The sequence below is a fragment of the Brachyistius frenatus genome, unplaced genomic scaffold, assembly GCF_029030835.1.
Source record: "Brachyistius frenatus isolate BFR_SWC_R1_liver_20210118 unplaced genomic scaffold, ASM2903083v1 Contig_562, whole genome shotgun sequence".
Lineage (NCBI taxonomy): Eukaryota > Metazoa > Chordata > Actinopteri > Embiotocidae > Brachyistius > Brachyistius frenatus.
In genome coordinates this window covers 1-62,117 of record NW_027211161.1, presented here as the reverse complement: position 1 = coordinate 62,117, position 62,117 = coordinate 1, and the positions used below count along the sequence as shown (strand labels likewise).

Sequence of the window (62,117 nt, the reverse complement as noted above, 5' to 3'; positions counted from 1 at the left end):
CACCTGCAGAATACTGTTGGCAATCTACAGACATCTAGAAGCAGGGCAGGGCACATATCGCACATCTAAAGACACAGACCTGCAGAAAACTCTGCAGACACCTGGCAGACAATATTCCAATATCTGCAGACAGAAACCTGCAATCTACAGAATTCTCAGACCTGCAGACATCTACAGACACTCCCATCAGGCAGACACTCCAGACACTCATACCCACACTCCACAGAGGACACCTACAGACACCTACAGACACTCCAGCACACCACAGACACTCCATATACACTATTATATTACACTGCATCACAGACAATTCAGACAGACACTTCCAAAGACAGGCAGGATACACCATAATAGACCATTCCAAAGAATGAAAACTGCAGATCATATCTGTAGATTACTCCATTACAGAAAACCTGCAGACATCCAGACACTCCAGACAGACACTCCAGACACCTGCAGACACCTGCAGACTCAGACAGAGGCAGACTACAGACACTCTCAGACACACCTACAGACATCTACATATCTACAGACTCACTCCAGACACATACAGACATCTACAGAGACCTACAGACCATCTGTATTCTCAGAGAGCCACCTACAGACACCTACAGACAGTCTACAGAGAGTCTGCAGAGCACATGGCACACATGGACCATCTGCAATACAGCACAGTACACATCTACACAGACACCTGGCACTTCATCTACAGATAATTGGGTGACACCTGCAGATCTACAGACACTACAAACACCCAAGAAACCTGCAGACTCCAGCAAACCTGCAGACAGACACCTACATACACCTGGCATCTAAAGACACCTTACACTAGGACTTGCAGATACCTGCAGACACCCATAGATGACACCCACAGACACTCAGACAGCTGGACTGGTTCAAAGACAGACTCGGGGCAGACACCCACAGACAATCTACAGATCAAAGAATGAGTCAGAGGCCACCCAGACATCTACAATTGCTTAAAGAGACCTGTAGACTACAGAAACCTGCAGATACCTACAGACACCTGGCTCAGACACTCACATATCTTTGATACCTGCAGAGACCCGCACACTCAAAGACACCCGGCAGACACACCTGCAGACACAGACACATCTACACCATCTCGCATCGAATCTCGGCAGATCAATGGTGCCAGATACCCTCCAGAAACCTACACACACTCCAAGAGACCTGCAGACACTCACAGAAACCTGCAGTATCGTCTGCAGAGATCTACAGACACTCAGTGACACTGCAGATACAGACATCTGCAGACACTATTAACCACAGACACTACAGGCACCCGTGGCATTCTCAGCATCATCACCACATACACTGCAGACACTTGCCGAGACGTCTGCAGATATTACAGGCACCAACAGACATCGTGCAGATACTCCATAGATGAAATTCATCAGCATATACCTGCAGATTGAATCTATTGACACTACAGACTAATTCGGTAGACTTCGGATAAATACTCTCCAAAGACACTACAGACACCAAGAAGAATAATCTACAGACACTACCCAGAGGTTCTCAAGGACATCTACAGCCACTGCTATGCACTGCAGCCACTGCAGACAGCGGCACTGTTATAACTGCAGTCACTTACAGAATACCCAAATGGTACAATCTACAGACACTACAGCACTGTACAGATTACTCTGCAGACACCTACAGACACTACGGCACAATTTCCAAGGTCACTTACAGAAGAGAGGCACCTGCAGACCAGTCTACAGACACCTGCAACAGACACAGCAGACATGCCAGGCACCCATAGACATGTACATATATCTACAGACACCATGAAATAATTACACACCCCTACATATGCTACTCCACAGATAACTACAGACACATGCAGACACTCAGACACCATACACTAAAGACACTAAAGACACTATGATTACTACAGACTTGCATATTACAGACCTGAGGGCTTCTTAACAAACACAGGCAATTTATAAACATCTATTCAACTGCAAATCTGTCATTTCTCTAATATTTTCAACAAACCAAAATATTCAGAATGTCATATCATGGATAAGGTGAATAACTTAACATGAGTTAAAAAGCCAAAAACAAATCTGCATGAATTCAGGAGAATCAAACTAGTTTACAGCTGAGCTGTTTTTAAAACTAATAAAAAGTTTTTTATTAATCAGGATGGAAGAAGTCTACAGGATGATTTCATCAATAGCCAGATCATCAGGAGGCTCAGTTGGCAAGGGCCAGGCCACCATCAGAAGGTTGGTGGCTCAACTCCTTGCTTCTGTCTCATTGCTCAAGTGAGGAAGACACTCGAATCCTGTGTCTCGATGGTGAACCATCGGTCACTTTGGATGTTGCCAGCTAAATCAATGTAATGTGTGTGATTTTCTGTCTGTTTCAATGTGTAGTTTGGTTCCTAGAGTTTACAGAAGTAGAATGGGAGGCGGAGCTTCAGTTTTCAGGCTCCTCCCCTGTGGAACCAGTTTGTGTTGGAGGGGCAGAAACCCTCTCTAGCTTTAAGATTAGACTCAAAACGTTCCTTCTTGATAAAGCCTATAGTTAGGGCTGGCTCAGGTAGACCTCAACCAACCCTTAGTTATGCTGTTATAGGCCGAGGCTGCTGGAGGACCTCGTTACATGCTGAGCTTCTTTTCTTTCCTCCTACTCTTTAACTGACTCATACCTCACCATCTTCTTCTCTCCCATAGTTTCTTATTATTATCTGTTGTCTCCATTCAGTTCCTTCACTCGTATAGTTTCTGTTCTTTCTTTTCCAGATGTCCCGTCATGGAGCTGCATGTCTCTGCTCTGTGATTGTCGTCTCCTCCAACAGTTCTTCTCTTGTATCTCTATGCTGTCCTTTTCTCTATCTGCTCTCCTCTCACCCCAACCGGTCGAGGCAGATGCTCCGCCCACCTCTGATCCTGGTTCTGTTAACAGATGCTCCGCCCACCTCTGAGTCTGGTTCTGTTAACAGATGCTCCGCCCACCTCTGAGTCTGGTTCTGTTAACAGATGCTCCACCCACCTCTGATCCTGGTTCTGTTAACAGATGCTCCACCCACCTCTGATCCTGGTTCTGTTGGAGGTTTCTTCCTGTTAAAAGGAGTTTTTCTTCCCTCTGTTGGAGGTTTTTCTCCCTTAAAGAGGAGTTTTTCCCTCTTAGCTTATGTGGGAATTGTTGAATTGATGAATTGTTGAATTGTTGGGTTTCTCTGTATAATATTTTAAAGTCTTGCTGTAAAGACTTTAATGTGTTAAGTGCCATGAAATAACCTGTGTTGTGATTTGGCGCTATATAAATAAAGTTGAATTGAATCTCCCATCTGTCAGACAAATTCATCACACTTACAACTTTATCCATGAGTTTCCAGGTCTTCTCCACGGTCCTCCGGTCGGCGACCGCCTGCTTCGGCGGCCCCACCACATCCTGGATGGCATCGATGATGCCTAGAATACGACCTTTACTCCGGTTCGGTCCACGTCCACCCGGGTTTCTGCCACTGAGAGCAGTAGCCATTTCCTACACATTGAAGCAGACAAAGAATCACACACATTACATTTGATTTAGCTGACGCTTTTATCCAAAGTGACTTACAACATACCGATGGTTCACCATCGGGAGCAATTTAGGGTTCAGTGTCTTCCTCAAGGACACTTAGGCATGTGGACAGGAGGAGCTGGGGATTGAACCACCAACCTTCTGATTAGTGTACAACCCACTTACCAACTGAGCAACAGCCTCCCTGATGATCTAACTGATGATGGAAAATCATCTGGAAAATAATACATCCTGATAATAAAAACTTTTATTAGTTTTAAAAACAGCTCCAGCTGTAAAATAGTTTGATTCTCCTGAATTCATGCAGATTTGTTTTTTGGCTTTTTGCTCATGTTAAGTTGTTCACACCTTATCCATGATATGACATTCTGAATATTTTTGGTTTGTTGAAGAAAATATTAGAAATGTTAGACGTGAAAGCTGCTGATTTACTGGTTAATAGATGTTTATAAAGTACCTGTGTTTGTTAAGAAGCCCTCAGAGGTCTGTGGTATCTGTAGGGGTCTGTAGTGTCCGCAGGTGTCTTTAGTGTCTGTAGGTATCTGTAGGTGTCTGTAGTTGTCTGTAGTGTCTGCAGGTGTCTGTAGTTGTCTGTGGGTGTTTGTAGCATATGTAGGGGTCTGTAGTGTCTGTAGTTGTCTGTAGGTATATGTACATGTCTGTAGGTGCCTGTACGTGTCTGTAGTGTCTGTAAGTATCTGCAGGTGTCTGTAGGTGTCTGCAGGTGTCTGTAGTGTCTGTAAGTGACCGCAGGTGACTTTAGTGTCTGTTGGTGTCTGTAGTGTCTGCAAGTGTCTGTAGAGTCTGCAGGTGTCTGTAGGTGTCTGCAGGTGTCTGTAGGTGTCTGCAAGTGTCTGTAGGTGTCTGTAGTGTCTGTAGGTGTATGCAGGTGTCTGTAGTGTCTGTAAGTGACTGCAGGTGTCTTTAGTGTCTGTTGGTGTCTGTAGTGTCTGCACTGTCTGCAGGTGTCTGTCTTGTCTGCAGGTGTATGCTGGTGGCTGTAGGTGTCCGCAGGTGCACGTAGGTGTCTGTAGTGTCTGTAGGTGTCTGTAGTGTCTGTAGTGTCTTTAGGTGTCTGCAGGTGTCTGCAGAAGTCTGCAGGTGTCTGTAGTGTCTGTCGTGTCTGCAGGTGTCTTTCGGTGTCTGTAGGTGTCTGGAGTGTCTGTAGGTGTCTGCCGGTGTCTGGAGTGTCTGTTGGTGCCTGTAGTGTCTGCAGGTGTCTTTCGTGTCAGCAGGTGTCTGTAGTGTCTGTAGTGTATGTAGGTGACTGTAGGTGTCTGCAGAAGTCTGCAGGTGCCTGTAGTGTCTGTAGTTGACTGTAGGTGTCTGCAGATGTCTGCAGTTGTCTGCAGGTGTCTTTGGGTGTCTGTAGGTGTCTGCAGGTGTCTGCAGGTTTCTGTAGTGTCTGCAGGTCTCTTTAGGTGTGTGTAGGTTTCTGGAGTGTCTGTAGGTGTCTGCAGGTGTCTGTAGTGTCTGCAGGTGTCTGTAGGTGTATGTCTGTGTCTGCAGGTGTCTGTAGTGTCTGCAGGTGTCTTTAGTGTCTGCAGGTCTCTGCAGGTGTCTGTAGGTGTATGTGAGTGTCTGTAGGTGTCTGTAGGTGTCTGCAGGTTTCTGTAGTGTCTACAGGTCTCTTTAGGTGTCTGTAGATGTCTGGAGTGTCTGTAGTGTCTTCAGGTGTCTTTAGGTATCTGTAGGTGTCTGTAGGTGTCTGCCGTTGCCTGCAGGTGTCTTTGGGTGTCTGTAGGTATCTGCAGGTGTCTGGAGTGTCTGTAGGTGTCTGTAGTGTCTATAGGTGTCTGCAGGTATCTGCAGAGTCTAGTGTCTTTAGGTGTCTGTATGTGTCTGTCGTGCCTGTAGGTGTCTTTAGGTGTCTGTAGGTGTATGTAGGTGTCTGTAGGTGTCTGCAGGTTTCTTTAGGTGTCTGCAGGTTTCTTTGGGTGTTTGTAGTGTCTGTAGGTGTCTGCAGGTGTCTTTAGTGTCTGTAGTGTCTGTAGTGTCTGTAGGTGTCTGGAGGTGTCTTTAGTGTCTGTAGATGTCTGTACTGTCTGTATTGCCTTTAGGTGTCTACATGTGTATGTGGTGTCTGCAGGTCTCTGTAGGTGTCTGTAGGTGTCTGTAGGTGTCTGCAGGTGTCTCTAGTGTCTGCAGGTGTCTGTAGGTCTCTGTAGTGTCTGTAGGTGTCTGTATGTGTCTGGAGTGTCTGTAGGTGTCTGGAGTGTCTGTAGGTGTCTGTAGGTGTCTGGAGTGTCTGTAGGTGTCTGCAGGTGTCTGGAGTGTCTGTAGGTGTCTGCAGGTGTCTGGAGTGTCTGTAGGTGTCTGGAGTGTCTGTAGGTGTCTGCAGGTTTCTGTAGTGTCTGCAGGTGTCTGGAGTGTCTATAGGTGTCTGCAGTTTTCTGCAGAGTCTAGTGTCTTTAGGTGTCTGTATGAGTATTGTCCTGCCTGTAGGTGTCTTTAGGTGTCTGTAGGTGTCTGTAGTGTCTGCAGGTGTCTGTAGCTGTCTGTAGTGTCTGTAAGTGTCTGTATGTGTCTGGAGTGTCTGTAGGTGTCTGGAGTGTCTGTAGGTGTCTGTAGGTGTCTGGAGTGTCTGTAGGTGTCTGCAGGTGTCTGGAGTGTCTGTAGGTGTCTGCAGGTGTCTGGAGTGTCTGTAGGTGTCTGCAGGTTTCTGTAGTGTCTGCAGGTGTCTGGAGTGTCTGTAGGTGTCTGCAGTTTTCTGCAGAGTCTAGTGTCTTTAGGTGTCTGTATGAGTATTGTCCTGCCTGTAGGTGTCTTTAAGTGTCTGTAGGTGTCTGTAGTGTCTGCAGGTGTCTGTAGCTGTCTGTAGGTGTATGTGGGTGTCTGTAGGTGTCTTTAGTGTCTGTAGGGGTCTGGAGTGTCTGTAGGTGTCTGCAGGTGTCTTTAGTGTCTGTAGATGTCTGTACTGTCTGTATTGCCTTTAGGTGTCTACATGTGTATGTGTTGTCTGCAGGTCTCTTTAGGTGTCTGTATGTGTCTGTAGTTGTCTGTACATGTCTGCAGGTGTCTGTAGGTGTCTGCAGGTGTCTGTAGTGTCTGCAGGTGTCTGTAGGTCTCTGTAGTGTCTGTAGGTGTCTGTATGTGTCTGGAGTGTCTTTAGGTGTCTGGAGTGTCTGTAGGTGTCTGGAGTGTCTGTAGGTGTCTGTAGGTGTCTGGAATGTCTTTAGGTGTCTGTAGGTGTCTGGAGTGTCTGTAGGTGTCTTTAGGTGTCTGGAGTGTCTGTAGGTGTCTTTAGGTGTCTGTAGGTGTATGTGGATGTCTGTAGGTGTCTGCAGGTGTCTGGAGTGTCTGTAGGTGTCTGCAGGTTTCTGTAGTGTCTGGAGTGTCTATAGGTGTCTGCAGTTTTCTGCAGAGTCTAGTGTCTTTAGGTGTCTGTATGAGTATTGTCCTGCCTGTAGGTGTCTTTAGGTGTCTGTAGGTGTCTGTAGGTGTCTGTAGTGTCTGCAGGTGTCTGTAGTGTCTGCAGGTGTCTGTAGCTGTCTGTAGGTGTATGTGGGTGTCTGTAGGTGTCTTTAGTGTCTGTAGATGTCTGTACTGTCTGTATTGCCTTTAGGTGTCTACATGTGTATGTGGTGTCTGCAGGTCTCTTTAGGTGTCTGTAGGTGTCTGTAGTTGTCTGGCATGTCTGTAGGTGTCTGCAGTGTCTGCAGTGTCTGTAGGTGTTCAGGTGGACCACAGTTCATCCAGAAGAGTGTATCTAGAAGTTCTCATGATGACCGGATGTTTACATATTTTCCATCAGAAGTCCTTCAGGTGATGAAACTAAATCTGAGTTTCTCTCTGATCAGCTGTTCAGTGTGATGATAATTATTTACACACAGAATAAAACAGCTGATTACAACCAGCCTGTTTAGTTTTATTTAACTTCTGTCAGGTCTCCTCCTGTGTGGACGTGTTCTGGTTCTGACCCAGTGTGAGGTGGAGTTGTGTTGAGATGAATGTGAGCAGTTTCCTGGAGCTTCATGTTTAACCGACATGTGAAGCAGCGGATCTTTCCGGTCACTGATCTCCATCGATCGATCACCGGGGGAAAACACAAAGTCCCAACTCACCGCACCAGCAGGGGATGTCCGCTGGGATCCGGCCGAACTCCGTCCACATCCACCGCACACACAACAAGGAGTGTCCAAGTGTCCACAGGAAGAGAGTCCCGGAAAGTGTCCCGCGCGGTCTGTCCGGGTTCCTCACGGTAAATCCTCCATGTCAGCCCGCCGTCCGGTGAAACGAGCTCCTGGAGCAGTCGGGGGAGTTAAAACACGAGCTGCCAGCTCCGAACACTGTGTTTTGTGCAACGACACAACTGTGAAGCTGACTGGGATTAAAAATCACGGGGCTACATCCGGCTGAGGATTTCAAAATAAAGTCTCCGAGGAACAACATCATTTCCATTATATTTTCATTAGTAGCTCTGTACTCAGATGTATCCAATTTTATCTGTCATATAGGTGTTATTAGTTTATCAGGTCGACCCGGCTACCCCTCCATCAACAAGTCGACAGTTTGGTTGTTGTTTTTTGTAAATTGTATATATATATTTATATATATATATATATTTATAATAATTAAAATGTAAATTTACAAACATACAGATAAACCCTCTATATTATATCGTACAGAAAAAAAGAAATAACGTTGATTTAGATAAACAATTTTTTTTTTAAAGTAAGGTAATAAATAACATTCAAAAAGTGCACAAAAAAAAGATACATATATTCTATTAATATAAAATGATGAGAAAGACAGAAAGGTAAAGAAAAAACATATCCATAAGTTCATCATATAGTTAAACAGTCTTTTGTGTGTGTGTGTGTGTGTGTGTGTGTGTGTGTGTGTGTGTGTGTGTGTGTGTGTGTGTGTGTGTGTGTGTGTGTGTGTGTGTGTGTGTGTGTGTGTGTGTGTGTGTTTATAAGTTGAATGTCTTCACACACGTTTTAAAGTCACCCACACACCCAGTGAGGTTGGGGGGACATTTTTATAATTTAGATATGTGAGTGAAAAATTTACCCTTTAAAATCAGTAAGTTTTGCATAAATTCAAGTTATGATTTTCATATTTAAAACATGTGATGACATTTTTACACTACATTTTTTACACAGTGACCTACATTATCTTCCATTCTAATATATAAAAAAAATTATATAGAACGTGTACGATGGTAAAATAAATGTGTTAAACATTCCGGTTACCGCAGCAAAAAATTGTTTTCAATGTCTAATCCCAGAAGACGGGCGATCCCTTCCTTTAATTTGAAGGTAAGGCGTCACTTCCTGTAATGTGGCTCCGCGTCTCGGCCGATTGATGCAGCTGTTCCAGCGGTGGGAGGACCGGTCCTGGTGGGAGGACCGGTGGGAGGACCGGTGGGAGGACCGGTGGGAGGACCGGTGGGAGTATGAAGCAATATTTTCCAGGAAGCGACGGAAGCAGTGACAGAAGCAGCAGAAAGGCTGTGGAATCAAGAGAGACATACAGAGACATACTGAGACATACTGAGACACACTGAGAGACACTGAAACACAGAGACACACTGAGACATACTGAGAGACACAGAGACACACTGAGACATACTGAGAGACACAGAGACACACTGAGAGACACTGAAACACAGAGACACACTGAGACATACTGAGAGACACAGAGACACACTGAGAGACACTGAAACACAGAGACACACTGAGACATACTGAGAGACACAAAGACACACTGAGAGACACTGAAACACAGAGACACACTGAGACACACTGAGACATACTGAGAGACACTGAGACACACTGAGAAACACTGAAACACAGAGACACACTGAGATACACACTGAGAGACACTGAGACACACTGAGACAACAGCGGTCCCTCATCACAGGACAGCAGGCTACTGTGGCCCCCAGGGGACAGAGAGGATGAAGGGGACAGAAAGGACGGAGGAGACAAAGAGGACAGAGGAGACGGAGGAGACAGAGAGAATGGAGAAGACAGAGAGGAGGGAGGGAACACAGAGGACGGAGAGGACAGAGGAGACAGTGAGGACAGAGAGGATGGAGAAAACAGAAAGGATGGAGAGGGGACAGAGAGGGAACAGCGAGGACAGAGAATACGGAGAGGACAGACGGGAAAGAGGAGACAGAGAGGAAGGAGAGGACAGAGAGGACAGATAAGATAGAGAGGACGGAGGGGACAGAGGGAACAGAGAGGACGGAGGAGACAGAGGAGCTAAAGTGGACGGAGAGGACCGAGAAGACGGAGGAGGTAGAGAGGACAGAGAGGACAGAGGAGAAAGAGAGGACAGAGAGGGCATAGAGAGGACGGACGGACAGAGAGGAAGGACAGGACAGAGAGGAAAAAGAGGACAGAGAGGGGACCGAGAGGGAAAAGAGAGGACAGGGAGGCTTGAGAAGACCGACAGGACGGAGAGGAAAGAAAGGACAGGGAGGGAAAAGAGAGGGAACGGAGAGGACGGAGAGGACAGAGGAGACAGAGAGGAGGGAGGGAACAGAGAGGACGGAGGAGACAAAGAGGACGGAGAGGACAGAGAAGACAGAGAAGATACAGAGGACAGAAGTGACGGAGGGGACGGAGGGAACAGAGAGGATGAGGAGACAGAGAGGACAAGGAGACAGAGAGGACGGAGGGGACAGAGAGAATAGAGAGGAACGAGAGGACAGAGAAGACGGAGGGAACGGAGAGGACAGAGGAGACAAAGAGGACAGAGAGGACAGAGGAGCTAAAGTGGACGGAGAGGACCGAGAAGACGGAGGAGGTAGAGAGGACGGCGGGACAAAGAGGACAGAGAGGGGAAACAGAGGGAACAGAGAGGACAGAGAAGATGGAGGGGACAGAAAGGACAGAGAGGACAGAGGAGACTGAGAGGACGGAGGGAACAAAGAGGACAGGGAGGACAGAGATGGAACAGAAAGAACGGAGAGGACAGAGAGAAAAGAAAGGACAGAGAGAACAGGGAGGGGAAAGAGAGGGAACGGAGAGGACAGAGAGGACAGAAAAGATGGAGGGGACAGAGAGGACAGACAGGACAGAGAGGAAAGAGGAGACAGAGAAGACAGAGAGGGAACAGAGAGGAAGGAGAGGAAAGAGGAGACAAATAGAATGGAGAGGACAGAGGAGACAGAGAGGACAGAGGGGACAAAGTGGACAGAGAGCGGACAGAGAGGGAACTGAGAGGACAGGGAGGACAGAGGGGACGGATTGGAAAGAAAGGACAGAGAGGATGGAGAGGACAGAGAGGACATAGGAGACAGATAGGACAGAGAAGATGGAGGGGACAAAGAGGATGGAGAGAACAGAGAGGACAGATAAGACAAAGAGGACGGCGAGGACAAAGAGGACAGGGAGCAGACAGAGGGAAAGGAGAGGACAGGGAGGACAGAGATGAAACAGAGGGGACGGAGAGGATGGAGAGAAAAGAAAGGACAGAGAGGGGAAAGAGAGGGAACAGAGAGGACAGGGAGGACAGAGAGGATGGAGAGGAAACAGAGGAGACAGAGAGGACAGAATAGATGGAGAGGACAGAGAGGACAGAGAGGAAAGAGGAGACAGACTGGACAGAGCAGACAAAGAGGAAAGACCGCGGACAGAGAGGACAGAGAAGATGGAGGAGACAGAGAGGACAGAGAGGATGGAGGGGACAGATAGGACGGAGAGTACAGAAAGGACAAAGGAGACAGACAGGACGGAGTGGACAAAGAGGACAAAGAGGACGGAGAGGACAGAGAGGGGACACAGTGTGGTGCTTAGCTGTCTTCATCTCTGAAACCGTCTGTCTCTTTGTTGTATTCTATTTCTGATTACAATAAAGGAATTCTGTCTTTATTTAAATCGTTACATCATTTCAATTGGACACGTAGTTTTTTTACTTTCTGCAGAGCGTGTAGTTAAATCATCAGATATGTATTTTAAGGTTTCATCACTCTTTTACACGTTTGATTCATTATTTACTGTTTTTTTTATTCACGCATTCTAAAACTAAAACATGAGTTTTTGTGCTTTTATTTTGGAGGGACAGCGGCCTGACTTCCTGCACAGTGCTGCGCTCTTGATGCCGCCTCAGAAATGAAGGCCGCTCCCAAATAAATGAAACAACTGCTGTGACTCTGAAGGAGGCTTCTTTGTACTCAGTGTGGGTTTAAAAAGTTAATTAAAATATATTTTCGTCATGAACTGTCACCTCATATGTTGTTTTTATGTTTTTAGTTTTGACGGATCTAAATTTGAGATTAACCTCTGAGCATCGGTACTTGTCCCACGTTGTCCCACATTGATCTAACCTGTCCCACCTTGTCCCATGTTGTCCCACATTTGGGGACGTATGACACGTCTCAGTTTAACGTCCACACAAGGACAAAGAAGACAAACTAACACAACAACTTTACTTCCATGTTTCTGAAACATGATTTGCTCCCAGAGACGAGGCGCCGTGACAACGATGTGTTCAGATTGTAGAAGGACTTTAAAAGGACCTCCTGGGAGATAAACTAGGGACAGTTGAGGTGGATGGTCCCCTGTTGACCTGGATGATGGATTATTGATTACGTGGCGGGTAGATCCCAGCGTCTGCGGTCGGACCGTCCTGCTGTCCGTCTCCTCCTCTGTTCTCTTCATAGTTCATTCAGTCACGTCTCAGCAGGAACTTACAGTGTTCCGAGTTTTGAATTGAACAAGACTGTTGTTGTTTTTTTGCTGGATGCTGTTTGTCACATTCAGTTAATAATCAGGGAATTTGTGATGGAAATCGTGGAGATGAGGAGAAGAAGGCAGAGGAGACCGACTTGGGTGTCAACGCAGTGATGTTTGTTGGCAGCATCTCGTACGAGGAGAGGGATCACGACATGTGGCCGGCCGGGTTTCTACACCTCTCTGTCTGGACTCTCACCAGCTCAACTATAGGAACACCTGGTGTCCTTGATACGGTGAGACAGAGTCAGACATGATCAACATGTATCAGGAACAGTTAGTTCCTGGGGTCGGGGTGTTCCTCATGTCAGGACTAAACAATAGAATTTCCTTGACAGAAATAAAAATCCAGAATAAAACAATTATTATGTGACTGCTGTGGAAATCACCTCCATATTTGTTGGTTTAACAACATGAGAGGATGCTGCTGGTATAAAGGCTGGACAGGTGTCCAAACAACACAAGAGTCCAGTGGACGTCCTGATCTCTGACTGAACATCTGATTACATTCAGTCTGACTGAAAACACTTTCTTCTGACTGTGATCTCACACTGTGTTGATCATTGTGTCATCTGTCACGCGCAGCTTATGAAACTTTGCACTATTGTGACAATCATATATTAATTATGCTTTTATAGTTTGGAGGGATACATGAAATGATGCCCCTCCACCTCCATCAGCCTTTAATCACGATGGAAGAATTCATGAAAAAAGTAGAATAATTAAAAAATATATATAAAATACTTTATTTAAAAGAAACACCTCATTGCAAGCAAAAGTTCTGTATTGGAAACTGTACAATTATTATAAATTCAGGAGGTGATAATTCAGAGAAATAATCCCTGTGAGTAATACAGTGATATAAGTTCTCTGGTAAGTACTATTTAACTGTTGGAGTCAGTTGAAGTGGAGCTCATGTTGACTTTGATCAACTTTTGAGTTTTTATTTTTTTTATAAGGATTTTTTTTTTTTGGTATTGTTTGGAACAATATGTTGTATATATATATATATTTTTTTTAGCATTAAATGGAAATATTCAGGTTAAAATACCTCAAAGCTGCACTTATGTACTCCAGTCATAAGTCTGTGTGTCTGTCCTGCTGCAGCAGAGGGAGGACAGCAGACAGTTCCACCAGCTTTAATTTCTCTGTTTTCTGTTTCGGTGCAACCTTGGTTCTCTACTCTGGTGTCATCGTCATCGACCTCGACACACTCACCACACTTTTTAATGTCCGTTCTGCTACTGCGCTGACTCCGCCCCCGCTGCTACTGCGCTGACTCCGCCCCCGCTGCTACTGCGCTGACTCCGCCCCCGCTGCTGCACAGTGCCGGCTGCCTTTTCATTCAAAGTTTATTCATTTTAAGTATCGTGTGTCTAACTCACATCATATTCACTAGTGCACATCCTTAAGTCCCTAGCAATACACCCATCAAGTTTGAAGCAGATGGGTTGAACGGTTGTTGAGATATGTGAGGGACAAACAAACAAACAAACAGATTATATTATATATAGTAGGATTTCATTTACTTAGTTTGTTCTGTTTCACTACTATTTGGGAGAGTGTAAGAGTAATGCTGTGTCAGCTATCAATAAGCTTCAACCTACCTTTTTTCAGTCAAAAATACTGTTTATGTTCTCATTGAATATGATTGTTTAAAAAAAAAAAAAAAAAATCACTTTCGCAACTGTATGGCAATTTGCTGTCATTATGTAAAAATGGCCAGAAAAAATAAACTGCTCCAAAAAATAAAGGGACCATTTGAACAACTCAATGTAACTCCAATCAATCCCACTTGTGTGAAATCAAGCTGTCCAGTTCGGATCAACACTGATTGAGGATCAGTTTCACCTGCTGTTGTACAAATGGAACAAACAGGTGGAAATGAGGCAATTATCAAGACAACCCTATAAAGGAACGGTTCTGCAGGTGGTGACCACAGACCGTTTCTCTGTCCTCGTCCTTTCTGGATGATCGTTGGTCCCTTTTGCATTTTGCCAGTGTCCTCACCACTAGAGGGAGCATGAGGTGTCTCCAGCCCACAGAAGTTGTTCAGGTAGTGCAGCTCATCCAGGATGGCACATCAATGCACGCTGTGGCAAGAAGGTTTGCTGTGTCTGTCAGCACAGTGTCAAGAGGACGGAGGACATACGGGAGACGGGCCGGTCCACCAGGAGACGTGTAGGGAGCCGTAGGAGGACAACAACCCGGCAGCGGGACCGCTATCTGCTCCTTTGTGCAAGGAGGAGCAGGAGGAGCGCTGCCAGAGCCCTACAAAATGACCTCCAGCAGGCCACTAATGTGCATGTTTCTGCTCAAACTGTCAGAAACAGACTCCATGAGGGCGGTACGAGGGCCCGACGTCCACAAGTGGGGTCTGTGCTCACAGCCCGACACCGTGCGGGGAGACCGGACTTTACCGGAGAACACCGAGATCGGCAGCTTCTCCGTCGGCGCCCTGCGGTCTTCACGGACGAGAGCAGGTTCCCACTGAGCACATGTGACAGACGTGACGGAGTCTGGAGACGCCGTGGAGAACGTTCTGCTGCCTGCAACATCCTCCAGCGGGACCGGTTCGGCGGCGGGTCAGCGACGGTCTGGGGAGGCGTTTCTTCGGAGGGCAGCGCAGCCCTCCGTGTGCTAGCCAGAGGTACCCTGACTGCCATTAGGTCCCGGGATGAGATCCTCAGACCCGTTGAAGACCATCTGCTGGTGCAGCGGGTCCTGGGTTCTTCTGATGCAGGACAATGCTCGGCCTCATGTGGCTGGAGTGTGTCAGCGGTTCCTGAACGATGAAGGCGTCGATGCTCCGGACCGGCCCGCCCGTCCCCCAGACCCGAATCCAATCCGGCACATCCGGGACATCGCGTCTCGTTCCGTCCGCCGACGCCACGTCCACCGCAGACTGTCCGGGAGTGGACCGATGCTTTGATCCGGGTCTGGGAGGAGATCCCTCAGGAGAACATCCGTGGTCTCATCAGGAGCATGCCCAGGCATTGTAGGGAGTGATACAGGTACGTGGAGGACACACACACCACTGAGACTCATTTGGACTTGTCTTCAGGAATCTCCACAGAAGTTGGATCAGCCTGTGATCTGATTTGTCCACTTTTATTTGGAGTATGATTCTGAATCCAGACCTCCATGGATAATGATTCTGATTTCCATTGATCATTCTGATGTTATTTTGTTCTCAACACATTCCACTATGTGATGAATCAAGATTTGAACTGGAATATTTCATTCATTGAGATCTAGGATGTGTTGTTTAAGTGTTCCCTTTATTTTTTGGAGCAGTGTATAACTTAACTATAGTTATATATTTACAGCGCATGATTAAATGTAATCTGTTCTCTCTTTAATTTTCCTGTGAAACATACACCTTCAAAAATAAACTGTGCAGAGGGAATCGTCTGGAACAATATCTGTCAAGAGTTTTCCTTTCACAGAGGAAGACTCTCCCACATGTTCCATCTTTGGAGGCTTATTTTGATGCTTATAGTAAAAATCCTGCAGCTCAATATTATTATTGGCCAAATGGTTGATTAGATTTGTTTTGGTAATTCAATCTTTTGTTGTTGTTGTTGCTTTTTTACCGTATGACCAGTGTCTGTATATCGAACACACAGTTTGGGAGGGACTCTCTGTTCATATGTGATTATTCAGAGCTCGCGTACGTCAGAAGAGATGAAACGGTGGACCTGAAGCCAAACATGGACCGCACCCTTATCAGCTGAGACCAGACCTCAGCTCCCATCCAATCATTCACCCCCCCACTGGGTGTCACATCTATCTGATGACACGCATGTGGAGGGAGGAGATAGACGGTGTTTTGGATGTCGTGCCGGTCGGCCTCTCGTCCAGAGCAGCACCGTGCTCTCAGGCTCCAACTTTACATCTGGACAACATGAAAGAAAGCTGGGGTAAGAAAAGATTAAATGTGTTTGCAGTTTTAAAATGTATTGAAATATAAATTCAATATTTAATGAATTGATGTATAAAATGTTTTGAACTTGTAATTGTAAATAATTTCTGCTCAGGTGTGTGATCTCATGGGAAACATCACTTCTGAATGTGTAACATGGCCGAATCAAAAGACCACGGTGAGTTGATTTCACTCCTTCAAACTATTATGTGTCCGACTCCACTCCGACAGCGTGCTGTATGTCAGTGTCATCTTCTGCCTCAGGAAAAGTTAGGTGTGTTAGATTTATGTACCAAAAACCTTGTGGTTAGTTTCCTGGAGGTTTAGATTAGAATAAGTCACACATTTCTGCTTTCTGATGGGTGGCAGGTATTATCAGGTGTGTAGAGCAGTAACCACCAGTTTCATGTGCAGTGGAGAGCTTCCTGGAGGAGGTCAGAGGTCAGATCATCACTGGCCCGAGGTCACCTGGAGCCGTCATGGAGGCACCACAGGAACACGTGAAGGTGCTGCTTCATGTTCTGGAAGAAGACGGGACACCAAAACCTGAAGAAAGCCTCGATCAGACTCCTTCAGAGCAGGAACCAGAAGCAGCTGAGTCAGGTGAGACGGAGCTGCTGCGATGGTACAGAGGTACACGTCAAACATCAGCAGACTGTGGTGAAGTTAAATGTGTTACCTGCCTGTCAGGACTGCCTGAAGCCTTATAACAGTATTTATGAATAATACAGGACTCAAAGCTCCTGACTGAGGCTCGGTGGTGATGGCTGGAGGCTACTTGGAGCTACAGAGCTCTACTGGTACTATTTTATTCTACTTATTAGAGTCTGTATTTACATTTGATGTTTTAATTTATACTTCACTTCAGAGGGAAACACTGTATTTTTACTGCAGTGCAATCCTTCAACCACTATAATTCATATTTAACTTACTTCATTAGCCTCTCTGCTCCGACTGTCTCTATGTTAGTCCCGCCCCCTCCTTCACTGTGATTGGACGGCTGGTGACACGCTCTTTGGTTAATACTGTAGGTAGTTTGAGTTGGTGGCAGAGTGTCAGCCAATTAAAATGAACCAGCGGCAGGAAGGAACGTCTGCAGAGGATCCTCTACGGCGGGAGGACAGACCAGACATTCACAGTGACATTAAGTCATGTTCACACCTGGATAACACCTGGATTATACTTTATACTCCACTTCAGAGGGAAACGCTGTATTTTTACTGCACTGCAATTCTTCAACCTTACAAGATCCGATTTTATATACAAACATGATCAGCTTTACACCAGAAACACTCCTCAATGATGTAGTGTATAATTATTCAACTCTTAAAGGGGCGATAGACATCAGGTTTTTAAATGGAGTATTATTAAACTGTGTCCAGAGTTATTTTTTTTAATGGGGCCACAGTTGCAGTGAAAACTGTCCTGAAACTGGAGATGTGGTGGTAAAGAGGACGAGGTCAGACTGGAGGGAACAAAAAGGTTTCCTCCACTTTCCCTCAGCTCCTCTCAAGCTGGAGGAAGAGGAGAGGAGGACGGGTCAGAGGTCAGCAGAGGTGAGAGGAGGAGGAGATAACAACAGAGATACGAGGATAACGGAGGGAACAGAGAGGTTTGTAGTGGAGCAGTGTGACGTAAGACAGACGAGATCAGAAGGAAATTAAAAAAAATCTGACTTCTCTGAGTGGATGACGAAAGACTGAGACAGAGCTGTCATGTGGACCTGTGGGAGGACGGTGTCCAGTGGACGATAGATGCCTTTGTGCTTTGTCTTGTGTTTGTCTTTTCGCATCCTTTTTATTTTAATGTAACTAAAAAGGGACGAATATGCTGCAAATGTGTGTTTTTAATCGGGTTTTTTCTTGGCCCGTCACCAGCTGTCAAAAGAGCTGATTTAACGCCGTGTAAGACGCAGCGTAAACTGACTTCTCAGCAACGCTCTCATCCATTAAACCAGTTGTTCTGTATGTTTCTGACCAACAGAACAAAGACAACAGAGCAGCAAGACGACTCAGACAGAAAAGGACTGGACGATGAAGGACACAGAACAATTCGGAGACAAACAAACAAAAGTACAAATCAAAAGGGAAACGATGAAAACACAGAGACAGCTGACGTGTCAAGTCATTGAGGACATCGAAGAACTTCGAGAAGAGACACAAAGAGAGAGAAGTAAAATGGACTTCCTGAGGACAGAGACAGAGCAGCATCGAGAGGACATGGAGAGACTGACCTCTGAAAAACAGGAGCAGGACTTTGTGATAAAAACACTGAGATCACAGATGAAAGATGTTCTAAAGAAACTGGAGGAACACAAAAACGCAGCCATGCAAGAAAAAACACAGCTTCTAAAAATGTGGGCTGAAATCCACCGAGAGAGGGAAACGTTGGACAGACGACATCATGACATCATCAACGAGCGACATCGGCTGGAAATGATCCGCTATAATAACACAAAGTCAGAAGTCAGCGAGCGACCCAAAGAAAAGAGGGAGTGTGATTTAACGCACCGGCTGATGGCTGACTGTCAGACTGTCGTCAACAAAACCAAGAAAATAATGTTTGAAGCACAGACAGAAAAAGAACAGATGCAGCGAAGCGTAGAAAACATAAAGGAAGAGTTAAAGAGGAACAAACAGGATCTTTCACAACATGCAGGTCTAATGCAGCACTTCAAACATAACCTGAATGTAAAAATCAGCCAGATGAAGCGAAGGTGGGCAAACGTTCAGAGAGATGCTGAGATGGACAGACGGGAGGAAGGAAGAGTCACGTTTGAGACCGTGAAGAGGAAACTGATCAGAATCCAGACGGAGACGGAGAAACTTCTGGATGGAGACGGAGAACAACGGCTGGAAGAGACGGCCGACGTAGACACAGAGAGCGAGTCAGCTCAGGTCCAATGTGACAGAACCGAGATAGAAAGACTCCAGAAGAGTTTACAGACAGAGAGAGACGTCGTGGACAGAGACAGACAGCTGGTTAAAGAAGAGATGGAAACGTTGAAGTGTATGAAGGAGAGCAGTGAGAGACAGAAACAGGAGCTGGACATGAAGTTAGAACAGGCAAAGAGACACATCAGAGAGATGGAAGTGATGAGCAGCGAGGTGGACCTGAAGAAAAAAGACCTGATGAAAATGATGCGAATAAGCAGGAGGAAGAAGGAAGAGACTGAAAAAGAAAAGCAAGACATGGAGGAAAGAGGAGAAAGTTCAGAGGTCGTCTCGGAGGTGAACAGAAGCAGAGAAATTACATCTGAAGACGACGACGACGTGCACAGCGACGTCCGGAGAGTGGCGGCCGAAGTGGAGGAGATCAGAAAAGTGCTGCAGGCGGTGAGAGAAGACACCGAGCAGAGACGGAGGGACGTCGCAGAGGACCGAGCTCGCATCAAATGGATGAACTATCAAGCTAAAAGAAAGAGGCGGGAGCTGGAGCAGCGGCAGGAGACGACCACGAAGGAGAGGGACGAGCTGGAAATCACAAAGATCAGACTACAACGACAAACAGACCAGATCACACAGAAACTCCAACACACCGTGGCGGCTGCTGTGACTGTGGCTGAGATGAAAGATCACATAGAACAAGTTGTTGCAGAGATGAACAACACCCGCGAGGAAATGCTCAAAACCCAAAGGATGATGGGAAAGAGCAAGGAAGACGTCCAAAAATACATGGTAAGTCTTTTTTTGTTCTTTTAATTCTGGACGAGCAACACGACCTTTCCACAGCAGCCATGTCAGCACAGTACAGCAAAATATCACAGGTATATTTCATCAAATTAAAGAAAGCTCTTTTAAGTAAGTGTTTTATTTCCAGGTGGTTAAACGGAGCCGAGCCGTCGTTAATGTTAGTTTAACCGGCTTTTCCTCCAGAAGTCTGCTACCACATCACATTACAATGTTTGGTGTTAAAGGTGATGAGAACACTTGATATAATAATACCATCAGTCATCACCAGTTTTAGGCAGGATTGTTTGAAGGATGCTTAAATCATATTTCACTGACAGAGTGGTTTTAACTCTCTTCACAGTCTCACCCCGTTATCATTTGTTACTGGTTGATATTTGACACCACAATAGTAAATCCACTGATTGCAGTGCATCACTCACTGATACTTTTCCCGCTGAAACTGTTGGCAAACAACCCGGTATCACGGCAAAGCGTGAAATAGACATGCCCCGTCCACTACAGCAAAACGTGAGATAGCCACGCTTTGGGCTGATTAGGCGTGAAAGTTACATGTTTTGCAAGCGTGAAACGTAAATGTTACAGACCGCCATGATCCCTCATGATGAAGTTCAAATCTAGGAGGTGACAACATTTTTCTTGTTGTCTCTTGTTATTGTTGCTTTGTTTCTGCACATGGATTAGTTGATTGTAGGAAAAATACAGAATTTTTCTAAACATATTATCTGGCCAAAAGAACATTAATATGATCCAGATTTGCCCAAATCGTACATTGTCATTTATCAGCTGCAGGACTGGACAACAGTTTACATTCTGGATGTATAATGTTTAGATAACAATATTGAAATGTGACTGTCTACATTTTTTAAGGGATACAAAGTTATTGTTGGTCTCATGTAGTCACAATAAAAACAAAAACAATTCTTTCTGTTTTGTGAAGGAAAATCTGACTTCCATGAAAGCTCGGATCAGCAAATGGATCCTGACACAGTCTGCAATCAAAACTCCTTTTTCAAAGAGTACATCTACACTTCAAGAACCACAGAGTGAAACACACACAGAACAAACATCAGGAAGTCACACTGACGTCAACGCAGGAGATGAAATTCAGAAAGACGCAGAGTCGATGTCATCGGGAGATCAGCATCCAAGTGAAGAAATAAAAGAGCAGGAGCTCAAACAGTTTTTTGCAGTGGACATAAAGGAAGAGAAGAATATTTGGTTGCAGACTCAGACAGAAATTCATGAAGAAACCTTAACACATGAAGATCAGACAGAATCACTGATGAATATGAGAGAAAAGGAAGAAGTGGAAAAACATCTCTCTACACTCAAGGAGCGAGAGGAGGAAATAAAGGAGCAAATAAAGTATGCAGTGGGGGACATGGAGCAAAAAGGTCAAGAGATTAAAAGGCTCATCGTGGAAATAAATGACCTGAAGATTCAAGGAACAGAGACTGAAATTACAGTCGGGGAAAGTGGAAGTGTGAAGGAAGGAGGGACCGAACTGCTGGAAGAAACAGAGCAGAAAGTTTTCATACTTGAATTATTGAAATATGAAGTGACAGATGAGGAGAACGACAATAAGGAGAAGCAAGCGTCTGAATTCATCAGATTGGATGTTCAGAAGCAAATGCAAAGTCCGGAGTCACAAGAAAATCTCCAGACTCATGCTGAGGAGCAGAGAGATGCAAAGACATGTGACAAAGGTCAAACTGAACCAGAAAAGGAAACCTTCAGACTCAAGCAAAGAATCCAGAAAAATCCAGAAACTGAGCGACCAAAAAAGGCAACAAGTCAGGAAGTGAAACAAAAGAGTGGGAGAGAAGAGAATGAGATTCTGAAACAACAGATTGAAGTCAATGGGAAGAATGTAGAGATACATGAGATGAACCGTTTAAGAGAAAATATTGAAAAACAGAAACAGGAACTGGATGACAGAGCACAAATGATCAAAAGAGAAATAAGAGAAATGGACCTGCTGAAGTCAGAGCTCGAAGTGAAGAGGAAAGAAAGCGAACGCATGTTCAGAAAAAGCATGAGGATAAAGGAGGAGAGTGAAACGATATGGAATGAAATACAACAAGAAAGGGAATCACTGAGGAGAGAGACCAAAAAACGACAAAGAGAATTAGACCAAAGACTGGAGAAGATTAAGAGAGAGAGGGATGAGTTAGAAGTGTTAAAACTGAAACTACAGAGGGAAGATCGGACGGAGGAGAAGCTGACGATCAAAGGCCAGACGAGTCTTATCCATGTACACAGAGAACATGAAAAACAAAGTTTGGAAAAGAAAGATGTGAAAAACTTCTGGGAGAAAACTGAAACGGTACATCAAAGCTCAAAAGTTACCGATTCCCTTGTTGACCTTCAAAACATAAAACAAAAGATTCATGAACATTTGGAAATTATTAAGATGGAAATGGGAATTCTGGAAAATTTAAATGTTCAATTAAGGAAACAAACAGAAGGATACAAAACATTAAAAGAGGAGAACATGACAGTGAAGGAGAACATGCACAGAATCAAATTTCACATAAAGCAAGACTTTGTAAAAATGACGACACAAGCAGAAGCAGAGATGGATGAATTAGTGCAAATAAGGGAAGATATCCAAAAACAACAACAGGAACTGGATGCCAGACAAGAGAAAGTTCAAGGACGCGAAATGGAAGTGTTGACATCTGAGTTGGAAATTAAAGGAAGAGAAAGTGAACAGATTACCCAAAAGGAAATCGAAAAGGAGCGGAAGGCTAAAAAGATGTTGGCGGCAGCCAAAGAAGAAAAAGACAACCTCAGGAGGCAAACACAGAAGAGAAAGAAGGAGCTGGACCAGCGGCTGGAGAGGATCACCAGAGAGACGGGACCAACTGGAGGTGCTGAAGCTGCAAAGAGAAAAGAACGAGATCAGAGGTGGAACGGTGGAGTTCAGGATGTCAGCCGTCACCGAGGTCACCAATCACATTCAAAAGCACTGGGAACTCATTCAGATATGTCTGGAGAAATATAAGGACATGAAGACACACACTGACGTTATGATTGGAGTAATTAAAGATGAAGCACGACACATCCAGGTCGAGGCGAATGTCATCACCCGCACAAGGCAGGAGGTGGTGAATATCAAGGCAGAGATTAAAAGGAAAAAGGAAAGTATGATCCAAACATTGAAGGCCATGCAGCAAAAGCAAATTCATTTAGAACAATTAGAGATGAAAATGAAGAAAGACCAGGACTCGGAGGACAAGTTTGAGCAGGAAAAACAAGATCTTGAAAGAGCTCAGCTGAAACAAGGTTTAGAAGATCTGGATAGAAGGACAGCGATGATGAACAAAGAGAAACTGGACATGGAACAGATGAGGTCTAACATCCAGAAACAAACTGACATGTTAGAACAAGAGAAACAAGATATCACAGAAGAAAAAGACAAGTTGGAAATCACAAAGACTGAACTTCAAAAGAAGGAAGAACATGCAAACAGTCTGTTTGATGAGATAAACACAGAGAAAATGAAAATGAAAGGTCTGACTGTTGAGGTTCAGACCGAAAGACAAAGACTTGAAGATGTCATGAACATGATTACCCAAAAACTAATTGAACAAGAACTCAAGGACGATGAGTACAAAAGACAAACAGAGGAACTGGAAAGAATCCAGGAAAAAGCCAAAGCAGAAAGAGAAGAATTGGAGGTTCTGAGAAGGAATCTCAACGAGAAGAACAAGGAGGTTGAAGCGGCCATGAAGTCCGTCGACGAAGAAAGGGAACAGGTCAATCAGATGAAGGCTGATGTTGATAAAGAGAAAGAATATCTTTTGAATGAAAAGGAAAGGATGGAAGGAGAATGGTCAGACCTTCAAATAAGAGACAATAAACTCATGGATGAGATGAAATCAACAGAAAGTCGGAGAGAGAAACTTCAGCAACTGATTGAAAGAATGAGTCAGGACTTAAAACACAAAATGGAAACATTACAACAACGAAATGTTGACATGCTAAAGTTGCAGACTGGACTGGAACAAAAGCTTTCAACCCTTGATGAACAGAAAGAAAACATGTCTTGTTACACTGAGATGTTCCACAGACAAAAGGAAGGTCTGATAAGTATCCTGTCAGAAATGGCCACCCAGAAAGAAGACTTGGAAAAGACATGGGAGGACAAGTTTGAGCAGGAAAAACAAGATCTTGAAAGAGCTCAGCTGAAACAAGGTTTAGAAGATCTGGATAGAAGGACAGCGATGATGAACAAAGAGAAACTGGACTTGGAACAGATGAGGTCTAACATCCAGAAACAAACCTGACATGTTAGAACAAGAGAAACAAGATATCACAGAAGAAAAAGACAAGTTGGAAATCACAAAGACTGAACTTCAAAAGAAGGAAGAACATGCAAACAGTCTGTTTGATGAGATAAACACAGAGAAAATGAAAATGAAAGGTCTGACTGTTGAGGTTCAGACCGAAAGACAAAGACTTGAAGATGTCATGAACATGATTACCCAAAAACTAATTGAACAAGAACTCAAGGACGATGAGTACAAAAGACAAACAGAGGAACTGGAAAGAATCCAGGAAAAAGCCAAAGCAGAAAGAGAAGAATTGGAGGTTCTGAGAAGGAATCTCAACGAGAAGAACAAGGAGGTTGAAGCGGCCATGAAGTCCGTCGACGAAGAAAGGGAACAGGTCAATCAGATGAAGGCTGATGTTGATAAAGAGAAAGAATATATTTTGAATGAAAAGGAAAGGATGGAAGGAGAATGGTCAGACCTTCAAATAAGAGACAATAAACTCATGGATGAGATGAAATCAACAGAAAGTCGGAGAGAGAAACTTCAGCAACTGATTGAAAGAATGAGTCAGGACTTAAAACACAAAATGGAAACATTACAACAACGAAATGTTGACATGCTAAAGTTGCAGACTGGACTGGAACAAAAGCTTTCAACCCTTGATGAACAGAAAGAAAACATGTCTTGTTACACTGAGATGTTCCACAGACAAAAGGAAGGTCTGATAAGTATCCTGTCAGAAATGGCCACCCAGAAAGAAGACTTGGAAAAGACATGGGAGGACAAGTTTGAGCAGGAAAAACAAGATCTTGAAAGAGCTCAGCTGAAACAAGGTTTAGAAGATCTGGATAGAAGGACAGCGATGATGAACAAAGAGAAACTGGACATGGAACAGATGAGGTCTAACATCCAGAAACAAACTGACATGTTAGAACAAGAGAAACAAGATATCACAGAAGAAAAAGACAAGTTGGAAATCACAAAGACTGAACTTCAAAAGAAGGAAGAACATGCAAACAGTCTGTTTGATGAGATAAACACAGAGAAAATGAAAATGAAAGGTCTGACTGTTGAGGTTCAGACCGAAAGACAAAGACTTGAAGATGTCATGAACATGATTACCCAAAAACTAATTGAACAAGAACTCAAGGACGATGAGTACAAAAGACAAACAGAGGAACTGGAAAGAATCCAGGAAAAAGCCAAAGCAGAAAGAGAAGAATTGGAGGTTCTGAGAAGGAATCTCAACGAGAAGAACAAGGAGGTTGAAGCGGCCATGAAGTCCGTCGACGAAGAAAGGGAACAGGTCAATCAGATGAAGGCTGATGTTGATAAAGAGAAAGAATATATTTTGAATGAAAAGGAAAGGATGGAAGGAGAATGGTCAGACCTTCAAATAAGAGACAATAAACTCATGGATGAGATGAAATCAACAGAAAGTCGGAGAGAGAAACTTCAGCAACTGATTGAAAGAATGAGTCAGGACTTAAAACACAAAATGGAAACATTACAACAACGAAATGTTGACATGCTAAAGTTGCAGACTGGACTGGAACAAAAGCTTTCAACCCTTGATGAACAGAAAGAAAACATGTCTTGTTACACTGAGATGTTCCACAGACAAAAGGAAGGTCTGATAAGTATCCTGTCAGAAATGGCCACCCAGAAAGAAGACTTGGAAAAGACATGGGAGGACAAGTTTGAGCAGGAAAAACAAGATCTTGAAAGAGCTCAGCTGAAACAAGGTTTAGAAGATCTGGATAGAAGGACAGCGATGATGAACAAAGAGAAACTGGACTTGGAACAGATGAGGTCTGACATCCAGAAACAAACTGACATGTTAGAACAAGAGAAACAAGATATCACAGAAGAAAAAGACAAGTTGGAAATCACAAAGACTGAACTTCAAAAGAAGGAAGAACATGCAAACAGTCTGTTTGATGAGATAAACACAGAGAAAAGTGCAAGGGTCACAAGATGAGAAGCAACCTGGAGAAAAGACTAACAGTGATCAATCAGTTTGTGAAGAGAACTCTGTTCCAGAAAGAAAAGACACCAGCGGAGAAAAGAAAGCTGGAACGAGGTCAAAGTAAGGACACATTATTTCATAGTGCTCGGAATAAGGACGACAAATCCCTTGATGAAAAATACACTGAGCTCCAAAAACTCAAGCTTCGCATGCTCAGTGAGATTAAGAAACTCAACCTTAAAGAGTCGAGGACACTGACGACGAGTGAAAAGGGAAATCAAACAAACGATCAAACGATACAACAAGTTTTCCCGAGAATCCATGAAGAGCAGCTGCAGGTAGAAAGTGAAGTGGCTGCAGAGCCGTCCGGAGGACTTCTCTGTCAGCTCCGACATTACTGCTATCGCTGCTGCTGCCCTCGCTGCTCCTGCTGCCAGCAGGGGGCTCCAGAGGACAAATGAGGTCCTTCTGTTTGTTTCTGCCGTGAATTCCTGCTTTTCTTAAATGAGCATTTCAATTAACCACTTGTATTACAATACTTTAACAACACACGTGGTGCGTATCATCATGTCTGGAAATGGTTCTGTTCAGTTCAGAAAAATAATATTTAAAAGTAGAAGTTTTGTCCCCGGAGAAACCCTGATTTCCCCCCTCATGTCAAGAGTCTGTCTTTAAACTCTGGCAGAAAAAGGGACCAACATGTCAAACTCTACGAAGGAGGAGCAATGGAGTCGTTTGAGGGCTTCAAGAGTAAATACTCTCTCCAACACTCCCATTTCTTTTTATTTACAAATAAGACATTATACACCAAAAAATATACATGCTCTAAACATGTGCTTCTTGGAAGAAATCCTCATACGGCCCACACCAAAAAGATTTATTTCTCATCTCTATGAAACCTTTGGACATGGTGGACCCCTCTGGACCGGACTTTGCTCTGCCAGATTAAAAACACTGGTACCGTGCTGACTTGGTCTGATGATATGACCAAGATGTAATTTTGTCAGACTGGTGATGTGCAAGTGTGTAATTATTTGCTGTGGTTGTTACTTTCATTTTCTGTCTTTTGATTTTTACTTCTGTATTGTATTCTTAAAGTTCCGAAGTTTTGTCTTGTTAAGTTGTAAAATCAAAAGTAAATAAATTTAAAAATTCACACATGTACAGAGAATCTTTAATAGTAACATGTTTATGTTGTTTTTTGTTGCTACTCGTGTATTTTTCTGTTTTCAAGTATTTATTCATTTGTCTTATGTTACAATTATATAAAAAATCTAAATATGATATTTATTTATATTGAAATTATCTGTCTTTGAATAAACTTTACTTTTTTAAATAAAATTTACATTAGTACAGCATTGTCAATTTGTAGTCCCGTTTTCCCCCCAGGTCCCAAGCAGCCACAGGATCACGTGAAGCGTTTTCAGGCACTTTAACAATTTATTTATACAATTTACAAAACACAGAGACTCTGAACTAAAAAATGCCTTTGGGGTGAGCCAAGGCCAAAACAACAAACAAAACAAAACTATCTTAAGAACGTAATCATCCAACCTATCCAAACCAAAATCACAAAAACTTACCTTCCTAACCAAACCAAACAGGAGAAAACAGGCAACAGAAATGGCAGCTCACCCCGACAAGCTTCACCACTTCACTATGTACCACTATGCTGAGTCATGAATCACAAGCTGCTTGTGGCAGGTTGGAGTCTGGGGGGAAATCCTCCTGCAACATCAGGGTTGGCTTGAAGTAGTGGACGTCATCTGCCGGGGACTAATCATCATCATCGACAGGGACGCCTTCCAACAATCCGGCTCGTGCACCTGTACACTCATTTGCATACAGACACCACACAGGCTGCAACACGGAAACAAAAGGAAATACATGCACAAAAACACCACGACGACCACAGTCGTAACAGTAGATATACTCTTATCTTCCATACAGACAGTCCAGTCAAGGACATCAGTGTTGTAAATGTCCGACAGCCACAGACGGGGCAGTGATAATGGCTTCTTTTACAATCTGAGGACGAGTCTTTGCGAAAGCAAACTGTTCTGTGGAATAAAAGGACAACTCAGCTCACTAACACTTACTTCTCTGAAACAGGGAACTCTTCTCAACACCTGGCATGATACCTGTGGTTTCCTCCAGGAAGTAGATGTCGTCTGTGAGGTGTTTTTTAGAGGTGGTCATTGGCCGGTTATTTTGTCCGACTGAACACACTCCTCACCAGTGCCAGACAGAAACATATTCAGGTCTTAAAAACCTCTAAAAGGCACCACTTTTATCAATTAAAGAATAAATTTGCATTAATAAGGCTCAGCAACAGATACATTTATACCGATGGTGCCCACAGGGGGGCACTGCTTCAGAGCTTGGTTTGGTGTGTTTTAATGTAAGCATGAGATTTTTGACAGCATCTTGTACTGCAATCCAATATCTATTTTGTAAGTAAAACTATAAACTGACGACAAAATGATCTGGATTGCAAAATATTTATCTCCAACATTTTGTTCTCCATCAGCACATAACCAAAAGTTCAAGTTCTACGCAAAATCATTTTTTCACTCACAACCAGAGGCCTGATTTTCTTTCAAAAGTTTTAGTGACACGATAAAAAGGTGGAAGAAAAATGATAAAATAACAAACCCATAAAAAAGTGACATAATTTGTTCACAATCCAGATCATCTTAATGCCAGTTCTTTTTTTTTTTTTTTAGAAAGAACATTTGATTGCAGTTCAGCAAAATATGCTCTTAAAACCTGTAAGGATTTTATAACAACATTGTAAAGAGACAAAATCAGCCTCCTTTTAAGCAATGAACAATCAATTAATAAACAACAATGACATGCCATGAGGCAAATTCAGCACCACCCAAGTTAATCTAACCAGATCTAATAATTTAACCAAGTTCAATTCTTTTAGGTGGAACATTTCTGCTCCTCTTCACTTTGAAAATTAAAACTGAAACACAGTGAATGAAAACAGGCCAAAACGCTCAGTCTAACGTCTTCAGCCTTCTGACAGGTGATTTTTCTCATCAACCGGCCATCTGAAAACAATCACAGCTTAAAATTCAAAAACAAATCTGAAAATAATGTAAAACTACTTTCCCAAATGTAATAATGTGTGAAAGCAAAACTAACGAACCATGTCTTCAAAATTTCAGCGTGTTGTCTCCCCAAATATTAAATATACTCCGATGGCGACCTTTTTGGAGCTGGGTGGAGCTGGGGTGTACTGCGGCACAGTGGTGCGGTGGTTAGCATTGTCGCCTCACAGCAAAAAGGTTCTGGGTTTGAATCCGGTCCTGGGCCTTTCTGTGCAGAGTTTGCATGTTCTCCCTGTGCTTGCGTGGGTTCTCTCCGGGTGCTCCGGCTTCCTCCCAACATCCAAAAACATGCACCTCCCCAGCTCCTCCTGTCCACATGCCTAAGTGTCCTTGAGCGAGACACTGAACCCTAAATTGCTCCCGATGGTGTACCATCGGTGTGTTGTAAGTCGCTTTGGATAAAAGCTAAATGTAACGTAATGGGGTGGAGCTGCGTGTACAGTCAGGGGTCACGGGATGGACAAACATCCTTCACCCTTTGTAGGTCCTTTGATTGAATCCTGCATGATGTGGTGTGGACATAAAATTATGTCTCTGCATGCACACTAACTAAATTCTTTACAAACCTTGGTCTACAGTTTGTTTATCTTTATGATTAAATTACTGCAGTGATAAATGGATTTAAGCAATAAAACCAGTATGAACTGTTGCTCATTTAAGCCTGGTTGCTTGGTGTCATTAACGGTTTCTTTTCTGAACATATCAGAGTGTTCTTGAGGTGAAGATTACGTTGTGAAAGTATTTTCCTTTTTTCCTAATGTGGCCTACATAGACTGTATGAGCTACCATCAGCAGACAGTTTGTTCCAGTGGAGAAGGGGCAGAAACGCCACTGGGGATCGGCGCACACCGGGCGGTACCGTCGGACACTTGTTGATCTCAGCGTCTCTCCACATTTGGAGAAAAAAGGAATCTCTAACCAGCGAACCCCGACACGGCGAAACACTCCTACAGGTAACGCACACACAGGTGGAGCAACACTTTCCTTCCCATGTTTCCACAAACACTCAAAGTAAAAGACAGTTTCAGACCAAAGATCCAAGTCCCTTTAAAATAATTCACCAAGACGAATACACTGCAAACAAGTCTAAACTCCAGGACTCGGTGGAACATCTCCTGGTGTGCAACCACGTCACAATCACTCCATTAATGTCTTTGCCCACATGGACAATGAACTAAATGTGCTCTCATGCACACAGAGTTCCACAACATTGAGGTCCTTAATCCAAAACAACAAAGACTTTACTTTACCCAGCTAAAAGGAAATGAGCTCACCAAGGCTACTGTTTTCTTCCAAACGAGGCCTCATCTTGTTCCATGTGGAGGAACCCTCAGTTTGTTACGACCGGCTGGAGGGATGTACAGTAGGTAAGTAAGAGGAGAAACAATAAATACAGCAACAGAAGAGCAGAGGCTTGGTTTATGAATGGATTCCCCCCCCCCCCACACACACACACACACACACATCCAGGTGGGCGGGGCTAAATAACTGACCAGGTGTTCACAATTTACCTGATCGACACATCAGCTCCACCCACCCAGCTAAGGACCTGGAAGATACACACACAGTAACCAGGCAACAGAACTCTGGACCATCACACCATCAAATTAGAAACTAAGATTTAACACCTTCTTATAACGCCGTAAGTACCTGGTTCTGCCTCCATCTGTACCAACTCTGTTATCATCAGAACATGTGGTTCTTTTACTTCTCAGTTTTTTATCTGGAGGTTTTTCATGATTTCAAGATGAAGTTAACAATACCAGCATTAAAGTCAGAGCAGATTTGTTGTGTCTGCAAATATCAGGAGAGTCTTCCTTTATATGCCTGATTGTGTGTGAACAGAGAAGATCAGTGTCCAACATCTACAAACAATCACGATCCAATTCATCAAATATATCGTTTAATATATAAAAAGAAATGCACGTCAATGAATGAAAACATCACAACAGAAACTACCCAGGTTGAACCCAGATCTGTGTTAATTCAATTTTCAATTCAATTTTATTTATATAGCGCCAAATCACAACACAGGTTATTTCATGGCACTTAATACGTTAAAGTCTTTACAGCAAGACTTTACAATATTATACAGAGAAACCAACAATTCAACAATTCAACAATTCCCACATAAGCTAAGAGGGAAAAAAACCCTCTTCTTTAAGGGAGACAAACCTCCAACAGAGGGAAGGAAAACTCCCTTTAACAGGAAGAAACCTCCAACAGAACAGTTAACACGTTACAGGTAGAATCACGTAGTATGTAGACCGTCTAGACCGGTGTAGACCGGTGCATTTTTGTTAGTTACTGGAGACTTTTACCAGTCTGGATAAAGTTCTGCCAACTTTGCACCAGTATGTTAACTGCGCCACCCGGAACAATAAAACTCTGGACTTACTGTATGCTAATGCCATGGATGCATACAGTGCTACTGCCCTTCCCCCCCTTGGTAGATCAGACCACAACCTGGTCCTGCTGACTCCCAGGTATGTCCCCCTGGTGCAGAGGCAGCCTGTAACCACCAGGACTGTGAGGAAGTGGACACAGGAGGCTAAAGACGCCCTGCAGGACTGCTTTGCGTCCATGGACTGGGATGTGCTGTGTGGACCACATGGGGAGGACATCAACAGCATGACGGACTGTTTCACAGAATACATTAAATTCTGTGAACACACCACCGTACCATCCCGGATTGTAAAATGCTTCCCCAACAACAAGCCGTGGATCACCAGTGACCTGAAAGTTCTTCTTAATAAGAAGAAAGCAGCCTTCAGGTCTGGGGACAGGGAGGAGCTCAGGAGAGTGCAGCGCCACCTGAAGGAGAAGATGAGGGAGTGCAAGGACTCCTACAGGAGGAAGCTGGAGGCCAAACTCCAGCAGAACAACTTGAGGGAGGTGTGGACCGGTATGAAGGAGATTACTGGGTTCAAGGGGAGAGAGAGACAACCAGGGGGAACCTGGAGAGGAACAACCAGGGGGAACCTGGAGAGGAAAAACCAGGGGGAACCTGGAGAGGAACAACCAGGGGGAACCTGGAGAGGAACAACCAGGGGGCTCCCTGGAGAGGAACAACTAGGGGGAACCTGGAGAGGAAAAACCAGGGGGAACCTGGAGAGGAACAATCAGGGGGAACCTGGAGAGGAACAATCAGGGGGAACCTGGAGAGGAACAACCAGGGGGAACCTGGAGAGGAACAATCAGGGGGAACCTGGAGAGGAACAACCAGGGGGAACCTGGAGAGGAACAACCAGGGGGAACCTGGAGAGGAACAATCAGGGGGAACCTGGAGAGGTCAAATGAGCTAAACTGTTTCTTCAACAGGTTTAGTCCACCACCCTCATCTGTCTCCTCCACACCTTACACCTCCCAAACACCTCTGCTGCCTCCCCTCCTCCCCCCACTGTGCCCCCTGGTGAACTGCATAGAGCCCTCAATCTCAAAGGGCTCTTCCTCCATTGACACCTTGACCCCCCCTCCCCCCTCTCTGTGATGACTGGCCAGGTTAGGAGACAGCTGAAGAGAATCCACCAGCGCAAGGCTGCAGGACCTGACGGCATCAGCCCCGTGGTCCTGAAGACCTGCGCCGTCCAGCTGGCTGAGGTCCTGCAACACCTCTTCAACCTGAGTCTGAAGCAGGAGGAGGTCCCGGTGTTGTGGAAGACGTCCTGCCTGGTTCCTGTCCCCAAGAAGACGACTCCATCCGGCCTCAACGACTACCGACCGGTTGCCCTCACATCTCATGTGATGAAGGTGCTGGAGAGGCTGGTCTTGGCCCACCTCAGGCCGCTGGTGAAATCTTCTCTGGACCCTCTGCAATTTGCGTACCAGCCTCATGTGGGAGTGGACGACGCCATCATCTACCTGCTGCAACGAGCTCAGTCTCACCTGGATGGAACCGGTGAATCTGTGAGAATCACTTTCTTTGATTTCTCCAGTGCATTCAACACCATCCAACCACTGCTGCTGAGTGAGAAGCTGCGGGTGGTGGGGGTGGAGGGTGGGGTGGACACGTCCGCCGTCTCCTGGATCAATGACTACCTGACAGGCAGACCACAGTTTGTCCGTCTGGGCAGTGTGCTGTCTGATACGGTGGTCAGTGGTACTGGAGCTCCTCAGGGAACTGTTCTGTCTCCTTCCTGTTCACCTTCTACACCACTGACTTCCAGAACAACTCAGAGTCAAGACATCTGCAGAAGTTCTCTGATGACTCTGCAGTGGACGGTGTATAAGGGATGGACGGGAGGATGAGTCAGTGGTCGGTGTATAAGGGATGGACGGGAGGAGGAGTCAGTGGTCGGTGTATAAGGGATGGACGGGAGGAGGAGTCAGTGGACGGTGTATAAGGGATGGACGGGAGGAGGAGTCAGTGGACGGTGTATAAGGGATGGACGGGAGGAGGAGTCAGTGGTCGGTGTATAAGGGATGGACGGGAGGAGGAGTCAGTGGACGGTGTATAAGGGATGGACGGGAGGAGGAGTCAGTGGTCGGTGTATAAGGGATGGACGGGAGGAGGAGTCAGTGGACGGTGTATAAGGGATGGACGGGAGGAGGAGTCAGTGGACGGTGTATAAGGGATGGACGGGAGGAGGAGTCAGTGGTCGGTGTATAAGGGATGGACGGGAGGAGGAGTCAGTGGACGGTGTATAAGGGATGGACGGGAGGAGGAGTCAGTGGTCGGTATATAAGGGATGGACGGGAGGAGGAGTACAGGGCAGTAGTGGAGGACTTTGTGGAGTGGGCTGGTAGAAATCACCTGCTCCTGAACATGGCCAAGACCAGAGAGATGGTGGTCGACTTCAGGAGGAAGACGACGGCTAATAACTCACCTCTGGCAAAATCCATCACAGTACAATAACACTGTTGACTGTGTTTCTTGGTTTGTTTGTATATAATATATATAGATATATACTGTACTGTATATATCTATATATATATATATGTTGACTGTGTTTCTTGGTTTGTTTGTATATAATATATATAGATATATAATGTACTGTATATACTGTGCATTTTATATTTTATATTTATATTTTATATTTATATTTTTTACTGAAATTTACTGCTATTTTATTGCTTTTCTATTATTCTATTCTATTCTATTCTATTATTTTATTCTATTATTTCTATTATTATCTTATTGCTTCTGTATGCTGCGTATGTATTCTGTATGTAGCGAAAAAATTTCCTCTCAGGGATTAATAAAGTAAATACCTACCTCCCTACCTACCTAACATGTTACAGGTGGAATCACATGTAGAACGTCTAACATGTTACAGGTGGAATCACATGTAGAACGTCTAACATGTTACAGTCATGATCACGTGTAGAACGTCTAACATGTTACAGTCATGATCACATGTAGAACGTCTAACATGTTACAGTTGGAATCACGTTTAGAGCATCTAACATGTTACAGGTGGAATCACATGTAGGGCTGGAGCCAGAATCGTTCCCGGGGCCAGAGTCAGATGTCTTCCCATAGCCAGAGTCAGATGTCTTCCCGGGGCCAGAGTCAGATGTCTTCCCATAGCCAGAGTCAGATGTCTTCCCGGGGCCAGAGTCAGATGTCTTCCCATAGCCAGAGTCAGATGTCTTCCCAGAGTCAGATGTCTTCCCATAGCCAGAGTCAGATGTCTTCCCGGGGCCAGAGTCAGATGTCTTCCCATAGCCAGAGTCAGATGTCTTCCCGGGGCCAGAGTCAGCTGTCTTCCCATAGCCATAGTCAGATACCTTCCCGGGGCCAGAGTCAAATGTCTTCCAGGGGCCAGAGTCAGATGTTTCCCGGGGCCATAGTCACATGTCTTCCCGGGGCCAGAGTCAGATGTCTTCCCGGGGCCAGAGTCAGATGTCTTCCCGGGGCCAGAGTCAGATGTCTTCCCGGGTCCAGAGTCAGATACCTTCCCGGGACAAGAGTCAGATGTCTTCCCGGGGACAGTGTCAGATTTTTTCCCGGGGCCAGAGTCAAATGTCTTCCCGGGGCCAGAGTCAGATGTCTTCCCGGGGCCAGAGTCAGATGTCTTCCCGGGACCAAAGTCAGATGTCTTCCAGGGGCCAGAGTCAGATGTCTTCCCGGGGCCAGAGTCAGATGTCTTCCCGGGTCCAGAGTCAGATACCTTCCCGGGACAAGAGTCAGATGTCTTCCTGGGGCCAGAGTCAGATACCTTCCCAGGGCCAGAGTCAGATGTCTTCCCGGGGACAGTGTCAGATTTTTTCCCGGGGCCAGAGTCAAATGTCTTCCCGGGGCCAGAATCAGATGTCTTCCCGGGGCCATAGTCAGATGTCTTCCCGGGGCCAGAGTCAGATGTCTTCCCGGGTCCAGAGTCAGATACCTTCCCGGGACAATACTCAGATGTCTTCCTGGGGCCAGAGTCAGATACCTTCCCAGGGCCAGAGTCAGATGTCTTCCCGGGGACAGTGTCAGATTTTTTCCCGGGGCCAGAGTCAGATGTCTTCCCGGGACCAGAGTCAGATGTCTTCCAGGGGCCATAGTCAGATGTCTTTCCGGGGACAGAGCGGGCGACATTGAATCAAACCTGAAACTGCTGACTAAGGCGAATCATAAATCCAGTCAGATTGTTATTAACGTCGGCAGTAACAACACCCGGTTACACCAATCGGAGGTCACTAAAGTTAATGTGAAATCTGTGTGAAACTTTTCAAAAACAACGTGGGACTCTGTAGTTTTCTCTGGACTCCTTCCTAACCGGACCAGTGATGATATGTTCAGCCGTACGTCTTCACTTCACCGCTGGTTGTCGAGGTGATGTCCCGCTAACAATGTGGGCTTCATTAACAACTGGAATACTTTCTGGGGAAAACCTGGTCTGATCCGGAGAGACGGCATCCATCCTACTTTGGATGGTGCAGCTCTTCTTTCTAGAAATATGGCCGTGTCTCTTAACAGCCCTAAAACCTGACATCCAGGGTTGAAGTCAGGACGCAGAGCTGCAGTCTTACAGCTCCTCTGCAGCTTCTTTAGAGCTGTCACTCACCCAAAACCTTCAACATCCTGTAGAGGTTGTGTCTGTACCCAGACCACCGATATTTAAACAACTCAAGGAAAGATCTGTCAATACAAATGTAATAAAAATGGATCCTACCAAATTAATGGATCAAAAAAATCAGACAATTAAAAGTGAACTATTAAATATGAGATCTCTCTGGTCTAAATCTCTGTTAGTAAATGACTTGATAACTGATCATCAGATTGATTTACTCTGTCTCACAGAGACCTGGCTGCAACAGGAAGAATATGTTAGGATTAATGAAGCAACTCCTCCCAGTCATATTCATTATCATATTCCTAGAGATTCAGGAGGAGGAGGAAGAGGAGGAGGAAGAAGAAGAGGAAGAGGAAGAGGAAGAGGAAGAGGAAGAGGAAGAGGAAGAGGAGGAGTGGCAGCAATCTTCCACTCAAGTTTATCAATTAATCCAAAGCCTAAACTTAGTTCTAAATCATTTGAGAGTCTGACTCTTAGTCTCACACCCAAACTGGAAAGCAGAGAAACAGATTGTATTGTTGTTGTTTACCTCCCACCTGGTCCTTATTCAGAGTTTCTAACTGAATTCTGACTTTTGTACAGATTTAGTGCTGAGTTCAGATAAAGTGATGATAGTGGGAGACTTTAACATTCATGTTGACGTGGACAACGACAGCCTCAGTTCTACTTTCAGCTCATTATTAGATTCTATAGGCTTTTATCAGGATGTAAATAAACCCCGTCACCGTGGTAACCACACCCTCCATCTGGTTCTGTCGTATGGGATGGAAACTGAAAATGTAATAGTATTTCCTCCAAACCCTGTTTTGTCGGACCACTTCTTATTAACATCTGAAGTTACAATAATGGACGACACAGCATGTGGGAATAAATCCCACTACAGTAGATGTCTGTCAGATGATGTCGTGGCCAAGTTTAAGGAAGCAGTTACATGTTTATCCTCTTCGATGCCGTGTGTTAAAGCAGTGGAAGACATCTACGTTGATCTTAGTCCCACACAAGTGGATCATCTGGTAGAAAACACTGCAGTATCTCTGCTACAACTCTAGATGATGTCGCCCCTCTGAAGAAGAGAGTCATGAACCAGAGGAAGTTGTCTCCATGGTACAACTCAGAACTACGCTCTGCTAGGCAGCGACTAGAAAGATGGAAAGGAAATGGAGTTCCACTAATTTAGAAGAATTTCACCTGTCTGGAAGGAGAGTCTAATATTATATAAGAAAGCTCTTGGTAAGGCCAGAACTTTATATTATTCATCATTAATAGAGGACAACAAGAACAACCCCAGGTTTCTTTTCATCACTGTAGCAGGCTGACAAAGAGTCCCAGTTCTGTTGAGTCCTCTATTCCTTCAGCTCTCAGCAGTAATGACTTCATTAACTTCTTTACCAATAAAATTCTTACTATCAGGGAGAGAATCGGGCCGACCCTTCCTGACACCATCACTGATGTGTTGCTAAGCAACAGCAGCCCTGAAAGCAACTGTAGGACCAGATGTAAACTTGGAACATTTCTCTCCTGTTGATCTCTCTGAGTTAACTAGAATTATTTCTTCATCTGGATCCTCTAGCTGTCTGTTAGATCTCATCCCAAATAAACTTTTTAAGGAAGTTTTCCCTTTAATTAATACAGTGAACCCTCGCTATAACACGGTTCACCTTTCACGGTCTCGCTGCTTCACGGATTTGCATCGTGCATTGAAATCACATTACGACTATATGTAACGTAGATATATTTAATGTCCAGTTCTATCTATTTCAATTGTAAAATAAAGGTTACTACTTCACGGATTTCGCCTATCACGGTTTCTATTTGGAACGTAACCCCCGCGAAAAACGAGGGTTCACTGTACTTCCATATTAGATCAGATCAACCTATCTATTGTAACCAGCTATGTACCGCAGGCTTTTAAAGTGGCTATAATTAAACCTTTACTTAAAAAGCCGACTCTTGATCAGCTGTTTTAGGAAACTACAGACCAATTTACAACCTGACGTTTATTTCTAAAATCCTTGAAAAAGTTGTTGCAAATCAACTTTGTGATCATTTATAAAGGAATGATCTGTTTGAAGATTTTCAGTCTTTAGAGTTCATCATAGCACAGAAACAGCTCTGGTGAAAGTTACTAACGACCTTTTATTAGCCTCAGATAATGGACTCATCTCTGTACTTGTTCTTCTGGACCTCAGTGCTGCTTTTGATACGATTGATCATACGATCTTATTACAGAGATTAGAAGACGTTACGAGGATTAAAGGAACTGCATTAGACTGGTTCAAATCCTACTCATCAGATAGATTCCAGTTTGTCCATGTCAACAATGAGTCTTCCAGACAAACAAGAGTTAGTTATGGAGTTCCACAAGGCTCAGTGTTAGGCCCAATACTTTTTACTTTGTACATGCTTCCATTAGGAGATGTCATCAGGAAGCACTGCATCAACTTCCATTGTTATGCAGATGACACTCAGCTATATCTTTCTATAAAACCAGATGAAACTAATCAGTTAGTAAAACTTGAAGCCTGTCTAAAAGACATAAAGGCCTGGATGACCAAAAACGTCCTGCTTCTAAATTCAGACAAAACAGAAGTTATCATACTTGGTCCTAAACACCTCAGAAACTCTTTCTGTAATCATTTAGTTACTCTAGATGACGTTGTCTTGGCCTCCAGCAAAACTGTGAGGAACCTTGGAGTCATCTTTGATGAGGATTTGTCCTTTAGACACCATATAAAGCAAATCTCCAGAACTGCCTTCTTTCATCTACGTAATATTAATCAAATCAGGAAAATCCTTCCTCAGCGTGACACAGAAAAACTCATTCATGTGTTTGTTACTTCTAGACTAGATTATTGTAATTCCTTGTTGTTAGGATGTCCAAATTACTCATTAAAAACCTGCAGCTGATCCAAAATGCTGCAGCAAGAGTACTGACGGGATTTAGCAAGAGAGATCATATTTCTCCAGTTTTATCTTCTCTTCACTGACTTCCTGTTAAATCAAGAATAGAATTTATAATTTAAAATTTAAAGTTTTTCCTTCCCTCTGTTGGAGGTTTTTCTCCCTTAAAGAGGAGTTTTTCCCTCTTAGCTTATGTGGGAATTGATGAATTGATGAATTGTTGGTTTCTCTGTATAATATTGTAAAGTCTTGCTGTAAAGACTTTAATGTGTTAAGTGCCATGAAATAACCTGTGTTGTGATTTGGCGCTATATAAATAAAATTGAATTGAATTGAATTGAATTGAATTGAATTGAATTGAATTGAATTGAATTGAATTGAATTGAAAGTAGAACGTCTAACATGTTATAGGTAGAATCACATAGTATGTAGAATGTCTAACATGTCACAGGTAGAATTACATGTAGCATGTAGAACGTCTGACATGTTTCAGGGAGAATTACATGTGGCATGTAGAACGTCTAACATTTTACAGGTAGAATCACGTTTGTATATAGAACGTCGAACATGTTACAAGTAGAATCACATGTAGCATGTAGAACGTCTAACATGTTACAGGTAGAATCACATGTAGCATGTAGAACGTCTAACATGTTACAGGTAGAATCACATGTAGCATGTCTAGTTTTTTGGGTTCTTGCGCCCTGTCACGTCTTCATACTGCACCTACAACGTCCCACTGGTCATTTGTATATTGCATCTTGCGTATTTGTTGGGTTAATTTTCAATAACAGACCGTTTATAAAAGAGTTCATAGCTTCAGGTCTGTAAAATGGTTCTGATCCAGAAGTGTCTTCAGCTGCAATACCAGCGAGTGCCACTAGAGGCCGGCTCCAAAAAGCCTCCGGCTCCATAGACTCCCATTCAACTTCTCTCATCAAATCCGAAGTGAATAAAATGTGTCCATCAGTTATCTCGGTGTTGTTAGCTAAAGTCACTCCTTCTTCTTAGTTTTCTGGAGGTCCATCTGAAAATAATCCCTCATTCATTAGAAAAGAAGATTCAAGAACACCTGTTTTTGGGGGCGTGTCTGTTTGATTGACAGGCCTGTGGTGCAGTCAGGTTACAGCTATCGGTGGGCGGGACGTAGTATCGTCAGGTTTCCAATCAGATCGGTCAGATCCACCGCTGGCTCCTCCCCCAGCTCGTCCAAATATGGTCACTTCCTGCTCCAAACCACTCCGAATAGCAAGATGGTGACGGACAGAATCTGAACTGGAGGATTCATAACGTTCACAAACCAACGATGACATCACTGATGGTTGATGACATCACTGATGGTTGATAACATCACTGATGGTTGATGACCTCACTGATGGAACCAAAGCGCCAAGCTGACGCAGGATACACGAGGACGCCACCATTTAGTTTAAAGCAAGTATGTCTGATCTAAGAGGTGAGGCTGCTGTTCTATCTAACAATGACCATTTTAAATCTCTGCTTTGACAAAAAATGTTTTTATCAAAAGTCAAATGTAGATGTGACCTCAAAATCTCACACATGACAGAGAAGACATAAAACAGGAAGTAACACATCTCCAATCACTGAGTTTATCTGAGCATCACGACAGGTTATACAGTCTGTTTAAATGATCTTCAAATAAAATGGTGATCATCAAATCAGAGCTCAGTGGTCACTTGGTGAAGATTATACAAGTAATGATAAACAAAGGGTGTCACGAGGCCAGACAGAGCAGAAAGACTTCAGGAAATATAAATTATTATTATAATATATTATTTTACCGCAGACAGAACAGAAGAGTGTGATTTGATAGTAAATCTACATTCATACAACACAGAGGATGATTGTGACTGTTCCCCCCTTACAGCTGTTCTGATTCAACATATCAAACCTCGCATATTTACATCAATTTAAAGTTCCCTGTGTTCATCTAAAACAATCCTCAGTTCACAGCGTGAGTCTTCAGACCTGCTGTTCATCCTTTAAAATGAGAAGCATTGCATTGATAGTTTGTTCGAGGCAGAGTGTGTTCGGAGGACAGAGAATGATTAATACCAGAGGCCTCATATAAACTACGTACTAAAACGTTGCACACGCTGCGGTGTAAAATAAACCTGACGTGAGAATGTGCAAAGATCTTGTCTGGATTTGTAATTTCTTGATTTTAACCTGCAAAGCACTGAAACATTATAATATTAATAATAATATTATAAAATAAATGTTCCACCTCAGTTTCTTGGACATGTCTATGAAGTAGTCTATGAAAAAACAGGGTGATGTCCAATGAAGACAGGAAATATAGTGGCTGTATTCTCTCTGTATCTCCATGTTGAGCTCCTGATGAAACTCACCGTTCAGCAAAAGTCAGATTACGTGACAAGTAGATGTTACAGCCCGTCAGGGCCTGTACAGAACTATTATACTTATCACATGTTATATAGATCCACTTTGTGTTTTGTAAATGATAGAAGCAGATCTAATTTCAAATCTAATTCCGCTCAATATTTCAGAAATCCAAGAAAACATTAAAGGGCATTCAAAGAACTGTAGAACAGAGCGTCAGTTTTTAATATCATCTCATGTTGTGTGTGTGTAGTTTTATATATAGTGAGGACCACAGACAAATCGTCATGGAGATGCCGCGGTAGAACTGATATCACTGAAGCAGCAACACAATGCAACCAGCTGTGTTTCATTGTCTTTGGGACCCCACAGCTGTGACCAGCAAACACAATGATCCTCCACCTTGACCTCAATCACCTCGACCTCAATTTCCTTGACCTCAATCACCTCGACCTCAAACACCTGGACCTCAATCCCCTCGACCTCAATCCCCTGGACCTCAAACACCTGTACCTCAAACACCTGGACCTCAAACACCTGTACCTCAAACACCTGTACCTCAAACACCTGGACCTCAAACACCTGTACCTCAAACACCTGGACCTCAAACACCTGTACCTCAAACACCTGGACCTCAAACACCTCGACCTCAAACACCTCGACCTCAAACACCTGTACCTCAAACACCTAGACCTCAAACACCTGGACCTCAAACACCTGGACCTCAAACACCTGTACCTCAAACACCTGTACCTCAAACACCTGGACCTCAAACACCTGGACCTCAAACACCTGGACCTCAAACACCTGTACCTCAAACACCTGTACCTCAAACACCTCGACCTCAAACACCTGTACCTCAAACACCTGTACCTCAAACACCTGGACCTCAAACACCTGTACCTCAAACACCTGTACCTCAAACACCTCGACCTCAAACACCTGTACCTCAAACACCTGGACCTCAAACACCTGTACCTCAAACACCTGTACCTCAAACACCTGTACCTCAAACACCTGTACCTCAAACACCTCGACCTCAAACACCTGTACCTCAAACACCTCGACCTCAAACACCTGGACCTCAAACACCTGTACCTCAAACACCTGTACCTCAAACACCTGGACCTCAAACACCTGTACCTCAAACACCTGGACCTCAAACACCTGTACCTCAAACACCTGTACCTCAAACACCTGTACCTCAAACACCTGGACCTCAAACACCTGTACCTCAAACACCTGGACCTCAAACACCTGTACCTCAAACACCTGTACCTCAAACACCTGTACCTCAAACACCTGTACCTCAAACACCTGGACCTCAAACACCTGTACCTCAAACACCTGGACCTCAAACACCTCGACCTCAAACACCTGTACCTCAAACACCTGGACCTCAAACACCTGGACCTCAAACACCTGTACCTCAAACACCTGGACCTCAAACACCTGGACCTCAAACACCTGGACCTCAAACACCTGTACCTCAAACACCTGGACCTCAAACACCTGTACCTCAAACACCTGGACCTCAAACACCTGGACCTCAAACACCTGTACCTCAAACACCTGGACCTCAAACACCTGTACCTCAAACACCTGGACCTCAAACACCTGGACCTCAAACACCTGGACCTCAAACACCTGGACCTCAAACACCTGGACCTCAAACACCTGGACCTCAAACACCTGTACCTCAAACACCTGGACCTCAAACACCTCGACTGCAAACACCTGGACCTCAAACACCTCGACTGCAAACACCTCCAGTTCTGTGTTGCAAAAATCCCGTTTCCGGGTTTTCCTCTCCGTTGTTGTCACGATTCACCAAAGAATCACTGAGCCACATGGATCATTTTATATGCATCAACGTTCATTTGATGCTTTGTGTTGCCCATTTATGGTTGAATGTGGGCGTGTTGAAGGCGGGACATGAGGCGGATCTACGTTTCCACGTGGATTGTGATTTATAAAGGGAACTTGGCGTGCCGGTGTGCGTGTGCACGGTTTTGTACATCAGAGAATTCTATCTACATATTCTATATAGAATTCTATAGAGTATGTCATTTTTATTTTTTATGCGTACGTACACTTTAAGTATGGATCCTACACACTGCTTTATAGACGAGGCCCTTGTGATTCATCAACGTAATGAATCTACAAACTGTGACCGAGCAGCCGTAAAATACTGTAAAACATCTGGTAGCACGTCGGCTGGATCTTCTGAGAGGAGACGACAGCAGCAGCTGGCCGGTGTTCTCGTGTCTCTGTGTCTGAACAGGGGACAGCCCTGTCCACTGAAGGCAAAGACATCGAGGAGAAATGGATCCCTGACTGAAAATATGTCCATCATGTTGAACTTTAAATGAAAAAGTCCTCTCTGCTACCTCATATGTTCAGTTTTAAAGGAACAGAAGATCCCGTGCGCTCCGGCCGTCCACGTGTCCTCTGCAGATCTCTGTCCTCCTGAAGGAGCTAGAGGAGAAAGGTACTGTGTGTTGAACTCTCTGGAAACACTGTGAGGTCACAGAAGTCCTTGTCCACAGCTGTGTGTCTTTGTCCCTGTTCAGAGACAGACCTGGGAAAGGAGACAGACAGGAACGTGGACATGGGCTCCCGAGGACTGTCAGCGTGCTCCACCTCCTCTCCGCCCGGTGAGAGGGCGAACAGCGGAGAGGGAGGAGATGTCCCATCGTGGATGTTGTGCAAAAACAAGACTTCCGGGTTGCCGAGTGTCTCTGTGGTCCTCATGTTGTCGTCCGTCTCCTTGTCCTCCTCTCTTCCGGTCCTGCTCTGCTGATGGCTGCTGCTGAGGACCTTCGGGTGATGCAGGTCTAAGTCGGGGTAGGAGCCCGACTCCCTCATGGCCTGCAGGAGTCTGTCGAGGCCGTCTGATTGGTCGCTGCAGCCGTTCAGTCTGCTCTGGGCTGCGTGACAGAGGTGGTGTGTGTGCTGACGGAGCTGAGCGATCTCTCTCTCGGTGGCCGCGTTCTGCTTCAGCAGCTCCTTGGTGCGCAGCGTGATGGCCATCAGACCCGACTGGTTCAGGATCTCCGCCGTGTTGAAGAAGCGGCGCTGGCGGGCGAACGGCCTGTCGGGAGCCCGACGGTACGGACTGTGAACCATCGAAGAGGAGGGGGAGAAAGACAGGGGAGAGGAAGAAGAGGGGGAGTCGGAGGACGAAGGTGGTGGGAGCTTCTGGGAGCTGGAGATGGAGGGAGAGCCCACGCTGTCAGAGCCCGAACTGTGGGGGCTTGGCAGATGGGTGGAGGAGGCGTGGCCTGTCAGATGGGTGGAGGAGAAGGCGTGGCCCGTCACATGGGTGGAGGAGGAGGCGTGGCCAGTCAGATGGGCAGAGAAGCCGTGCCCTCCTCTGCTTTTATGCAGTGAGTAGCCTCTGCTTCCTCGGCTGGTGGACACCGCCTCCCTCTTCTCCTCCTCAGTGCACACTCTCTTCCTCCGACTCTGGCCCTCACTACCACGCTCCTTCACACCCTCCACCCACATGGAGCCCTTGCCCTCGTGGAGCTCCTTCCTGGGGTGGGGGGCAATGCGAGGGTAAGAGTTCAGGATGGGCAGGTAGGAGTTCTTGCCGCTGTGGTTCTTGTTGCAGCGACTGCCTCCTTTTGTAACTTTCTGTGGTGGAGCTGGAAATGACGGAGGCAGCGCGATGGAGGAGGAGGGGGCCAGCATCGCTGGTTGTTGGATCAGTAGGAGTTGAATGGGGGCTTTTCCACCGGCGAATCTGAGCCATCCTTCGCCCCACGCCATGGGACCATGCAGCAGCTGCTCTGGTGTAAACTGGATCACCAGCAGGTGGAGCAGGTTTTATATGAGCAGAAAATATAGAGCAGAGGGGAAGAAAAGGGGAAGATGGGTAGGAGGTTTAAAGTCACACAGAGGAGCTGCAGGACACTTAGAGGAGACATGAGACATATAGCAGCCATATCAAGTTAACAGAGTTCATGGAGGTAAAAGTCTGGATGATCTTTTATCAAACCTTTTTTTGGCTGAATGATTGTTGAGGTTTTGTTCATTTCCATCACTAACTAACTTAATGATCCGCCCACATCACTAATTAACTTAATGATCCGCCCACATCACTAACTAACTTAATGATCCGCCCATATCACTAATTAACTTAATGATCCGCCCACATCATTAATTAACTTAATGATCCGCCCACATCACTAACTAACTTAATGATCCGCCCACATCACTAATTAACTTAATGATCCGCCCACATCACTAACTTAATGATCCGCCCACATCACTAACTTAAGGATCCGCCCACATCACTAACTTAATGATCCACCCATATCACTAACTTAATGATCCGCCCACATCACTAATTAACTTAATGATCCGCCCACATCACTAATTAACTTAATGATCCGCCCACATCACTAACTTAATGATCCGCCCACATCAATAATTAACTTAATGATCCGCCCACATCACTAATTAACTTAATGATCCGCCCACATCACTAACTTAATGATCCGCCCACATCACTAACTAACTTAATGATCCGCCCACATCACTAACTTAATGATCCGCCCACATCACTAATTAACTTAATGATCCGCCCACATCACTAACTAACTTAATGATCCGCCCACATCACTAATTAACTTAATGATCCGCCCACATCAATAATTAACTTAATGATCCGCCCACATCAATAATTAACTTAATGATCCGCCCACATCACTAACTAACTTAATGATCCGCCCACATCACTAATTAACTTAATGATCCGCCCACATCACTAATTAACTTAATGATCCGCCCACATCAATAATTAACTTAATGATCCGCCCACATCACTAATTAACTTAATGATCCGCCCACATCAATAATTAACTTAATGATCCGCCCACATCAATAACTAACTTAATGATCCGCCCACATCACTAACTTAATGATCCGCCCACATCACTAATTAACTTAATGATCCGCCCACATCAATAACTAACTTAATGATCCGCCCACATCACTAACTAACTTAATGATCCGCCCACATCACTACTTAACTTAATGATCCGCCCACATCACTAACTAACTTAATGATCCGCCCACATCACTAACTTAAGGATCCGCCCACATCACTAACTTAATGATCCACCCACATCACTAACTTAATGATCCGCCCACATCACTAATTAACTTAATGATCCGCCCACATCACTAATTAACTTAATGATCCGCCCACATCACTAACTTAATGATCCGCCCACATCACTAACTAACTTAAGGATCCGCCCACATCACTAACTTAATGATCCGCCCACATCACTAATTAACTTAATGATCCGCCCACATCACTAACTAACTTAATGATCCGCCCACATCACTAATTAACTTAATGATCCGCCCACATCACTAACTAACTTAATGATCCGCCCACATCACTAATTAACTTAATGATCCGCCCACATCACTAACTAACTTAAGGATCCGCCCACATCACTAACTTAACTTAATGATCCGCCCACATCAATAATTAACTTAATGATCTTAATGATCCGCCCACATCACTAACTTAACTTAATGATCCGCCCACATCACTTAATGATCCGCCCACATCACTAATTAACTTAATGATCCGCCCACATCACTAATTAACTTAATGATCCGCCCACATCACTAATTAACTTAATGATCCGCCCACATCACTCAATAACTTAACTTAATGATCCGCCCACATCACTAATTAACTTAATGATCCGCCCACATCACTAATTAACTTAATGATCCGCCCACATCACTAACTAACTTAATGATCCGCCCACATCACTAATTAACTTAATGATCCGCCCACATCACTAACTAACTTAATGATCCGCCCACATCACTAATTAACTTAATGATCCGCCCACATCAATAATTAACTTAATGATCCGCCCACATCAATAATCACTAATTAACTTAATGATCCCCCACATCACTAAAACTTAATGATCCGCCCACATCAATAATTAACTTAATGATCCGCCCACATCACTAATAACTTAATGATCCGCCCACATCACTAATTAACTGATCCGCCCACATCACTAATTAACTTAATGATCTCACTAATGATCCGCCCACATCACTAATTAACTTAATGATCCGCCCAATCACTAAATGATCCGCCCACATCACTAATTAACTTAATGATCCGCCCACATCAATAATTAACTTAATGATCCGCCCACATAACTTAATGATCCGCCCACATCACATAATTAACTTAATGATCCGCCCACATCACTAATTAACTTAATGATCCGCCCACATCACTAATTAACTTAATGATCCGCCCACATCACTAATTAACTTAATGATCCGCCCACATCACTAACTAACTTAATGATCCGCCCACATCACTAATTAACTTAATGATCCGCCCACATCACTAATTAACTTAATGATCCGCCCACATCACTAATTAACTTAATGATCCGCCCACATCACTAACTTAATGATCCGCCCACATCACTAATTAACTTAATGATCCGCCCACATCACTAACTAACTTAATGATCCGCCCACATCACTAATTAACTTAATGATCCGCCCACATCACTAACAACTAACATCACTAACTAACTTAATGATCCGCCCACATCAATAATTAACTTAATGATCCGCCCACATCACTAACTAACTTAATGATCCGCCCACATCACTAATTAACTTAATGATCCGCCCACATCACTACTTAACTTAATGATCCGCCCACATCACTAACTAACTTAATGATCCGCCCACATCACTAACTAACTTAATGATCCGCCCACATCACTAATTAATCACTTAATGATCCGCCCACATCACTAACTAACTTAATGATCCGCCCACATCACTAATTAACTTAATGATCCGCCCACATCACTAATTAACTTAATGATCCGCCCACATCACTAATTAACTTAATGATCCGCCCACATCACTAATTAACTTAATGATCCGCCCACATCACTAATTAACTTAATGATCCGCCCACATCACTAACTAACTTAATGATCCGCCCACATCAATAATTAACTTAATGATCCGCCCACATCACTAATTAACTTAATGATCCGCCCACATCACTAATTAACTTAATGATCCGCCCACATCACTAACTAACTTAATGATCCGCCCACATCAATAATTAACTTAATGATCCGCCCACATCACTAACTAACTTAATGACCCGCCCACATCACTACTTAACTTAATGATCCGCCCACATCAATAATTAACTTAATGATCCGCCCACATCACTAACTAACTTAATGATCCGCCCACATCACTAATTAACTTAATGATCCGCCCACATCACTAACTTAATGATCCGCCCACATCACTAACTAACTTAATGATCCGCCCACATCACTAACTAACTTAATGATCCGCCCACATCACTAATTAACTTAATGATCCGCCCACATCACTAACTAACTTAATGATCCGCCCACATCACTAATTAACTTAATGATCCGCCCACATCACTAACTAACTTAATGATCCGCCCACATAAATAATTAACTTAATGATCCGCCCACATCACTAATTAACTTAATGATCCGCCCACATCACTAACTAACTTAATGATCCGCCCACATCACTGACTTAATGATCCGCCCACATCACTAATTAACTTAATGATCCGCCCACATCACTAATTAACTTAATGACCCGCCCACATCACTAATTAACTTAATGATCCGCCCACATCACTAATTAACTTAATGATCCACCCACATCACTAATTAACTTAATGATCCGCCCACATCACTAATTAACTTAATGATCCGCCCACATCACTAATTAACTTAATGATCCGCCCACATCAATAACTAACTTAATGATCCGCCCACATCACTAACTTAATGATCCGCCCACATCACTAACTAACTTAATGATCCGCCCACATCACTAATTAACTTAATGATCCGCCCACATCACTAATTAACTTAATGATCCACCCACATCACTAATTAACTTAATGATCCGCCCACATCACTAATTAACTTAATGATCCGCCCACATCACTAACTTAATGATCCGCCCACATCACTAACTAACTTAATGATCCGCCCACATCACTAACTAACTTAATGATCCGCCCACATCACTAATTAACTTAATGATCCGCCCACATCACTAACTAACTTAATGATCCGCCCACATCACTAATTAACTTAATGATCCGCCCACATCACTAACTAACTTAATGATCCGCCCACATAAATAATTAACTTAATGATCCGCCCACATCACTAATTAACTTAATGATCCGCCCACATCACTAACTAACTTAATGATCCGCCCACATCACTGACTTAATGATCCGCCCACATCACTAATTAACTTAATGACCCGCCCACATCACTAATTAACTTAATGATCCGCCCACATCACTAATTAACTTAATGATCCGCCCACATCACTAATTAACTTAATGATTCACCCACATCACTAATTAACTTAATGATCCGCCCACATCACTAATTAACTTAATGATCCGCCCACATCACTAATTAACTTAATGATCCGCCCACATCACTAATTAACTTAATGATTCACCCACATCACTAATTAACTTAATGATTCACCCACATCACTAATTGACGAATGATCCACTTTTAAGAAGCTAAATAGTTTCTTCAGCAGAGAAGAACAGCAAGTCGGAGAAATATTCTTCAAACAGTGAATGACAGTTAAACGCTGCAGATTCTATCTTCATGTTTGAGGTCGATGTGATTAGAAATGCTCTCATCTCCCTTTGTACACCAGAACAGAACCAGAACAGAACCAGAACAGAACCAACAGCGATCACAGACCTACAGTGATGATGACTCCGGTCTGTTTTTACCTTCATCAGCATCACAGTAACAGCACCTCGGATTGGAATGCAGTTCATTTTATTTCCACTGGATGTCACTGTTCATCCTGTGACACTATCACAACGGGCAATATGGGATGTACTTATTTTTTCATATGACTGTACGTGAAGATAGTTTGTTCATTTTATTGTTTGTGTTATGAGGACTAAACTATTAAGATGCAACCAGGTCAGATGTATTTTAACTGGGCTTTATGACTGAAGTCAATTTGATCTGACTTTATTAAATTGAAAGTGACTCATCCTTTGATAACTTCTACCTGTACTCTGTTTATGTCTGGAAGATAAAGTCCTCACCTGCTTGACCTCCGGGTTTTTGAAGACATAAATGGGCGTAAGCTCCTCGCAGGCGGCCATGTTGCGGCCTGCGGCAGTAGAGCTGCTGTGGGTGGAGCCTTTGCTGCTCTCCCTGTGAGGCTCGCTCACGCTGCTGCGCTGGTCGTCTCCATCGCTCTGCACCGAGTCGGAGGCAGCCTCTGAGGGACAGGGTTGATGGGACACATGTAGGACAGACAGAGCGTGACCAAGAGAAGAAACAAAGAGAGAGAGGTTTGTCTCTGTGGATGTAATACAAGAAAAGTTGAAGAAAAGTCAACTGGGAACATTTCCAGACAACAGATGGTATCAGTGATGATGACCGACAGCTAAAGGGTTGGAACTGAGAGAAGTCCTGGAGAGTAGAGACGAATCTCTGAAGGACACCCAGATCACTGAGGACATGTTCACCAGAAGCATCGTGAACGGCACCAACCTGAACTCACCTGAGTAGCCCGAGTCCTTCTCCGAGTCGCAGCGTTGCATGCGGCTGCTCAGGTCACCCATTCCACACGGGTGTCTGCGTGCGCCGTCCTGAGACACCCGTAGGGCGGCGCTGTTGCTCCTGTCCTTGCCGTTCTTGGAGGTGCTGCGGGCTGCACGCTCAAAATATCCCTGTTGCTCCAGCATCATGCAGCTGGAGGAAGACAACACAGCGTCTAACGTTCACATGATCTGATATCACAGACACGGAGACTGTTGATTATTTGTTATCATGTTGGTGATCCGGTTTATAACATGTTGAGCAAACAACATACTTAACTAAATGCTTTATTACACATGTTCATTTTAAATGCACAACAATCAAATATCATCGGTAGAAATTCTGTTTTCTGTCTCCCCTTTCCCATAAAGGTGTAGCATTGTCCCATGTTTGTCCTGTGTTTTTACATGTTTGTCCTTTGTTTGTCCTGTGTTTGTCTGTTGTTTTTACATGTTTCTCCTGTGTTTACCCCGTGTTTGTCTTGTGTTCTTACATGTTTGTCCTTTGTTTGTCCCATGTTTGTCCTGTGTTCTTACATGTTTGTCCTTTGTTTGTCCCATGTTTGTCCTGTGTTTTTACATGTTTGTCCTTTGTTTGTCCCATGTTTGTCCTGTGTTTTTACATGTTTGTCCTTTGTTTGTCCCATGTTTGTCCTGTGTTTTTACATGTTTGTCCTTTGTTTGTCCTGTGTTTGTCTGTTGTTTTTACATGTTTCTCCTGTGTTTGTCCCGTGTTTGTCCTTTTTTTTTTTTTACGTTTGTCCCATGTTTTTACATGTTTGTCCTTTTTTTTACATGTTTGTCCCATGTTTGTCCTGTGTTTGTCCCCTGTTTTTACATGTTTGTTCCATGTTTGTCCCGTGTTTGTCTTGTGCTTGTCCTGTATTTGTCCTGTGTTTGTCTGTTGTTTTTACATGTTTCTCCTGTGTTTACCCCGTGTTTGTCCTGTGTTCTTACATGTTTGTCCTTTGTTTTTACATGTTTGTCCCATGTTTGTCCTTTGTTTTTACATGTTTGTCCTGTTTGTCCCGTGTTTTTACATGTTTGTTTCGTGTTTGTCCCGTGTTTTTACAAGTTTGTCCCATGTTTGTTCCGTGTTTGTCCTGAGTTTTTACAAGTTTGTCCCGTGTTTGTTCTTTGTTTGTCTTATTTGTCTGTCCCGTATTTGTCCTATGTTTGTCCCATGTTTGTCCTGTGTTTGTCCCGTTTTTACATGTTTGTCCCGTGTTTGTCTTGTGTTTGTCCTGTATTTGTCCTGTGTTTGTCTGTTGTTTTTACATGTTTCTCCTGTGTTTACCCCGTGTTTGTCCTGTGTTCTTACATGTTTGTCCTTTGTTTTTACATGTTTGTCCCATGTTTGTCCTTTGTTTTTACATGTTTGTCCCGTGTTTTTACAAGTTTGTCCCATGTTTGTTTCGTGTTTGTCCCGTGTTTTTACAAGTTTGTCCCATGTTTGTTTCGTGTTTGTCCCGTGTTTTTACAAGTTTGTCCCATGTTTGTTCCGTGTTTGTCCTGAGTTTTTACAAGTTTGTCCCGTGTTTGTTCTTTGTTTATCTTGTTTGTCTGTCCCGTATTTGTCCTATGTTTGTCCCGTGTTTGTCCTGTATTTATCCCGTGTTTGTCCTGTGTTTTTACATGTTTGTCCTGTGTTTGTCCTTTGTTTTTATGTTTGTCCTGCGTTTGTCCCGTGTTTGTCCCGTGTTTTTACATATTTGTCCCGTGTTTGTCCCGTGATTTTACATGTTTGTCCTGTGTTTGTCCTCTCCCAGTCCCGTGTTTGACCTATATTTGTCCCGTGTTTGTCCTCTCTGTCCCCTGCAGCAGGCGGCCGGTGAGTCAGTCCCGCCCCCTCAGTTATGCAACGCAGTCTGCTGCTGGAACAGCATGAACACTTGACGGTCTGTCGGACACTCACAACACACGTAGTGAAGGTTTGAAGCTGCAGTAGAAACACAGAGCTGATAAATCATTACAGAGCAGACAGAAACACACTGGATCAACTTCCTTAACTACAACTAACTCACCTGTCAAGTTTAATCCGCGCGCTGAGAAGAAGCTCACTTTAAAGAGCAGGACGAACCAAGTCCTCACCGCGGGAGGGCGCACCTCCTGCAGCCCCGTGTTCACAGGTCCATTGTGGACTCCAGAGTCTGCGCGTCGGTGATGGAGGAGGACGTGTCACCGCAGAGAGAAAGACAGGACGTCTCGGGCTCGGGACGGAGCTGCCGTCCGCCGGAGCGTCCTGCGCGAGGACACGGCCGCTCTGATCATGTCCTCAAAGCATCTATCCTGGGCATTTTTGTAACCACGCCCTCTGTAAATATTCATGAGCTCATCGGGTGCTGAGCAGCTCGGTGGTGACGTAAGGTCAGCGGTCTGGCCAATCCCGTGCCGCAACGAGTGTTTGGATAGTGACGTCTACAGGCCACGTGACTGCTGCGTTTGATAGTAGTGTGATGCGTTTTAGTGTAAATATTGAAGTCAGCTGGTCTGTTACGCAGAAAGAGACAGGACTGAAGGTATTTCAGATATGTCCATCGGGACAGACAAGGACAAGGACACGTCCAACGCACATCCACTTTAAAATGTTCATCTGACATTAGATGTTTTAAAATGACCCATTTTGAAAGAAAGAACAGACCGAATATGAAACCTTCTGGAGAAACAGAATTAATTCAATTATTTTATTAGTTTCCATCTTTGTTCTACTTTACTCAAAAATTATTTGAAAAATTTCAAATCTCTGTTTAACTTAGACAACAGATGCAGGTTGGACCTTCAGTATGTGAAGGACTAATCAAACATATTTTATGTGAATCCAAAGATCCAAATTGCCTTTTCAGTGAATAAATTAAGCACAATAATAATAATAATAATAATAATCATGGGGAGCAGCTGATCTGTGCGGTTTCTGTCCTTGATGCATCAGTCTTTGGACATGAGACACATTCTAGAAAAGCATCTGTCCTGCAGTGTTCACTGTCAACAACCTGGTCACATGATCTGGTCTCCTCCTTCACGATCTGGTCTCCTCCTTCACTATCTGGTCTCCTCTTTGACAATTGTTGGACTTGGGCTCCTGCTAGTACAAAGCCAACATGTGTCAGCCTCCAGTCCTGCGTGTTCTTTAATGAAGCAACAGGAGAAGATGTCAGGCTTCAAGATATTTATTTAACAGCAGCAGAATCACCCGTTTACAGAGCTCTGGGTCCAGACTATGTTTCCCTGACAACAACAGAGTATGTGTCAGTTCATGAAGTCTGACCTCCTGAACTATCTGGTCTACTCCTTCACTATCTGGTATCCTCCTTCACTATCTGGTCTTCTCCTTCACTATCTGGTATCCTCCTTCACTATCTGGTCTCCTCCTTCACTATCTGGTCTCCTCCTTCACTATCTGGTCTCCTCCTTCACTATCTGGTCTCCTCCTTCACTATCTGGTCTCCTCCTTCACAATCTGGTCTCCTCTTTCTGTATCTGGTCTCCTCCTTCACTATCTGGTCTCCTCTTTCACTATCTGGTCTCCTCTATCACTATCTGGTCCCCTCCTTCACTATCTGGTCTCTTCCTTCACTATCTGGTCTCCTCTGTCAGTATCTGGTCCCCTCCTTCACTATCTGGTCTCCTCCTTCACTATCTGGTCCCCTCCTTCACTATCTGGTCTCCTCTATCAGTATCTGGTCTCCTCTTTCACTATCTGGTCTCCTCTATCACTATCTGGTCTCCTTCTTCACTATCTGGTCTCCTCCTTGACTATCTGGTCTACTCCTTCACTATCTGGTCCCCTCCTTCACTATCTGGTCTCCTCTATCACTATCTGGTCTCCTTCTTCACTATCTGGTCTCCTCCTTCACTATCTGGTCTACTCCTTCACTATCTGGTCTCCTCTATCACTATCAGGTCTCCTCCTTCACTATCTGGTCTCCTCCTTCACTATCCGGTCCCCTCCTTCACTATCTGGTCCCCTCCTTCACTATCTGGTCCCCTCCTTCACTATCTGGTCTCCTCCTTCACTATCTGGTCTCCTCCTTCACTGTCCAGTCCCCTCCTTCACTATCTGGTCCCCTCCTTCACTATCAGGTCTCCTCCTTCACTATCTGGTCTCCTCCTTCACTGTCCGGTCCCCTCCTTCACTATCAGGTCCCCTCCTTCACTATCAGGTCTCCTCCTTCACTATCTGGTCTCCTCTCTCAGTATCTGCTCTCCTCCTTCACTATCAGGTCCCCTCCTTCACTATCAGGTCTCCTCCTTCACTATCTGGTCTCCTCTCTCAGTATCTGCTCTCCTCCTTCACGATCTGGTCCTCCTCAAAAAGTCTCGTTTCAACAGTAAAATTCTCAATTCTTTGACCAAAACTAACACCGCGTTAGTTACCATGTTACCGTGTCACCAGCTGTGTTACCATGTTACTGCGTTAGTTACCATGTTACCAGCCCCCTTACCATGTCACCAGCCGTGTTACCGGCCATGTTACCAGCCGTGTTACCATGTTAAAAAATTTCCCCTCGGGGATTAATAAAGTATATACCTACCTACCTACCTACCTACCTACCTACCGCGTTAGTTACCATGTTACCGTGTCACCAGCCGTGTTACCATGTTACGGTGTTACCAGCCATGTTACCGCGTTAGTTACCATGTTACTGTGTCACCAGCCGTGTTACCATGTTAGCGCGTTAGTTACCATGTTACCGTGTCACCAGCTGTGTTACCATGTTACCGCGTTAGTTACCATGTTACTGTGTTACCTGCCCCCTTACCGTGTCACCAGCCGTGTTACCGGCCATGTTACCAGCCATGTTACCGCGTTCGTTACCATGTTACCGTGTCACCAGCCGTGTTACCATGTTACCGTGTTACCAGCCATGTTACCATGTTACCGTGTCACCAGCTGCGTTACCATGTTACCGCGTTAGTTACCATGTTACCAGCCCCCTTACCGTGTCACCAGCCGTGTTACCGGCCATGTTACCGTGTTACCAGCCATGTTACCGTGTCACCAGCCATGTTACAATGTTACCGCGTTAGTTACAATGTTACCGTGTCACCAGCCGTGTTACCATGTTACCGCGTTAGTTACCATGTTACCAGCCCCCTTACCGTGTCACCAGCCGTGTTACCGGCCATGTTACCAGCCGTGTTACCATGTTACCGTGTTACCAGCCATGTTACCGTGTTACCAGCCCCCTTACTGTGTTACCAGCCGTGTTACCGGCCATGTTACCAGCCGTGTTACCATGTTACCAGCCGTGTTACCGCCCGTGTTACCATGTTACCGGCCATGTTACCAGCCATGTTACCGACCGTGTTACCGTGTTACTGGCCGTGTTGCCGTGTTTCCGGCCGTGTTACCGTGTTACTGGCCGTGTTACTGTGTTACCGGCCGTGTTACCAGCCGTGTTACCGGCCGTGTTACCGGCCGTGTTACCAGCCGTGTTACCAGCCGTGTTACCGGCCTTATAATGAAGTGCTTTGAACAGAGACTCTTGGAACAGACAGGAACCCCAGGAGGTATGAAGACAGTAAAAAGGTGTATTGGATCATTGTCGTTCAGAATTACATTCATAGACAAATAAACAGAATCATGGAACTGAAAACACAAACATTACTTTCAACCTTTATGAGCTTCCTCAGTTTGAGGACTCAATGAAGGAGGTCAAAGGTCAGGAGAGATGAAGGTGGAACCAGGAGGAGGAGAAACTAACAGAGGAAGTGGCAACAGCGTGTGTGGCGCAAGGCTCTGAGAAACAGGAAGTGGAGCTGCTCTTTTATTACCAGTGACTCTACAGCGTAGCACCGTTACTGGGACAGGACAACACGCAGCGGGACACGCCTCAGCGGGGGGACACGCCTCAGCCTCACAGGTCACCCCCACTCTGACTGTCAGACGGGAACGTGTTCATGAGGCTGCAGACAGCAAACAATTGCACATCAACAGGAACATGAACATACATGAATATGTTCTTCATTCTCTGGTCTCTAACGAGAACTTTCAGCTCTGCTGCACATGAACATGGAGCCTGTCTGACATCACTTCCTGGACCTGTAAGGTCATGTGTTCTGATCCAGAAGATGAAAGTGTGTCTGAATTATAAAACACCATATACACCAGGTGCATGATGGGAACTCCTCTCACTCCGAGATGATACAAACTGATGTTGTCATGGTTACAGTTTGAAGACACTTTGATTATCGAGTTATTGATTCATCTGTTGTTCCTGACACACACACACACACACACACACACACACACACACACACACACACACACACACACACACACACACACACACACACACACACACACAGCTAAAAGAAGACCCAGCTGCTTCGCTGCCTCCACCCTGGTATACGAGCCGGTCCGTCACCGGCGGGATGGTGGTTCTGAAGAAGAGCACTTGTCACAGACGGTTGATGGCGGCTGCAGTTGGCGGTCCTGACGGGTGTAAAGAGTGATGATGAGGAGTGATGAGGAATATGTGCAGTTCTGAAGTCCAGTTTGAGACAGCACAGCCACGGGCCCGGCTGGTCCCCCTGTGGATGGAGGGGGTTCGACAGGTCGCCAGCTGAGGCACTTGGATCCTGCCAGGACCAGAACCTCAGTCCAGATGGAGGTTCTGGATGTTTCATGGCTGTAAGGGACGAGGTGTGTGTATACGTGTGTGTGTGTGTGTGTGTGTGTGTGTGTGTGTGTGTGTGTGTGTGTGTGTGTGTGTGTGTGTGTGTGTGTGTGCAGAGAGGCTGTCACTCTCTTATGCTGGCAGAGTAGGAGAACTGGGGGAAATGTGCTTCTTGGCTGGGGTCCTCACAGTCCAGACTGGTATCTGTAAGAGCAGCAGAGGTCAGAGGTCAGATTGGAGCCAGACAGCTGACCTTCATCATGGACGGTGGTACCTACACTTGTCTGGAGGGGTGACTGTGATGGTCTGTGCTGTGAACTCTTCATCAAAATACCGGGTGTCCGTCTCTGATGTCACCTGTGGTCTGAAGAGGGGGGTGAGCTGGGGGGGAGGGGAGGCAAACTGGTTAACAGGTCACTCACAAGTTCATCACGAGGTCAGTGATGTAAGTGGTTCATACCTCCACTAGGGGGCAGACCAGAATTTGTCATCCATTACAAAGAACAGCTGAGGTTTTAACAGGAAGGTTTGTTTCAGGTGACTGGAGATTGTCAGGGAAACCTGTCAAGAGCATTTCCTGCTTCAAACCTGCCTCAGTCCCAACCAATCATCTTCCATCAGTGAGGTCATCAACCATCAGTGACGTCATCATTGGTTTGTGAACGTTATGAATCCTCCAGTTCAGATTCTGTCCGTCACCATCTTTGCTCGTTCGGAGCGGTTCGGAGCAGGAAGTGACCATATTTGGACGAGCTGGGGGAGGAGCCAGCGGTGGATCTGACCGATCTGATCGGAAACCTGACGATACTACGTCCCGCCCACCGATAGCTGTAACCTGACTACACCACAGGCCTGTCAATCAAACAGACACGCCCCCAAAAACAGGTCTTCTTGAATCTTCTTTTCTAATGAATGAGGGATTATTTTCAGATGGACCTCCAGAAAACTAAGAAGAAGGAGTGACTTTAGCTAACAACACCGAGAGAACTGATGGACACATTTTATTCACTTTGGATTTGATGAGAGAAGTTGAATGGGAGTCTATGGAGCCGGAGGCTTTTTGGAGCCGACCTCTAGTGGCACTCGCTGGTATTGCAGCTGAAGACACTTCTGGATCGGAACCATCACAAGCGTCTCACACCTGGATTTAAATCCCTCAGAATTGTTAGAGGTTTAAATAAAGCAGCAGCAGGAAGCGTTTACATGAGGAACGAGCAAAAGAGGCATCAGAAGAAACAACAGCTCAAATACTTTTAATATTTTAAAGACTTTGAGTCTTTAGTTGATATGTTTTCATCCCTGAATGTCCTGCAGGCTGAGCTGCATCATAGAGTGTGAAATATATAAATAAACATATGTGACATATGCAGATGGGAGGATGAGTTAATTCTATTCACTGCTCAGAGTCTGTTCAACATCTCTGAACATTAACACCACTGAAGGCAGAGGTGGAAAAAACAAACGTACCTTCTTCTGCTCCACATCCTGCCAGTTGATGCCAATGAAGAATTTGTGACTCATAACTTCTTTGGCATCATTGGGACCTCCACCTAACCTGTGGGTCAGAACCAGGCCACGTCAGAACTCAGTGGGTATCCAGTAGTCTACCCGGTGTGCTCAGTGGTCCGGTACCTCTGTTTGGGGTCCTTCTTCAGCAGCCCAGCCAGCAGCGACTTGGCCTCCGGAGACAGGTTCCTGGGGAAGCGGATCTCCTCCATGAGGATGAGCTCAAACAGGCGCTCGTGGTCCTGGTTGTAGAACGGCAGCCGGCCGCACATCATCTCGTACATGACCACGCCCAGACCCCACCAGTCCACCGCACGGCCGTAGTCGTTGTCCTCTAGGACCTGAGGAGGAGCACAGGCGGCTTCTTCACCGTTAACATCTCTCACCAGGGAAAAGTGACTGATCATTTCTGTCAGACACTCATCTACGTTTCCCCTCTGAGCTCCGGTGGATGTCTGCAACACCAGGATGTACAGGACCAAGAAAACCTTTGGTCTTATGGGTGTCAAAACTATAAGGATGACATCATTTCACTTGTATTGTTAAATATTAGAGCCACACAGGTATCAACAGCTGTTCTTAGTTCCAGAGGATCACCCAGAGAAGATCTGTCCCAGCCTGTTAGTGGCCTGTCAGACTTTACAGGTCTTCTGATGTAAACTAAAGAGTTGCTGTCTGCACAGGACGAGAAGCAGAGCTGGATTTTATTGGATCGTTCAGTTTATTTGATGTCATTTAAGATGACTTAGTTTGTTTTTTAAACCTGCTGTGATTCAGCTCATTACGTTTCTATCTGGAGTTTTTTCCGACTCAACACAGTGTTGTCGAGGAAACCTGCATTGGTCTCATTTTACTGTGAAGTCCCTGAGATGAGAATGAGTCACTTCCTACTCAGAGGTGCTGTTAGTTCCTGCTTGGCATGCAGTGATAACGACATTCACATCAGTGAACATCTGACTCTGCAGTTGTGTCTCCATCATGACATGATTGTGGTGTAGGTTAGGTTAGGTAGTTACTTTATTAATCCCCGAGGGGAAATTTTTATGAATATTTGACGGTCCTCATTAGAAAGTGACGGTGTTTTATCCAACGATGATGTGGTTCATATAAAACACAATGATGAATCATCATAATCAGATATAAAACAATGATGAATCATTATAATCAGATATAAAACAATATTGAATCATTATAATCAGATATAAAACATAATTGTGAATCATTATAATCAGATATAAAACATAATGATGAATCATTATAATCAGATATAAAACAATGATGAATCATTATAATCAGATATAAAACAATGATGAATCATTATAATCAGATATAAAACAATGATGAATCATTATAATCAGATATAAAACAATGATGAATCATTATAATCAGATATAAAACAATGATGAATCATTATAATCAGATATAAAACAATGATGAATCATTATAATCAGATATAAAACAATGATGAATCATTATAATCAGATATAAAACAATGATGAATCATTATAATCAGATATAAAACAATGATGAATCATTATAATCAGATATAAAACAATGATGATTCATTATAATCAGATGTAAAACAATTATGAATCATTATAATCAGATATAAAACAATGATGAATCATTATAATCAGATATAAAACAATGATGAATCATTATAATCAGATATAAAACAATGATGAATCATTATAATCAGATATAAAACAATTATGAATCATTATAATCAGATATAAAACAATGATGAATCATTATAATCAGATGAATTATATTATGAATCATTATAATCAGATATAAAACATCATAATCAGATATAAAACAATATAATGAATCATTATAATCAGATATAAAACAATGATGAATCATTATAATCAGATATAAAACAATGATGAATCATTATAATCAGATATAAAACAATGATGAATCATTATAATCAGATGATTATAATCAGATATAAAACAATGATGAATCATTATAATCAGATATAAAACAATGATGAATCATTATAATCAGATATAAAACAATGATGAATCATTATAATCAGATATAAAACAATGATGAATCATTATAATCAGATATAAAACAATGATGAATCATTATAATCAGATATAAAACAATGATGAATCATTATAATCAGATATAAAACAATGATGAATCATTATAATCAGATATAAAACAATGATGAATCATTATAATCAGATATAAAACAATGATGAATCATTATAATCAGATATAAAACAATGATGAATCATTATAATCAGATATAAAACAATGATGAATCATTATAATCAGATATAAAACTGATGAATCATTATAATCAGATATAAAACAATGATGAATCATTATAATCAGATATAAAACAATGATGAATCATTATAATCAGATATAAAACAATGATGAATCATTATAATCAGATATAAAACAATGATGAATCATTATAATCAGATATAAAACAATGATGAATCATTATAATCAGATATAAAACAATGATGAATCATTATAATCAGATATAAAACAATGATGAATCATTATAATCAGATATAAAACAATGATGAATCATTATAATCAGATATAAAACAATGATGAATCATTATAATCAGATGTAAAACAATGATAAATCATTATAATCAGATATAAAACAATGATGAATCATTATAATAATATATAAAACAATGATGAATCATTATAATCAGATGCAAAACAATGATAAATCATTATAATCATATATAAAACAATGATGAATCATTACAATCAGATATAAAACAATGATGAATCATTATAATCAGAAATAAAACAATGAATCA

General features: G+C 44.0%; 3 protein-coding genes across 6 annotated transcripts; 1 reads left to right on the top strand and 2 right to left on the bottom strand.

Moving 5' to 3' along the window:
• The first annotated feature begins 16,091 nt into the window (after positions 1-16,091).
• Positions 16,092-24,391, top strand: LOC138614754 (trichohyalin-like). Its single transcript, XM_069688325.1, is given in 6 exon segments — positions 16,092-16,174; positions 16,292-16,354; positions 16,591-16,779; positions 18,160-19,853; positions 20,806-22,836; positions 22,838-24,391. Coding segments are annotated over 5 exon segments (5,259 nt in total). The 5' UTR covers positions 16,092-16,174; positions 16,292-16,332; the 3' UTR covers positions 24,161-24,391.
• An 18,935-nt stretch (positions 24,392-43,326) lies between these two features.
• Positions 43,327-54,244, bottom strand: LOC138614751 (CLOCK-interacting pacemaker-like). 4 transcript variants are annotated; one of them, XM_069688321.1, is made up of 5 exons: positions 53,212-54,244; positions 53,103-53,126; positions 51,151-51,341; positions 50,687-50,865; positions 43,327-45,306 (listed from the first exon to the last, which is right to left on the bottom strand). In XM_069688321.1, exons 3-5 carry the CDS (start codon positions 51,335-51,337, stop codon positions 43,981-43,983), a joined length of 1,692 nt encoding a protein of 563 aa, XP_069544422.1. In that variant the 5' UTR covers positions 51,338-51,341; positions 53,103-53,126; positions 53,212-54,244; the 3' UTR covers positions 43,327-43,980. The 4 variants fall into 4 exon arrangements, with proteins under 4 accessions (XP_069544422.1, XP_069544421.1, XP_069544423.1 ...); XM_069688320.1 differs by lacking the exon at positions 53,103-53,126; XM_069688322.1 differs by lacking the exons at positions 53,103-53,126; positions 53,212-54,244 and adding an exon at positions 52,928-53,014.
• Positions 54,245-56,705: 2,461 nt separating this feature from the next.
• Positions 56,706-59,735, bottom strand: LOC138614752 (RAC-beta serine/threonine-protein kinase A-like). The gene is made up of 4 exons (XM_069688324.1): positions 59,440-59,735; positions 59,275-59,362; positions 58,086-58,188; positions 56,706-58,011 (listed from the first exon to the last, which is right to left on the bottom strand). The coding sequence occupies exons 1-4, from the start codon at positions 59,718-59,720 to the stop codon at positions 57,932-57,934; spliced, it is 552 nt and encodes a 183-aa protein (XP_069544425.1). The 5' UTR covers positions 59,721-59,735; the 3' UTR covers positions 56,706-57,931.
• Positions 59,736-62,117: the final 2,382 nt, after the last annotated feature.

Excerpts from the sequence above, each read along its gene's own strand:
- LOC138614752 (XM_069688324.1), bottom strand. The coding sequence starts at position 59,720 with ATGATCAGTCACTTTTCCCTGGTGAGAGATGTTAACGGTGAAGAAGCC. Across the intron at positions 58,189-59,274 it reads AGGATGTGGAGCAGAAGAAG|CTCACCCCCCTCTTCAGACC; the intron begins GTACGTTTGTTT and ends CCTCCCCCCCAG. Across the intron at positions 58,012-58,085 it reads AGTCACCCCTCCAGACAAGT|ATACCAGTCTGGACTGTGAG; the intron begins GTAGGTACCACC and ends CTGCTCTTACAG.
- LOC138614751 (XM_069688321.1), bottom strand. The coding sequence starts at position 51,337 with ATGATGCTGGAGCAACAGGGATATTTTGAGCGTGCAGCCCGCAGCACC. Across the intron at positions 50,866-51,150 it reads GAAGGACTCGGGCTACTCAG|AGGCTGCCTCCGACTCGGTG; the intron begins GTGAGTTCAGGT and ends CCTGTCCCTCAG. Across the intron at positions 45,307-50,686 it reads AAAACCCGGAGGTCAAGCAG|TTTACACCAGAGCAGCTGCT; the intron begins GTGAGGACTTTA and ends CTGGTGATCCAG.